The sequence below is a fragment of the Nicotiana tabacum genome, chromosome 14 (genome assembly GCF_000715075.1).
Source record: "Nicotiana tabacum cultivar K326 chromosome 14, ASM71507v2, whole genome shotgun sequence".
NCBI classification, from domain to species: Eukaryota; Viridiplantae; Streptophyta; class Magnoliopsida; order Solanales; family Solanaceae; genus Nicotiana; species Nicotiana tabacum.
The window spans coordinates 116,963,561-117,035,649 of record NC_134093.1 but is presented as its reverse complement, the minus strand read 5'-3'; the positions used below and the strand labels follow the sequence as shown (position 1 = coordinate 117,035,649).

Below are 72,089 nucleotides of genomic sequence, written 5' to 3'. Positions count from 1 at the left end.
ACCGCAGTCCCGCAAAGAGGACCTGCGCAAACAATTTGAGCAGTTACGTCAGGATGGCATGTCTGTGATGCAATACGAGATGAGATTTCTGAGTTGGCTCGTCACGCAGTTTTGTTGGTTCCCATTGATAGGGAGAGGATTAGTAGGTTCATTGATGGCCTCACAAATCAGTTACGGTTACTTATGACTCGGGAGAGAGAGTATCTAATGCTACTTTTGATGAGGTAGTTGACATTGCTTGGCAGATAAAGATGGTCCGTAGCCGAGAGTGTAGAGAAAGGGAGGCTAAGAGGCCTCGTGATCCAGGTGATTTTAGCGGTGTTCCTTCCTGGGGTCAGTTTTACCGCGGTAGGGGTCGTCCTTACAGACATGCTCGGCCGGGTCGTCCAGTTCACCGCGGTGCATCATCCGGCCAGGGTTTATATAGTTCTCATCAGGGCCAGTCATCTCTCAGTGTCGTGCCAGCCCAGAGTTCGTCCCATGCTTATTCAGTTCAGGGTTTATTTGCACCAGGTTCTTCTAGCAGTTATTCTGGTTCTCAGGTCCCGATTCAGTCAGCACCACCACCAGTACCGGGTATCTGCTTTGAGTGTGGGGAATTTGGGCATATGTGGAGATAGTGTCCTTGTTGCTCGGGAGGTCCAGTGCAACAGAGGAGTCAGACTACGACTTCAACACCTGCCCAGCCAGCACGGGGTGGGGGTCAGTCAGCTAGAGGTCGCCCAAGAGGGGGAGGGCGATCAAGTGGCGGTCAGGCCCGATTCTATGCTTTTCCTGCCAGGCCAGATGTCGTTGCCTCAGATGCAGTGATCATAGGTATTGTCTCAGTGTGCCACAAGGAAGCTTCTATATTATTTGACCATGGTTCCACTTAGTCATATGCATCATCGTATTTTACTCGTTATTTGGATATACCCCATGAGTCCTTAGTTTTACCTGTTCGTGTATCTACGTGGGTGGGCGATATTATTACTGTGGACCGTGTGTATCGGTCGTGTATGGTAAATATTAGGGAACTGGAGACTAGAGTTGATCTTGTATTACTCATTATGGTTGATTTTGATGTAATTTTGGGTATGGATTGGTTGTCTCCATGTCATGCTATTCTGGACTATCGCGCAAAAAGCATGACGTTGGCGATGTTGGGGTTGCCAAAGATTGCATGGAGAGGTTCTCTAGATGTGTTTCCTAGCAGGGTAGTTTCTTATTTGAAGGCCCAACGTATGGTTGGGAAGGGGTGTTTGTCATATTTGGCCTTTGTGAGAGATGTTGATGCATATATTCCTACTATTGATTCAGTACTGATAGTACGAGACTTTTCGGATGTCTTTCCTGCAGACCTGTCGGGTATGCCACTCGACAGAGATATTGATTTCGGTATTGATTTGGTGTCGGGCACTCAGCCCATTTCTATTCCTCCGTATCGTATGGCACCAGCTGAGTTAAAAGAATTGAAAGAGCAACTTCAGGAACTCCTTGGTAAGGGGTTTATTAGGCCTAGTGTGTCACCTTGGGGTGCACCAGTTTTGTTTGTGAAAAAGAAAGATGTTACTATGCGGATGTGCATTGATTATTGACAACTGAACAAAGTTATAATCAAGAACAAATATCCTTTGTCGCGTATTGACGATTTATTTGATCAACTTCAGGGAGCGAGGGTATTTTTCAAAATTTATTTGAAATCGGGGTATCACCAGTTGAAAATTCGGGATTCGGATATTCTAAAGACGGCATTCAGGACTCGTTATGGCCATTATGAATTTCTTGTGATGTCTTTTGGGTTTAACCAACGCCCCAGAAACATTTATGCACTTGATGAATAGTGTATTCCAACCGTATCTTGACTTATTTGTTGTGGTATTTATTTATGATATCCTGGTGTTCTCACGTAGCCAAGAGGAGCATGCACAACACTTGGGTATTGTATTGCAGAGGTTGAGAGAGAAGAAACTTTATGCCAAATTCTCTAAGTGTGATTTCTGGCTTAACTCGATGGCATTCTTGGGACACATAGTGTCCAGTGAAGGGATTAAGGTGGATCCGAAGAAAATAGAGGCGGCAGTTCAGAGTTGGCCCAAGCCATTTTCAGTTACTGAGATTCGGACCTTTCTCGGCTTGGCCTGTTATTATCGTCACTTCGTGGAGGGATTCTCGACTATTGCATCACCTATGATTAAATTGACCCAGAAATGTGCTCATTCAGGCGGTCAGATGAATGTGAAGAGACCTTTTAGAAGCTCAAGACAGCTTTGACTATAGCTCCAGTATTGGTGTTGCCTACGGGTTCAAGGTCTTATACATTGTATTGTGACGCGTCGCGTATTGGTCTTGGCGCAGTGCTGATGCAAGATGGTAGGGTGATTGCATATGCGTCCAGATAGTTAAAGGTACATGAGAAGAATTATCCGGTCCATGACCTTGAGTTAGTAGCTATTGTTCATACCTTGATGATTTGGCGACATTTTTTGTACGGTGTCCATTGTGAGGTTTATACCGATCACCGGAGTCTACAACATCTGTTTAAACAGAAGGATCTTAATTTGCGGCAGCCAAGGTGGTTGGAGTAGCTTAAGGATTATGATATCACCATTCTCTATCATCCCGGAAAGGCCAATATGGTGGCCGATGCCTTGAGTCGTAAGGCGGAGAGTTTGGGCAGGTTAACATACTTACCGGTAACAGAGAGGCCTTTAGCCTTGGATGTTCAGGCCTTGGCTAACCAGTTCGTTAGATTGGATGTTTCCGAGCTGAATCAAGTTTTGGCTTGTGTGGTTTCTCGGTCTTCTTTATAGGATCACATCAGAGAGCGCCAATATGATGATCCTCATATTACGGATGCTGAGTGCGAGTTTTGACTTGTGTGATTTCTCGGTCTTCTGAGTGCAAGCGCCGAGTGTTGAGTAATGAGTGACTGTGAGGAAAGAGTGACTGTGAGGTTGGAGTGAATGGGAGGACTGAGTGACTGTTACTCTAAGAGGATGCATTGATTTCATTATTTGCTGCATTTCAACTGTCATATATCAGTATTTTTGGAAAATTTTCGAAAAAATATTATTTTATGTTTCGGCCAAACTTGATATGAAATTTCAGTGAAATCTTAAATGTTGAACTTGAGAGCATGCCTACTTTTTTTTTAATTGAAAAGTACTGTATTTGGACTTAGCTGAGAAGCTCGTCACTACTTTCAGTTCTTTTTTTTATTATTGTTACTTACTGAGTTGGTTGTACTCATACTACACCCTGCACTTCGTGTGCAGATCCAGGTGATCCCGGATATAGTGGGTGTTGTTTCTTTCATACAGTTGATATTTCGGAGTATTCAGAGGTAGCTGCTATGTTTCACAGACCTTGTCTCTCATTCCCTATCCTTTTGTTTATTGTATTTGGTTTCAGATTATTATAGACCGTGTTTTCCAGACTTGTAATGTATAGATGTTCATATACTTAGTGACACCGGGTTTTTGGAGTGTGTGTATCGGTATTTGCGAGACTTGTAGATTGTGTTTAAATATTATATTTTCAAAATTAAAAGAAATTGTGGTTTATTGAAGTTGTCGGCTTGCCTAGTTTCGAGATAGGCGTCATTACGACAAGTTAGAATTCTGGGTCGTGACACTTACGCTTCACTATTTGGTTTCTTTGGGAAATCACAAAGAGAGGAGAGTTTGAGTATATCATGAAGAACTCAAAACGAGTAGGATACTTGCATATTTTTCCAAATTTGGAAACCATGGCTCTTGTCCATTCAGTTTGTTGTCATTTGTTCATTGGAATGGAATTCTGAAGCCACTGCTGGATTGAGTTCTTAAGATAAGCTGGTGGGATCATTGTTTGAAATTGTGAATACAAGGCATACTGGTGAATCTGTGTTCGATCTTTCAACCCTTACTCCAGCAATCTTAGTGTTATTCGCCTTAATGAAGTGAGTACTCGAGTTTTAATCTGTCTATTCTTTCTTTTGTACAACTAGTTCTTTATTCTTATATTGTAGTTGAACATAGCAGTTAATTATTAGTATAGTTTAAATTACATCTTCACTAACAATTGTAAACAATAAATAGTACTCTCTTTATTTCAATTTAGATAACACACTTTCTTTATTAGTCCGTTCCAAAAATAATGACACATTTCTACAATGAAAATCATTCAACTTTAAACTCTTCATTTTACCCGTTTTACCCTTAATGAGAAGTTTTTATAGCCACACAAATGTCATGGCCCTACAAAGCTTTTACCTCTTAAACTTTTAAGACCACAAGTTTCAAAAGTCATTTTTTTAAAACTTCGTACCGAATCAAATTACCTCATCTAAATTGAAACGCAGAGAGTAGGTCATAACAGAATATGTTAAACAGTTACCTGTAAGTGGTTTTAGGTTTATGTTTTAAACAAGGGCTGGTGTAGCCTTCCGGTACCGAGTTCATCCTTTTGATGTGGAGCATATATTTGTGTATGAAAATTCACTATAATTGCCATAAATAACATAAATGAACGCATTACTTTTAAAGAACAATAAGTATTTGATTATTATACATAGCGGAAGCAATCCCAATATCAAAATCACATCTATACTAGACAACTGGTACGTACGGAGTTACAAAAGTTACCTCTCGAAACGTGAAAATAATTCGTCGATCACATAACACACCATTCAACAGCAACTCTAATGAAACACCACCAACTTCCATCTCAAAAGTCTAGTCACGATACCAGCAATTCCACGATCTTCTGCTGTGTTACTGAAAAATTGTAAAATTCAAGTGGGCAGATTTCTCTAGGAAAACATGTACAAAAAGTGGTCGGAATCAAGGTGGAAAATATCAAAAATTTATACTACGCGATTTTTGGATTAAAATCCTTTTCTTAAACTTGATGGGTTTTCTTTTTCCATAAAAAAAATATTTTCTTTATTTTCTAATTATTCAGGCACGACAAGACCACAAATTTAATTAATGAGGCTTCTTATTATGCAATTATTTCAAATATGATCTATTTAAAAATAAAATTTTATTGAATTGAATAAAAATAAATAAATATTTCATAAAGAATATACAACAATACGCATAGCTTATAGTATATCCCAATAATAAGTTCAATCCTAAATAATTAGAAATTTTAATCCATATAGAACTTAAAATCTGAATACGCTTCTCTTTTAAACACTATTTATATAATATAGGCAGAATAGCCTAATAAACTCTTGTACTTGTTTCCGTTTGTCATCTCGGTCCCTATACTTAATAGTTTATCAAGTAAACACTTATACTTATTGAAACACTTTACTTTAAACCCCCCTCCCCCCTCCCACCTTGTGTGTCTCTCAGACGCCCTGATATCAATATCCTTGTCAGACACAATATGCCATTAGCTTGCCACCATTTTTCTTTGAAAAACTCAAATTCTTTCAACAATCTCCATATTCAACTCAAATTCAACCATTAAAGTATACAATTTTCTTTTATACCGATCTCTGCATTCACACAATTTTCTTCCCTCTATCAAATACCTGAATATGAAAAAGCCATGGTCGGAGTTGAATTGCTTCCTAAGGAATCTCCTCACTATTCGTATTTATCTCACCTAAAAAACTACATGAAGCCACTGGAAAGCACCACAGAAAATCATTAGAGCCGTCGTTTTTAACTGATTGCTTCAGTTTTCATCGCCAATATTTCAGAAAGTAACAAGATCTTCTTTTTTTTATCATCCAACTTCAAGAATTACAGGCTTTATTTGGGAATACACCAGATACTTTTAATCTCTCTTTTTACAACTGATCTTAAAACGGAGGAAGATGTTTGAGGTGGTGGTGGAGGAGGAAAAAAAGAACGGCAAATGTGGTGGTGGAGGAAGGGGAGGAGTAGGGCCAATCATCACTGTCTTCTTACTGCAGATGACGGGAAGAGGGGAACGGGGGTCGCCAAAGGCATTATGACGGGAAGGGTTAGGGAAAGGGTTGCAAATGTGGAAGGGGTTGGGTCTTTGGGATTTTTTAAACTATTTTTCTGTTTTTTTATTGTTTTTTTTTCTTCTGATTTTTTAAATAACTTCTTTAATCAAAATAATTGATGCACGCGCTTGTAAGTGTGTGTAACCACGCAATTATCTGATTCAGCAAATTAAATGTCATATAAGTTTGGTCAACGGTCAGAGGAATTTAAAATATAGGTTTTGATAAATTAAAAGTGCCTAGATGAAACTTTGTAGAGTATAGGGACCGCGATAACAAACTGTAATAAGTACAAATATCTAATAGTCTATTATGCCTATAATATATGTGATAAATAAATTCATTAAAATAGGAAAATCATTTTTCGTCAGTTAAAAATGGATTTTTTTTTCTTTGAGGGGGTAGTCAAGGGGAATATTTGGCTGATAGACTGGATTACAGAGGGGGGCCTGAGCCTGACCCTTTTATTGTAAATTTATAATGTACAAAACTACGACCAAAAAGTCAATTCTTTGTTGATATCCAACTATTATAGTTTCCTCTACCACTTCCTTCAATCGATATTTAGACATTTGTTGTCCTTCAGTTGCTAAAGGCTCCTTTCTTTTATATCAGGAATATAGGTCAAAAGTGATCTTCAACTTAACTTTTTGTTCAACAATAAGTTCTAATTATTCAAATAAATAAAAGAGAAAAGAAAACCACCATATATATTATTATACCAATCCTCCTCTTTATACGATTACCATACATTTTCACATGCTTCTATACAAAATCAAACACTTGAAAAATTGTTTACAAAATAATATTTCAAAGCAAAATATTTTTCTATTCTAAACACAGGTGCAATTTGTATACATGCAATATAAAATATTAGCAAGAAGAGCTCAACTAAGAAATTACTTTCTAGTAATATAAAAATAAAAGATCTGCTTAGCTATTAGAGAGTGTGTTTTAGCAAGTTTCACTACTAAAAATTTGGCAAAGTTGGTCGATTTTTTTGGTCAGTTTTTACCGAATTTCTAGTAGTGTTTCTTGATCCATGTGTAACGACTCGACCGGTCATTTTGAACACTTGCACTTTTCTCGATAGTTTGAGGTCACGAGTGTCCCCGCATGATGTATTATGTAATGAACCGATAGGTCATCTTGTGTTTTAGAACCTAATTCTATGTTTCGAATCCTTAAAATCTTATTTTAGCCCTCCTCGATTTGTGTGCACAGTCCGGGTATTTTTTTGAAAGGTTTTTATGTTAAAAACTAATAAAAATATGAAATCTTTGCCTTAAAACCCATTTGACTTGACTTTGTTCAACGTTTTGAGCAAACATCGGATCCGTATTTTGACGGTCCCGATGGGTCCGTATAGTGATTTGGGACTTGGGTGTATGCCCGAAATCGAATTCGAAAGTCCCTAACTCGAGTTATCGCATTTTGTTGAAATTTGAAAGTTAAAGGCTTAATGACTTTGAGATGTTTGACCAATATTTGACTTTTTGGTTATCGAGTCCGTATTTTGGTTCTGAAATTCGGTATAGGTTCATTTCTATATTTATGACTTGTCTGTCAAATTTGGTGAGAAACGGAGTTAGTTTGACATGATTCGGACGTCCAGTTGTTGAAATAGAATTTTTAAAATTTTCTTGAAAATTTCTTTTGATTTGGTGCTCAATTCATAATTTTAGGTGTTATCTTGGCGATTTGGTCGCGCGAGCGACTTCGTGTTATGTTTTTAGACTTGTGTTGGTATTTGGTTTGGAGCCTCGGGGGCTCGGGTGAGATTCGGATTGGATCCGTAATGATTTTTCATGATTTTGAGTGCTGGCACTGGTGTCATCGCATTTGCGATATTTTATCGCAATTGCGAAGCAGCCTCGCATTTGCGAAGCTGGGCTGCTGGGGAAAGGACTCGCATTTGCGAATAATTTTTCGCTTTTGCTAAGCCTGCTGAGTTCGCATTTGCGGACTCAGTATCGCATTTGCGATAAAGGCCTGGGCGGGGTTAGTTCGCTTTTGCGACCAACTGGTCGCTTTGGCGAAGGACCAGTGTTCGCATTTGCGACCTTTTGGTCGCATTTGCGAAGGCAACATAGAATTTCAAACTTCGCTTTTGCGATTAGTTGTTCGCATTTTTTGCGGGGTTCGCATGTGCGAACCCCATGTCGTAAATGCGACATCGGCAGCTTGCTAAATACTGAGAATTCCGAGACTTAGCTTCATTTTGTTATATTTTGAATCCTAACTTCGATGGGAGGCGATTTTGTGAAGGGATTTTCATACCAAATCATTGGGTAAGTAGCTCTAATTAATTCTCAACTATATTTCATGATTTTACACAAGAATTAACATCAAATTCATGAGAATCTAAGAAAATGTTTGGGGATTTTGCAAAACTTTGAAAAAAATTTAAATTTGAGATTTGAGAGTCCAATAGGTCTCGGATTTGGAAATAAAATACGTATTTGGACTCGTGAGTCTATGAGTAGTCAAGACCTACCCTAGGACCCGGATTTTGATCGGGCGGGCACCGGGTGTTGACTTTTGTTGACTTTTTAGAAATTATATAAAAATCACAGCTTTATTAATTGAAATTGTTTTTCCTTGCATTGTGTGATGTATTTAAGTCGTCTTTGGCTAGATTGAACCGAGCGGAGGTGAATTTGTAAATGAAAAAGATAAATTGAGTATTGAGTTAGCCGAATTGAGGTAAGTGTCCTGCCTAACTTTATTGAGGGAATTTTTCCTACTATTTGACATTGTTTGCAACATGCGGGGGCGATACATATATGAGGTGACGAGCATATATACATGTGCCAGGGTTAACCATGCTCAGGGGTAAATTATGTTATAAATTGTGTCTTGTAGAGTCGCGTGACCCTCTTGCCTCATGCCTTACTTGACTCCTAGTTACTAAGAACATAGTATTAAATGTTAGAACTATGACTTAGCTTATTATAACTTGGTCAAATTTGACGGAATTCTGAGAATACATTGGTGTGTTTTATTCAGTCATCAATATGCATAATAATTAATACATTGCTACGACCGATATTCTTGAGATACTAGATTCTATACTTCTGTTGTAGATCATTTGTGAGATTTGTTGGAATACTTGAATAATAAGGTTCTTGTGGGTTTATTGAACTATTGTTGGCTTGGAAAGTTGTGATTGGGATTCATTTGAAATATTCGTTTAAACACTTTCCTTGACGTTATTTATGATTTCTACCTTGTTTGTCATTGATATACATATGCTTGGTAAGGAAGAGTGTAAAGCACGAAGGGTGATGTCATACCTTTGTTTATACATTATCATGTGAGGGAGAGAGTAAAGTACAAAGGGTAATGCCGTACCATATTATTGAGAGTAAAAGCACGAAGGGTGATACCGTGCCATATTATTAAGAGTAAAAGCACGAAGGGTGATGTCGTGCTATATCATTTGTGAGTAAAAGAACGAAGGGTGATGTCGTGCCATATTATTGAATGTAAAAGCACGAAGTGTGATGCCGTGCCATATCATTTGTGAGTAAAAGCATGAAGGGTGATGCTGTGCCATGTTATATGAGTGTAAAGCACGAAGGGTAATTTCATTCCATTTCATTTATATTATCATGCATTATGTTGTGATATCTTTCCTTTGTGTATACGTTCATGCCGTTACATTGAGCTGTTATCGTTGTATTTATGGTTCTTATGTGACTTGTCGTTAATGCCCTGTTCTTGTTCTTTATCTTATTTGTTATTGTGTCACTCATACCTTCTACTTGCTAAACTTGCAAATACCATGCCTACTTCCTGCTGCCATAATTATATCTTTGTCGTATCTATTTTGGTTGCACTTAGTACATGCCCTCTACCTTGTTAGTTATTCATGCTTCTACTTGTTAACGCATAAAGATCATGTGTTCCCCTCTTATTCGTTATAATTGTATTTATGCCTCCACTATGCTAGTTAGTTGAAGTTACATTCTTTTTCCTGATTGTTGTCATCGCCTCTATGTTTTTCGCCTAGTCTGTTATTGATGCCCTTATGTACATCCTCGTTCGTTATTGCTACTTGTGTATTTCCTACTTTGTCATTACTGTTATCGATATTTCTGCCATCCGGTTGGTACTGTTGTATGCATATTTGGTGAGGATGAGATAAATGCACGAAGGGTGTTGTCGTGCAGTTGACTTGATATCAGAGTATATTCCTCACGTTATGAAAGTTATGGGGTGACTATTGTGGTTTATTGGTTTCGCTCTAAGGAAAACAGTGGTTGAGATATTGGAAATTGTGGAATTGTGATCTCTTCTAGTACTCTGTTATTGTTTTGTATATTCATTTCGTGTACTCTATACTGTTATACTGTAATATAGTTCTATTGCTAGATTTCGGTACAGATTTTTATTAGTGAGCATCTTTTTACTAAAATGCCTCGTCACTACTTCGACGAGGTTAGACAAAATACTTACTAGGTACATGGGGTCGGTTGTACTCATTCTACACTTCTATACCTTCCGTGCATATTTTTGGAGCGGAGCTGTTGGTAATGTTGGGAGCTTACCCTGGAGATGTTCGTGCATTCTGGATATAGCTGCCACTTGTCCTTGGTAGCTTTAGATTTTGTTAATCTATTTATTTGTATCAGCTTTCTAAATTCCAAGTCTTAGAAGCTCATAATTCGTACTACTGGTTCTTGGGTTAATTTGTAAAATTTCAGATAATTCTTCATTATTTTCCTACAATTTCAATTGGATTGTATTGACTGTTAGTTGGCTTACCTAGCGGGTCGAGTTAGGTGCCATCACGACTAGTTATTTTTAGGTCGTGACAAGTTGTTATCAGAGCACTAGGTTCATAGGTTTTACGTTTAATGATCAAGTGTCAAGTAGAGTCTTGCGGATCGGTATGATGACATCCATACCTATCTTTGAGAGGTTGTAAGGCATTTAGGATAAACTTTCCATCTTTCTTTCCTTATCATGCGACATTGATTCATCTTGAAGCGTAACTCTTTGAATTCCTTCCATGCATTCATATGTGCTTGTGAGCGCTCGGTATCGGCTGAGCATCGATGATTTGTGATTCCATAGGTGAGGGGCGAGGTGTGATTTCTGTCTGTTGATGATGGGTCAGTCTGGAGGACTTGAGGTCGGGTTTTGACTACAGCTTGAGCACGGGAATTTCGGTTGTGTGTGCATGTGCTTTTGGGCTTATACGTTTGGTAGTGTCCCTAAGATTGGAACTTATAGTCGGCGACTGGTTGGATGACTAAATGATGAGTAGGATGTGACTGCGGGCTATGTTCAGATGACTTGAATGTGAAGAGAAGAGTTCGCTTGAGGTGTAAAAATGGACTGATGGGTGCTTGATTTATGTCTCAATGTGACGTGTAGTCCCGAGTTATTAGTGTGTTGGAAGGTTTTCTATGTTGTTTTATTGTGGAACATATTTGATTTGCATGTCTTATTGATGAGTTCAGACTCAGGAAGATTAAGTGGTGGCATAGTAGTTATGGCTAGAGTCTAAGATTTACATTGGATGGTGTCGAAGCTCGCGGTATTTCTATATCATTGTGGATTATACATTTCAGTATCAAGAAGACTAAGTGGTAGAGGAAACGGCTTTAGATTCACAGAAGGTCTCTTCAGATTGTATGTCTCCGTTGTGGTACTTTGGGGTGCTAAGAGGGAATGCAACAACTTATGGGCCTTAGGGCGGTGTGGTTTTTATGCTAGAATCTCTTATGGCGAGCTTGGGGTAAGGATCATGGTGTTCTCGCAAGGAGGGGTATCGACTTGAGGGTAATTTGGAAGGAACTCAGAGGAAATAGGGCGGTTTGATAGTAAATTGGATCAACACAGTACTGATATGATCGGTTCTTTGGGTACTTATGATGTAGTGGGACTCCACAGGTGTTTCGTGGCAATGCTCATGGGTTTTGGGCAACTGCGCATCTTGGTTGAGTTTGAGGAATTCGAGTCTGATAGCTTGGTTATGTACAAACGGATTCCAAGGGGGTTCTCGATGATTTCTATCATGGTTCAAGGTGAATATTTCCTACTGGTGTGAGGAACATGTTGCGTATTGGGATTTCATCCTGGATGAGATCAAATAGAAGGTTTCTGACCAATCGGGATTGAGTTTTGCATGTGCAGGGTCACAGTTCAGTTTTGAAGGGAAGGTCATGAATTCTTAGATAACACGGAAAATTTCAGATGTCTAGATGGATGCTATCACCACTTGGTGTTGCCTGAGAAGGGTGTGCATTTCAGAAGACGCATAATGTTTTGATTTACAGATGCAACATTGATATTGCGGTGCTCACCTGGTTAGTTGACCGCTGAGATTTAGATTTTGTTATGTGGCACAAAAGAATTATAGAAGTATTCCTCGTGGAATGATCGTATTCGAGAGATGTGTTAGGCATGTGTTATGTGGCACGAAAGAATTATAGAAGTATTCCTCGTGGAATGATCATATTAGAGAGATGTGTTAGACATTTGGGCGGTGGAGTTGGGATCAGGTAGGGTGATTCGTGTGTTCTATGGATTTGGAGTCTGGAGTTCTGAGAAGCACATTGTTTCGTGGTTGTGGACTGTGAAATATGGCCAAAGCTAGCTAGATGATAGTGTGTGTTATGGTTATGTCCTTGTAGACTTTTGGAGGGCTATTTGTCCATTCGGGGATGACCAGAGTTGATTCGAGGGCCCATTGGTAGGCCCCATGAGGATGTGTATTCTGTATCGGATCGGATTTGATTGCTCCTGCGCAGCTATTACCACAGGTATATCATCGGGCAGAATAGATGCTATTCGCGCCTTGGTCTGTGTTATGTGTTCCTCTCTTATTCTATGATGGGTTGTGAGGGTTACATGTTTCTTCGTACGCATATTGTAATTCAGTTTAGGCCTCATGGCGCTATGGGCGAGATGGCCTTCGTGATTTTAATTTGCTTATTGCACCATAATTGTGCTTGTCTTTCTCAGTATTGTGTATTCTTAATAATGTTCTCCACAGTTATATTTTGTGCACTCTATTGTGTTTGATATTGACGCACATGTGATCAGTGAGCCCGAGTATTATAGCTCGATGGGTACCCTATGTGGATTGATATGATGGGATCGGGTTGCACGCCGCAACGGTACCGTGATGAAATGTAACCTCTAATACTTACTTCGTGTAGTTTTGCTTACACCTTGTTGAATATAGTTCATAGGAAAATGCTTAAATTTCCCTGCCTACTTAACTTGTTTAGTAGTCTTCCTATTTAACTCTCTTACTGTTATCTGTCATGTCCGAATTATTACTTGTTGGTGTTTGGGACTATGTTGTGTGGGGTCCCATATGATTATTGTTGATACTTGTCAGTGGGGCTGCTTGTATTGGCTGAGATGAGGTTTCTAGACTTGAGATTTGCACTATTGTATTGGGATGAGGAACGTTAGGGAGAATAATACCATATTTTGCTGAGGATTGGGAAATGGCCCTGGTCGGACGATTGAGTTTCTTGTCTTATTGATTAGATGAGTGGTTAAGAGGTTATGCGTGTTTCTTTCATCATCGGCAGGGTATGAATGTTTTGAACAAGGCTCCAATCGATATGAGGTTTACTACCGGCACCTGATTTGTTTTTGGGCAGTAATGGTGGTCAGCAGCTCTTGCCGTGAGTGTTTGAATGATGAGATATACCATGTGATTACATCTTGGGGTTGTGGTTATGACCTATTGCAGCTTGTTCAAGCTAATACAATGTGTAGATATGAGATTCGGGTCTTGTAATGAATTCAAGATATTATAGATTGGGTTCTAAGGTTTAAGGACCAAGGGTGAAGTAAGGATCTCTAGTTATGTTGCGTTGGCAATCCTATATGGAGCAGGGTGATGTGGTATGACCCCCCAGGTATCTGCATAGTAAGGTTACACCGTGATTTGATAGCTTTGGAATGACTCCTAGCACGTTCGAGGACGAACGTATTTTTAAGTGGTGGAGGATGTAACGACCCGACTGGTCGTTTTGAGCACTTGCACTTTTCTCGGTAGTTTGACGGCACGAGTGTCCCCGCATGATGTATTATATGATGAACCGATAGGTCATCTTATATTTTAGAACCTAATTCTGTATTTCGAAGCCTCAAATACCTCATTTTAGCCCTCCTCGATTTGTGTGCCCAATCCGAGTTTTTTTTCCGAAAAGCTTTTATGTTAAAAACTATGAAATCTTTGTCTTAAAACCCATTTGAGTTGACTTTGGTCAATATTTTGAGCAAACAGACTCAGATCCGTGTTTTGACGGTCCCAATAGGTCTGTATCATGATTTGAGACTTGGACGTATGCCCGGAATCGAATTCGGAAGTCCCTAGCTCGAGTTATCGTATTTTATTGAAATTTGAAAGTTAAAGGCCTAATGACTTTGAGATGTTTGACCAATATTTGACTTTTTGGATATCGGATCCGTATTTTGGTTCTGAAACCCGGTATAGGTTCATTTCTATGTTTATGACTTTCCTATCAAATTTGGTGAGAAACGAAGTTGGTTTGATGTGATTCGGACGTCCGGTTGTTGAAATAGAAGTTTTAAAATTTTCTTGAAAATTCCTTTTGATTTGGTGCTCAATTTGTAGTTTTACGTGTTATCTTGGCAATTTGGTCGCGTGATCGAGTTTCTGTTATATTTTTAGACTTGTGTGAGTGTTTGATTTGGAGCCTCTGGTGCTCGGGTGGGTTTCAGATTGGATCCGGAATGATTTTTCATGATTTTGAGTGCTGTTACTGGTGTCATAGCATTTGTGATGTCGACTATCGCAATTGCGAAGCTGGGCTGCTAGGGAAAAGACTCACATTTGCGAAGAATTTTCCGCTTTTGCGAAGCCTGTTGAGTTCGCATTTGCGGACTCAGTATCGCATTTGCGATAAAGGCCTGGGCGGGGTTAGTTCGCTTTTGCGACCAACTGGTCGCTTTTGCGAATGACCAATGTTCACATTTTCGACCTTTTTGGTCGCATTTGCAAAGGCAGCAGGGAATTTCAAACTTCGCTTTTATGATTAGTTATTCGCATTTGCGAAGCCCATGTCGCAAATGCGACATCTGCAGACTGCTAAATGCTGAGAATTCCGAGACTTAGCTTCATTTTGTTATATTTTGAACCCTAGCTTGGATGGGAGGCGATTTTGTGAAGGGATTTTCATACCAAATCATTGGGTAAGTACCTCTAATCAATTCTCAACTTCTTTTCATGATTTTACATAAGATTTAACATCAAATTCATGAGAATCTAGAGAAACATTTGGGGATTTTGTCAAAAATTTTAAAAATGAAAATTTGGGATTTGAGAGTCGAATAGGACTCGGATTTGGAAACAAAATACGTATTTGGACTCGTGAGGCTATGGGTGGTCAAGACCTACCCTTGGACCCGAGTTTTAATCTGGCGGGCACCGGGAGTTGACTATTGTTGACTTTTTATAAATTGTATAAAAATCATAACTTTATTAATTGAAATTGTTTTCCCTTGCATTGTGTGATGTATTTAAGTCGTCTTTGTCTATATTGAGCAGAGCGGAGGTGAATTTGTAAAGAAAAAAGCTAAATTGAGTATTGAGTTAGCCGAATTAAGGTAAGTGTCTTGTCTAACTTTGTTGAGGGAATTTTTCCTACTATTTGACATTGTTTTCTACATGCGAGGGTGATACATATATGAGGTGACGAGCATATATGCATGTGCCAGGGTTAACCATGCTCAGGGATAAATTATGTTATAAATTGTGACTCTACAAGAGGGATAAATTATGTTATAAATTGTGTCTTGTAGAGTCACGTGACCCTCTTGCCTCATGCCTTACTTGAATCCTAGATACTAAGAACATAGTATTAAATATTAGTACTATGACTTCGCTTATTATAACTTGGTCAAATTTGACGGAATTCTGAGAATACATTAGTATATTTAGTTCGGTCATCAATATGCATAATCATTAATACATTGCTACGGCCGATATTCTTGAGATACTAGATTCTATACTTGTGGTGTAGATCATTTGTGAGATTTGTTGGAATACTTGAATAATAAGGTTCTTGCGGGTTTATTGAACAATTATTGGCTTGAAAAGTTGTGATTGGGATTCATTTGGAATATTCATTTAAACACTCTTATTGACGTTATTTATGCTTCCTGCCTTGTTTGTCATTGATATACATGTACTTGGTAAGGAAGAGTGTAAAGCACGAAGGGTGATGCCGTTCCATATTATTGAGAGTGAAAGCACGAAGGGTGATATCGTGCCATATTATTGAGAGTAAAAGTATGAAGGGTGATGTCGTGCTATATCATTTGTGAGTAAAACAACGAAGGGTGATGCCGTGCCATATTATTGAAAGTAAAAGCACGAAGGGTGATGCCGTGCCATGTTATATGAGTGTAAAGCACGAAGGGTAATTCCATTCCATTTCATTTATATTATCATGCATTATGTTGTGATATCTTTCCTCTGTGTATACGTTCATGCCGTTACATTGAGCTGTTATCGTTGTATTTATTCTTATGTGACTTGTCGTTAATGCCCTGTTCTTGTTCTTTATCTTATTTGTTATTGTGTCACTCATACCTTATACTTGCTAAACTTATAAATACCATGCCTACTTCCTGCTGTCTTAATTATATCTTTGTCGTATCTATTTTGGTTGCACTTAGTACATGCCCTCTACCATGTTAGTTATTCATGCTTCTACTTGTTAACGCATAAAGATCATGTATTCTCCTCTTATTCGTTATAATTATATTTATGCCTCCATCATGCTAGTTAGTTGAAGTTACATTCCTTTTCCTGATTGTTATCATCGCCTCTATGTTTTTCGCCTAGTCTGTTATTGATGCTCTTATGTACATCCTCGTTCGTTATTGCTACTTATGTATTTCCTACTTTGTCATTACTGTTATCGGTATTTCTGCCATCCGGTTGGTACTGTTGTATGCATATTTGGTGAGGATGAGATAAATGCACGAAGGGTGTTTCCGTGCAGTTGACTTGATATCAGAGTATATTCCTCACGTTATGAAAGTTATGGGGTGACTATTTTGGTTTATTGGTTTCGCTCTCTGGAAAGTATTGGTTGAGATATTGGAAATTGTGGAATTGTGATCTCTTCTAGTACTATGTTATTGTTTTGTACATTTGTTTCGTGTACTCTATACTGTTATATTGTAGTATAGTTCTATTGCTAGATTTCGGTACAGATTTTTATTAGTAAGCATCTTTTTACTAAAATGCTTCGTCACTACTTCGACCAAGTTAGACAAAATACTTACTGAGTACATGGGGTCGGTTGTACTCATTCTACACTTCTATACCTTCCGTGCATATTTTTGGAGCGGAGCTGCTGGTGATGTCGGGAGCTGACCCTAAAGATGTTCGTGCATTTCGGATATAACTGCCACTTGTCCTTGGTTGCTTTAGATTTTGTTAATCTGTTTATGTAACTTTTAAACAGATCGTGTAATTATTTGTTTTAGCTTTCTAAATTCATGATTCGTACTACCAATTCTTGGGTTAATTTGTAAAAGTTCATATAATTCTTCATTATTTTCCTACAATTTCATTTGAATTGTATTGACTGTTAGTTGGCTTACCTAGCAGGTCGAGTTAGGTGCCATCACGACTAGTGAGTTTTGGGTCGTGATACCATGAGACCATGATTCACTTACACATATTAAGCATCTACTATTTGGAAAAGAGTAATGGTGGTTTTACCAGCATCTAGGAAACTAGCTAGAGAAGAGAGAATACTATTGCGATCCTTAAGTAGAAGACATATGGAATTATTCTACTTTTCGGTATTCCAAGAATTAATAGTATTGTCTGTCAAGCTTTCCCTTTATTCCATTCTTTGAAAACATCGGAAAGCAAATCATGAGCAGCCTCAGATATTGAAAGATCTAAGAAGAACATATCCTCGTTTTCTTTCAGACGTAGCAAATTCGTTTTTCTTATACAAATAATCATCCTCATCTATTTTTTGACTTATGTTTACGCTTGTTTCCTCAGCCTGCTCTTATACCATTTTAAAACATGCCAATCATTTCATCCAATTGCTTAAGTGGTTAGAGAAAATATAATTTATTTATTTTTAATTATCTTAAGCAGTGTGTTGCCTAAAATGGATAGAGTAGGAAGTAATTATTACTATATAATACTCCGAAATAGATAAGTGTTCTCCAATAAGGTTCTTGATACATAATTCACTTGCATATGTGATTATCTTGTGTGTTCCCCACTTTTTTATCAGCATTAAAAAGTTTATTCTCATCATCTCCCACTATGAAAAGAGAAAGTGAATAAGATGCCAAAAATGTCTTAATTTATAATATCATTGGAGAACAACAGACTGTAAGTGATCTAATAGTTATACACAGTAATTTGTAATAAATCTCTAAAGCTTGTTATTGTAAAGTAAAATTCTAAGATACATTTGCTTTGTCACTGCAGATATCTATCATCCTATACTTCTTTTTGCCAGTTGATATAAATGAAGAGGGCTTGGAAACTTGTTTACCCTTGAAATCGGATAATAATTAAATTTGTAAGTTATTTTAATGATATATAATTTCACTTGGCACAAACTAAAAAATACGAAAATTGAAGTTATAAATTAACTGTAAAATAAAGCAAACCGATATATCACACACCTTTGGCCCTTGAGCTAGGTTGCCCTCGCACCAACTAAGTGTATTATTGAAAGGTAAGAACTGAACTACTAAATAAGGGAGCTTAAGAGAGAAAACGTAATATATTGCTTCGTTATGCGTGAATACGTTCTTACAAAATTATTGGAACCCCTTTTATATACTAGAGGAGTCCTACATATGGTACAATTCTAAATACAGAAGGAAATCTCCTGATTGGTTAATTAACCATACAAAATCGAGCAAGCCCAATTTTGACCGTATACAGATAGTCCCCTCGTTGTTTGGAGAGTAATGACAAGAAACGATTTGAGCCTTCGATCATGAAATAATCATCGTGACATAAGCAGCAGAAGTGACCGAAATGTCTCGTCGGTATAGTTTCCCAGGTATTTAATGCGCGTCAGTCGACGGTCTGCCATTACCAGTTTTGAACCGTCGTTGTGAAACCGATAAATAGCCCCCTTCTTCATTATTTCAAACTATACTTTCAAATCTTTTTCATTCCAATCTCCATAGTTCTTTTCCTTCTTCAAAGCTTCCTATCTTCAGATCTTTGAGTTTCTTTGTTGTTCTTCCTAAAACACCAAATACTTCAGTCTCCATTATTCTTTGCCCACAAAAACTAAATGGTCAAAACATTTAAAATTGTTCCACAGAAAGAGGCTGCTTCCTCATCTCGGCCGGTCGGCGAGAAACCAGTGGTGGAGCCACGCCCTGAAGAACTTATTCCCCCGGGGAGGGGGAGGTGAGGGTATCATATATTCCGACTTTAAGGTCGAGAAACCCTCATCTGTTCCTGGTCGATGTGAGCCAATATCGAGATATATATGCTCGATACCCAAAAGCCTCCTCAACTAGGTGAAGAAAGATTGTAACTGGGGAAACAAAGAGGTTGTGATACCGGCACCAGAGGAAGCGATTACCACCCACATGGAAGGGTTCCTGAGTGTTTACACTTATCATTTCACACTAGGTCCCCTCGATCCGACCATCGTTGACTTTTGCAAGAAATACCAGGTGACCCTCGGCCAAATTCACCCCTCTTTCTGGAGGATCATGATACTACTCCGTTTCTTCGTGAGCAAAATCGACGAGCTTTTCTTCACCCTTAACCACCTCATAAGATTATATAGAGCCCTCGAATCTATCGAGGTGGACTGGTAAAGCTTCAACACCGGGCCACCAAGGTTCTTATCGCGAGTATATATGAAGACAAAGATCGGGGCTAGATGGGCCGGTTAGTTCGGGTGAAGACCACGGACCTAATCCCTGTTGAGAGAGTATGATTCCATTTTTAATTTATGTTCATTATTTTTACTTCTTCATCCTTTCTTATCAGTGTTTTTCTCTATGCAGCCATTGCTTGGATGCTGGGTGCGGTTCACCAACTCGAGAACTGGGTTAGGATCCTGGTTTCGACGTCAACATACGCCGAGCACGCATGGCGCGATTCTTCAGAGGGCTGGTGGGAGGATTGTACTCATGGTAAGCCTTCTTTATGACTTACCGATTTGCCTATCATTCAAGCATCTTTTCAAACATGAGTTTACTTAATTTGCCTATCATTCAAGCATCTTTTCAAACATGAGTTTACTTACTTTCTCATTTTGTAGGTCTCGAAAAGGATGCGACTATGAGACCCCCGTCTGGTGATGAAGAAGTTTCACCACCTATCTCGAAACCGGCGAAGGAGGATAAGAGGAAAAGGGCCTCGAACTCCGAGGGTCAAAATCACAAGAAGAGAACAGCCCTAAACCCAAGGGGAAGATGATTGCGGGAAGGTGGCCCATGCACGAGCTAGCACCGAGATTCGGAGAACTTCGGAACCGGTGGGAGTTGATACTTCTCCGTCTAAGATTGCTGAGGTCGAGGAGGAGACTTCGATCTAAGTCCCCGAGCCGAGAGGAACCAAAGATGCTTTATCTCGGGGCGAAGAGACCATTGAAGAAGCAGTGGATGCCGGTGCAGAAACCGGGCTTGAGGCTCCTCAAGATGGAGGCGGCGCCCCAAAACACCCTCTTGGGGAAATAGAGATCGGGGATTCCCTCTCATTTCTTTTAGTTTTCGAGTCGATGATACGCGATGCTCAGGTCATGGAGACTTGTCACAGGGAGGGAGCCCAGTGAGAAGATGATCCTTTCCGTGGTTATTTTGTTGGGGTAGAAGATGTCACCGGTCTGAGTAACTTGGGGGCTCCGAAGAAGAGCTCGGGCGAGGGTTCCTCAAGTTTTAAACTGACCAATCAATTTTTGGCCCCTAGTGCCGATCCCGGGCGTAAGCGAACAATTTTTATCACGGTCCCGGAGGATGCCCGGGTTCTTGCTGCCCCTGTAGGGGTGGATAGCTACCTACGATGTTTGATAACGGAAGAAGACCAAGCCCAGATGTACGAGGTGGTAGTGCCTTGTCTTTTCAACGAAGCCCAACTGGCCCTGAACAAGGTAAGTTCATATTTTCTTTGTCAATTTTCATACTTGTACTTTTCCTCCCTTGTATAATTCCTTCTTCCTATTTTTTTAGGTTTCTATGCTTCATCACGAGGATTTCTTCCGATCCCGAGGGGAGCTGAGTCGGTACGAAGCCAAAATCTGAGGCCTTACTGAGGAGAGAGATGCCTTCAAGATTCTCAATGAGAAGAGAGAAAGGGAATCAAAAGGACTTTGGGATGAGCTAGAAGTAGCTCAGAAAGAACAAGGTGATCTGGCCGAGCAGGTAAAAAGAATCTTTGAAATTAATGACACTGACTTAGGCGTGGGGACTAACAGTTCGGTCCCACAGGTTCAGCTAAAGCTCGATGTGATCGGGCAGCTTCGTGAGGAAGTGGGCGCAGTGAAAGCGGAGGCCGAGGCGTGGAAGAAGAATATGGACCACTGGCCTCGGCTGAGATTTAACTCCGAAGCTTGAAAGAGAAGGCCTTGGTGCTATCAAAGAAAATTGAAGAGTTCTAGTCTCGGTTGGGTTTAGCAACTTCCGATTGAGAGAGGCTGGCCACAGAACTTGCAGCGGCCAAATTGGAGGTCGAAATGGACAAGGCTAATGTTGATGCAATGGTGGCCGTCTACCGGTCCGACGCTGAAGCTGCTCAGGTTCGAGCAAAGGAGGTTTCCGAAGCTGCTCAAGCTCGAGCAAACTGGGTTGTCGAGCATGCTAAATGCCCGTCCCGAAGGGAGACTCTCGATGAGATCCATGCTCGTGGCTTCGATCTTACAGCCGAGATCAAGAATGCTAAGGAGCTTGAAGCTGAAGCCAGAGTGTTGGCCTTTCCTGATGATGATGATTCTGGGAGTATGAGCGGATCTGAAAGAGAAGAAGGCCTTGAGGGCGAAGATGCTGCTCCCGGAGAAGACTAAGTCCTTTAGGATTAGTATTTTTTGTGTTTCTTTTAAGACCGTTTTGGTCTTTTGTAAAGAAATTTGATCTGGCCATGCTTCCCTTGTAAATGATTTTTGACAAATAGATATAAAAACTTTCTTCCTTTTTGCCTTATAAAATTATGAAGTTGTATTCTAAGGTCTGAGGTTTAGACAATCTGATTGAAACCGAACTAGTATAGCCCTTAGGTTTTACGATCGAGTGAGTGCTTGCTCGAACTCGAAGTAAGGTAACCCTTAGATTTTTTATTTGAGCGAGGATGGTCTCTCGAACGCAAAGCAAAAAATAGCCCTTAGGCTTTTGTAAAAAGATTGTTTATTGCTTTCTCCCCTTTTCTGCTTGGAAAGGTTTTTTTATCATTTGTATTTGCAAAACTTGTAATGCCTTAGCATGAAATAAGGAATTGTTCGAGAGTTCGAACAATTTTGTACTCATTAGAGTTTTCGAGGCTTGATACTATCGAACTCTTTTATGATTTTGACGGGGGTAGCCTTTTAAACTGGTTTATGAAAGAATTTGAAGGCCTGTTTTGTTACGGAATTCGGACATCTCTGACCCGTGTTAATTTGTCCATAGCCTCTTTAGTTCGGGTTTTGCCCCTTGGGCTTATTTTCCCGTTTCACTTTGATCTTGCCCGAAGTGTCAGTCCCTGAGTGGGGTGGCCGTGGCCTATAAAAACCGAGAGTTGCCTAAAAGGTCTTATGATCTCAGAGTTTTAATAATTCTATCTCGTTTATTGTTCGGACGACAGTCCCCAAGCCTAGGGGTAATTATCCAAACTCTAGTTATATGCCAGGGCTCGAGCAAACTATGCAGGCACTGTTCATTTGACCGTTTGGCCCATACAAATTTTTCCTATCGAGACCCTGCTGCCATAAGGTAACTTCCTCCCATCAAAGTTGACATTCGAGGGCAATGCCCCTAGTATTCGAGGTTGATTATAAAGAAGCCTCGGATATTGTTGAATTGTTCTCTAAGTTAGCCCGATCAATGGTTGCCTCATTAAAAACCTCACCGGAAAACCCATTTCGGACAAAACCGGTCTAAGGGAAAAAGAGTGCAACGCGTGCTTTCAGAGCTAAAGGCTTTGTGTCGAAGAATTCATCACTGTTTCTGGTCGACCAACTGCAAGAGTTAGTTTAAAATATAAATGAAAATGGGAGGGGCCGTACCTTAGCAGTAGTATCATTTTAGGTGTGATACGTTCCAATTGCTCGGTAGTTGTTCACCGTTCATCCTGCCAAGTTTGTAGGATCTTTTTCCGATGATTTTGAGAACCTGGTACGGTCCTTCCCAGTTCAGACCCTGTTTTTCTTCATTCGGATTTCGAGTTTTAAGGGTGACCTTTCTTAGCACAAAGTCCCCGATGTTAAAATGTTGAAGACTGGCTCTTCGATTGTAGTACCTTTCGATCCGCTGTTTTTGGGCGGCCAATCGGACGAGAGTGGCTTCGCATCTTTCATCCAACAATTCCAGGCTCGTATTCATGGTCTCGTTATTCGAATCCTATGTTGCATATCAAAACCTGATGCTAGGTTCTCTGACCTCGACCAAGATCAATGCTTCGGTGCCATAAACTAATGCGAATGGTGTTGCTTCGGTACTGGATTTCGATGTTGTGCGGTATGCCCATAGAACCTCGGGTAGTATTTCTCTCCATTTTTCTTTGGTGTCGGTCAATCTCTTCTTAAGATTTTGGATGATGCTTTTGTTGGTCGATTCGGCTTGTCCGTTCCCACTAGGATGATAAGGTGTTGATAGGACCCTTTTGATCTTGTGATCCTCGAGAAATTTAGTTACTTTGCTGCCGATGAATTACTTTCCATTATCACATACAATTTTGGAGGGCATCCCGAATCAACATATGATGTGGTCCCAAATAAAGTCTATGACTTCTTTTTCTTTGACTTTCTCGAAAGCCTATGCTTCAACCCATTTAGAGAAATAATCAGTCATAAAGAAAATAAACGGAACCTTACCTGGGGCCGACGGGAGAGGGCCAACGATGTCCATTGCCCATTTCATGAAGGGCCATGGGTACATGACCAAGTGGAGTAGTTCCCCGGGTTGATGAATCATGGGCGCATGCCTTTGGCATTTGTCACATTTTCGAACGAACTCCCTTGCATCCTTCCCCATATCGATCCAATAGTACCCTGCCCTGATTACTTTGTGGACTAGCTAATCGGCACCAGAATGATTTCCACAAGTGCCCTCATGAATTTCCCGTAGTATGTAGTCGGTATCTCCCGGTCCCAAACATATTGCCAACAGTCCATCAAACGTCCTTCTAAACAACGTTCCGTCTTCGGACAAAGTGAAATGTGTTGCCTTTGTGCGCAGAGCTCTCGACTCCTTTGGATCTTATGGAAGCTTCCTGTTTTTAAGTTCTTTATGTATTTGTTTCTCTAATCCCATGTTAAATTTGTGGAGTTTATCTCAGCGTGACCTTCTTTGATTACCGATCTCATGAGTTGTACGATAGTCCCCGAGTTGAGTTCATCGTCTTCGACCGATAAACGTAAGTTTGCAAGAGCGTTGCCCTCGCTGTTTTGTTCTCGAGGTAAATGTTGCAAGGTCCATTCCTTAAATCGATGTAGAGTCACCTGTAGTTTATCCAAGTATCTCTGCATTCATTCTTCTTGGACTTCAAAAGTTCTGTTAACTTGGTTTATCACGAGGAGGGAATCACACTTAGCCTCTATGACCTCCGCTCCCAAGCTTCTAGCTAGTTCGAGACCTACAATCATGGCCTCATACTCGGCCTCATTGTTAGTCAATTTTGTAGTTCTGGTAGACTGACTAACTACATTACCTGTGGGTGATTTTAGTACGATGCCTAATCCGGACCCCTTCACGTTCGTAGCATCGTCCGTAAAGAGGGTCCAGACTCCCGAAGATGTACACGATTTTATCAGTAGTTCTTTTTCTACCTCGGGTACGAGGGCCATCGTAAAGTCAGCCACGAAGTCAGCCAAGATTTGAGAATTGATGGCAGTTCGGGGTCGGTACTCAATATCATACCCACTGATTTCTACGACCTATTTGGCCAATCGACCCAAAAGCTCGGGTATGTGCAGAATATTTTGAAGAGGATAAGTTGTTATAACACATCTTGGATTACATTGGAAATATGGTTTTAGTTTCCTAGAGGCGCTTATTAAAGCAAGCGCTAATTTTTCTAAGTGTGGATATCTAGTTTCGGCCTCACCTAAGGTCCGACTAACATAATATAAAGGGAATTGTGTTCCTCGTTCTTCTCGGACCAGGACTCCACTTACCGCTATCTCCGATACTGCCAAGTACAGGTAAAGTTGTTCATTAACTTTCGGGGTGTGAAGCAACGACATGCTCGATAAATACCGCTTTAGTTCCTCCAAGGCCTACTGGCATTCCGGAGTCCATGCAAAATTGCTCTTCTTCTTAAGTAGCGAGAAGAATCGGTGGCTCCTATTTGAGGATCTCGAAATGAAACATCCTAGGGTGGCTATCTGCCCTGTCAGCCTCTGCACAGCCTTTACATTATCAACTACCGTGATATCCTCGATAGCTTTGATTTTATTGGAGTTAATCTCGATTCCCAATTGTACACCATAAAACCAACAAACTTGCCCGAGCCAACCCCAAATGCACACTTTTCGGGGTAGAGCTTCATATTGTACTTTCTCAGTATATCGAAAGTCTCCTGCAAATGCTTTAAATGGTCCTCTGCTCGTAGGGACTTAATTAACATGTCATCAATATAAACTTTCATTGATTTTTCTATTTCTTCTTCGAACATTTGGTTTACTAGGCGTTGATAAGTTGCACCAGCATTATTTAGATCAGATAGCACTACATTAAAATAGTAGGTACCGTACTTCGTGATAAACAACGTCTTTTCCTGATCCTCCGGGTTCATATGTATCTGGTTGTATCCGGAGTAGGCATCGAGAAAACTGAGAGTCACGTGGCCGGCCGTGGCATCGATCATACGATCGATATTAGGCAAAGGAAAAGAATCCTTGGGGCAAGCTTTATTCAGGTCTTTATAATCTACACACATTCTAAGTTTGTTTCCCTTCTTAGGCTAAGCACTGCCTTCCCACTGCATGAGACTAAGCATTGTCTCAACCTTGCATGAGGCTAAGCCGTGCCTCCTTAATTGCATAAGGCTAAGCTCTGCCTTCACATTGCATGAGACTAAGCATTGTCTAAAATCTTTGCATGAGGCTAAGCCCTGCCTCCTTAATTGTATAAGGCTAAGCTCTGCCTTCCCATTGCATGGGATTAAGCATTGTCTCAAATCTTTGCATGACGCTAAGCTCTACCTCCTTAATTGTAAAAGGCTAAGCTCTGCTTTCCCATTGCATGGGACTAAGCATTGTCTCAAATCTTTGCATGAGGCTAAGCCCTTCCTCCTTAATTGCATAAGGCTAAGCACTGCCTTCCCATTGCATGAGACTAAGCATTGTCTCAAATATTTGCATGAGGCTAAGCCCTTCCTCCTTAATTGAATAAGGCTAAGCTTTGCCTTCCCAATGCATGAGACTAAGCATTGTCTCAAATCTTTGCATGAGGCTAAGCCCTGGATCCTTAATTGCATAAGACTAAGCATTGCCTTCCCATTGCATGAGACTAAGCATTGTCTCAAATCTTTGCATGAGGCTAAGCCCTGCCTCCTTAATTGCATAAGGCTAAGCATTGCCTTCTCATTTCATGAGACTAAGCATTGTCTTAAATCTTGCTTGAGGCTAAGCCCTACCTCTCAACTGCATAAGGCTAAGCTCTGCCTTCCCAGCATGAGACTAAGCATTGTCTCTCCTTGCATGACCATAAATGTTACTATTCCAAAACCTTGCATTATTCTCTTTCCTCGGGGCTAGGTCCTGCCTCCAATCTTACACAAGACTAAGCTATGTCTTGTTTCATCTCAAGCATCATATCTTTGCACCTCATGGGTTGATACATAGCCAAATTTTTCGAGGGCGTCATAGTCCGAAGGCATCATCTTCATAGCCAGAAGACACCATGCCATGGCCTGAGGATCTCTTAATCTTGCACATCATTATTCAAAGGGCATCATGGTTTGGAGGCACCATCTTCATAGCCCGAGACCATCATTTCATGGCCTGCGAATCCTTTACCGCACAATTCATGGCCTAGGACATCATGGTTTAAGGACGTCATCCTCACCGTCCAAAGACAATCTCCATGGTCCAAAGAGAATTTGCATCATGTTTAAATTTATGCGATAATCTATATGCATGCATCGTATTTTGAGTTTGCAGGTATTCCGGTAAGTAACCGTTATCCTAACGGGAGCAATCTTCGCTCCAGTTTCCATTCAACGTCCATATCCTTCAATTATTTCAAACGTAACCGATCATCGTCTGTTACCCATTCTCATCTGATACCTACTCAAGTATCCATAACCATTTTTCCTATCCATAATATTTTGTTCGTTCTTACAACAACTCTATCGGTTCGTTCCACCATTGGATCCAGAACTACACATGGCCTGATTCCTGTAAAACTAGGGATATGTAGGCAGCTCAGAGACTAGAGTGCGGCCTATATTTTTCAAAACACCCCATTCAGTCAAAACCAGTCATCATTTATTTAGCCGACAACTCTTTCATCCTTCCCGGGTAAAGAGGGGCAGTTGTTGATACCCAATTTTCCCATATATATATATATATATATATATATATATATATATATATATATATATATATATATATATATATATATATATATATATATATATATATATATATATATATATATATATATATATATATATATATATATATATATATATATATATATATATATATATATAAGCATATACAATCATTTTTCATAATTTTCTATGATATTTTAAAGGCTTTAAATCAATTTATCCTACATTTTATTATATAAATATCTATTAATTACCTTATAAATTATTTTTATGATGATTTTATCATCTACACTTTTCATTTACACCCATATTAGATTTTAAATATTTTATTTACATTTTTGTTATAATTATATTTACATATTTAGGCTAAATTGTATATTTTGCAATAATAGCCCATATGTACTTATAATTACTTTATTTATGCAAAAAATAACTTTTATATTTTTTATAATGTTAAAAAATTGTTTTTGATCATTTTGATGCAAAAATAATATATTTTATTATTTATCTATTATTTGTATAAATTATTATTTATTACAATTGGGTATTTAAAATCTGGACCTAATTTCATAATTAATTTCGGACCTAAACTACCCAAACATAACCCAAACACCCCAAGCCCAACACCATTAGCCCAATTCCTTACCCATTTAATTAAAACCCGACCCAACCCCTGCTTAAATCCCAACCGTTGATCAAAAACGATCAACGGCTCATAAATGACCCCTCATTTTCCTTATATCACCCATCTCCTAAACCCTAACCCCATTTCCCCTAATCATCCGCCTCTCTACTCCCTTCCCTCTGAAGAACCCTAGCCCACCGCCTCTCCAAAATCCTCCCCTAATCCCGTTCCTAATGGGATTTGCTTCTCATTTACTTACCATTTCGACATATTTCCTTTATTGGCTGATTCTTTACAGTATTACTTAGTACTTGCCTAAATATGGCAAGTACCCTATTCTGATTCTGCCCTAATCGATCTTCATCGCTTGAATCTGGACGATATTAAGTCCAAACATATTATCTTGAACCGTGTGAGTCCGATTTATTCGTATCTTGCTGATTCATACTTAACCCTAAAGTTAGGATTTACAGATTCTCTTTGATTCGAAGCGAAATTGCTTCAAGATTTAATATTAAGTATTATCTCGTCTATATTCGCCTTATTATGTATGAATCTGTCTATTTCTAAGCCTTATTATGTATGAATCTGTCTATTTCTGTCGATTATTTTTAGTTGTCCTAAATTAGGGTTTTAGATCCTTTTTATTTGAACCAAATCTGGTTCGGTTATGTGTGTTGTGAATAATTTTCATGTCTATGTTCATTTTATACAATATGTGATTATTTGCCTTTATTTTCTGCCAATTTTGTGGAGTTTACCTAAAAACTAGGGTTTCAAAATTTTTCTTCTTTACTGATTGTTTGAATTAATTATAATTCTGTATTTATGTATTTAGTTCCTACACTATTTAAAACCCTCCCCACTCCCCTTTGAAAAAAAGTTTAGAACTCAAGTTCTTTCACTCCTAGCAATACTACTATGTTCTTTTGATTCCTGGCCGGCTGGAAGCCAAGGCTAGAAATCCTCAATTGTTTTGCTTCTATTGGTAACAATTGCTACACTGTTGGATTCCTTTTTCCTGTTTCATCTTAACTGGTGAGTTTAATGAATCCTTTGCTATTCGATTATGATTACCTGCTTAATGTGTTACTGTTATCAAACCATGTTACCCCAAAAGCTATTACCTATATTTAAGACATGTTGAACTTAGTTTGAATCTGCCTAACTCTGTGTAATTTAGGGCTATTCTTTAGCCTTAAATGCCTTCATACCTTTCTTAAGGACTGTTTAGTTATGTGTGCCTTAACAGATTCATCAGTTTGTTTATTGAACCTGTCACCATGTGACTTGTTTGGTTCTGTGCTCACTATGTTATGATACATTTGCTAAATTAATTAATCAGTTCCTAATACTAATTAGTGTGTTTCTGACCTACTATTAATCAATGAGCTTTCTTTCTGTGACTTAGTATGATCTGCAGTCTTTGTTATCACCGTGGACATGTTTATGAACTGGTCTTAGTAGTATGTGACTGTGTTAACTTCTAAAAACTGGATTAACTCCGCCTAGGTTCAAATGTGTTGCTATTAGTTTGTGTTCTATATGTGATTTTGTACCCCCTAATCCCATACTACTCTCCTGAATTCTCACTCTTTGCTGGCTGAAAGCCAAAGCAATTTAGGTTCTGTCCCTTAGCCTCCCTAGTGTGAGCACTGCTCAGGGTTCATATGAGACCCTCGTGAACTCTGACACACTAGGATTTGGTCCCCAGTCTTCGTTGAACCGTTCTGAACATTCTTCTCTAGTGTGAGCACTGTCCTGGGGTCTTGAAGCTATTAGTAACTCTGACACACTAGAGATTTAGGTTCTGTATGCTTATCCTTGAGATATGGGTGAATCATTCACCGCTGGTTACTGTGTGTCTATGAACATGGGCTTTTGGAGCTACTGTGAGTTGAAGGCCTGGCTTGTCCAGGTGTATTTTGGTTTGCTGCAGGCTTCCTATAGTTTTTATACTTTGTTATTCATTCATTCAATTCTGGTCTGTAATAAGTTTTTGTAATAACAGTTGGGGTATTAGTAAATTGGGAAACTGGGTTTATTTTAATATTTTCATGAGAATGGGTAGAAATCCTGGCTATAGGTGTTTACCTTGCTCATTCTGCTATTGTGTTAGATAACCTGCCTATAAGTGTTTACTTTACTCATTCTGCTATTGTATGTTAGATAACCTTCCTATAGGTGTTTACTTTATTAAAATACATTCTGCTATTGTATGTTAGATAACCTGCCTATAGGTGTTTATTTTGCTCGAATGTGCTCTGTAGATAACCTGCCTATAGGTGTTTACTTGCTTGAATAGGCTATGTGGATAACCTGCCTATTCTGCTTTTTAGATACCATTCCTATAGGGAATAAAATAACCAAAGTTCAATTTGCATTGCAGCATATTCATTAGGCATCATGATCATAGGGTCATTTATAAATATGCATTTTTAGAAGTCATGCCCATAGGGTTCTTAATTGATTGGTATGCTATTGCCATACTTGCTCGCTTAGTATATAAGAACTAAAATCAGTTTCAATCATCAAGGGTAGGAATCATGTTTATAGGGTAATCAGTATCTGTGTTAAGCACTAATATTAGGCTTTAAAACATTGCCTCGTTGAACGCCAGTAGAAAGCATGCCTATAGGAACACCTGAGTAATTTTGAATATCTCTCGTGTTTATTACTGCCAAATACTGAGTAAATCACCTAGATAGCATGTTTATAGGTTTCAACCGATTATACTTATAATCAGTAGACAACTATGCAGTCACTTAGAAATTACTTTGCATAACTGCGGGCATGATTAAAATCCAGAATCATATAGAAATCATGTTTGTAGGGCCTAACGACTTCAATTGTTGAAACTGTCAAAATGCCTAATTTGTTTGCGTGTATTTGCTGCCTAAGTGTAGAGGCTAACATAAGCCCTTATTTGCTTTTACATGAAAGTCCAATTTATTTTGTATGTCGCCTAGTTTTTATCTTTTTTGAGTAACCTAAGTTAAGTCTAGAACCATCCAAAAATAAAGGCCCAAACGCCTCCTGGTCCATAGGCAAGGGACGGGTAGTGCACGCATATGGTACGATTTGGAATTGATTAGAGCGCTTTAGGTAAATAACTTAAAGATAGTAATCGGGTAGCAAGAGATGATAGTATGTGCCCGCTAAATAATATGAGTAACACCCCCGTCTTGGGGGAGTTACGAAGTATTATTTATGTTGAACGGGGTGATCCTTTAGGCTAAAAAACTTAAGACCCCCCATTCCCGTTAAAATAGTTCTTTCCTTGTCCAAATTGTTTCTTTTCTCTTAGACTAATTTACATGATTTGAGTTCGGTCGGGACCCACCGTTGTGGACCTCGAGGAGTGCCTAACACCTTTTCCTCAAGGTAATTTAAGCCCTTACCTGATATTTTGTGACACAACTAATAAACCTGAGTCATTTGCAAATAGGTGCCCTAATGCACCTATTAAAATAGTTATCAATGTTGAAACCCGATTTCGCGAGAAAGAGGGGGCACGACAGTGACTTGTTCCAGCTCTTCGACCATTGGTTTGGTGGCGTCGGAGTCATCAGGAATTATGAAGGATCGAGGGATCCAGTAGTCATCATCCTCGTCGATCCCTTGCTTCTACAATTGGGTCGAGGCCGGTATCTGTGGTTGCTATTTGGCCTCCCACTTTTCCTTCGAATCCGATCCCTTCGTTGATGGAAGTGCCGATACCAGTATCACTTCATCGACTGCAAATATCTCCTTGGCGGTAGGTTGTTCCTCGTACACTATTTTGACTCCCTACGATGTCGGGTACTTCAGAACTTGGTGAAGGGTCGAGGGTACTGCCCTCATGTTAAGGATCCACAACCTTCCGAGATGGGCGTTGTACATCATGTCACCCTAGATCACATGGAACTTTGTTTCTTGGATGGTCCCGGTCACGTTCACTGGCAAAGTAATTTCACCTTTGGTGGTTTCGCTTGCCATGTTGAAGCCATTAAATACTCGGGCTGCGGGCACAATATGATCTTGTAGGCCGAGCTGATCTACGACCCTCGATTGAATAAAGTTGGTCGAGAAACCTGGATCAATCAAAACACATTTAACTTGAATTTTATTCATAAGGATAGATATTACAAGTGCATCATTGTGGGGTTGTAAGATCCCCTTTGCATCCTCGTCATTGAAAGACAAGGTCCCTTTTAGTATGTAGTCTCGAGTCCCCTTTTCCCTCCTGATCGACACCTTGGTACGTTTGAATACGGCCCCCTGAGGAATATCGACCCCTCCAGTAATCATGTGGATCACGTGCTGCGAATCTTCTTGCTCATTCTGTCTGTTTGAATCTCTGTTCTTGAAGTGGTTTTTAGCCCGATCGCTTAAAAATTCTCGAAGATGCCCTTCGTTGAACAAACGGGCTACCGCCTCCCTCAACTGTCTGCAATCATCTGTTCTATGACCATGTGAGCCATGATATTTGCACATTTGACTAGGATTTCTCTCGGTCGGATAAGTTTGTAGAGGTCGAGGCTACCTGGTGTCTTTGATGCGCCTAATGGCCGATACAATAGCTGATGCATCAATGTTGAAGTTGTATTCCGATAGCCGTGGTGCTTCTTTGGGTTCGGCATTTCTGTCAAAACCACTCTTACTCATGAGCCCTCGAGAGCTCTGTCCTCGATCATTTATTCTATCAATTCGAACGGGGTTGCGTCCAGGCCCGTTGTTTCTTCGATCTCTACCGTATGGCTGATATCGATCTCTGTTTGACCGTGGTTCCCGGTCAATATACCTTTTAACTCTGTCGATGGTCCTCTTTTGATAAACGGACCTGGAGGGAGCCCTCAACTGGTCATTCTCGACCCTAATCTTTGACTGGTACCAATTATATACATCGGCCCAGGTTACAGCTGGATATTCGATCAAGTTCTGCTTTAACTGTTGTGAGGCTACCGAACTTCAAATGTTTAGGCCTTGAGTGAAAGCCTGAACGGCCAAATCGTCGGCGACCAGGGGCAAATCCATATGCTCCATCTGGAACCGAGATACAAACTCTCTAAGCATCTCGTTGTCTTTTTGTTTTACTTTGAAGAGGTCCGGCTTTCTAGTCTTGACCTTTATCGCTCCGGCGTGTGCTTTGACAAAGGAATCTGCAAGCATGGAAAAAGAATCAATAGAGTTTGGTGGAAAATTATGGTACCATATCATCGCCCCCTTTGATAAAGTTTCTCCGAATTTCTTCAGCAGTACGGACTCAATCTCATCGTCCTCTAGATCATTCCCCTTTATTGTGCATGTGTAAGAAGTGACATGCTTGTTGGGGTCGGTAGTTCCATTATACTTGGGAATTTCTGGCATGCAGAATTTCTTCGGAATAGGCTTAGGATCCGCGCTCGGGGGAAAGGGCTTTTGTACGAACTTCTTTGAATCCAAACCCTTCAAAATCGGTGGTGTCCCCAGAATTTGATCAACTCGGGAGTTATATGTTTCCATTTTTTTGTCATTCGCTTCAATCTTCTTCTCCCCCGATTTAATTCACTTTGTCAGCTCCTCGAACATTTTCAAGATAGCGGGGCCTATCCCTGACTCATTCACATTTGACCTACCCGACAGTGGTTCGTCCCTATGGACAACTTCTTGTGATGGCTCGGGTTCAACCCTACTCGGTGCGTGGTTTTGATTTTGAAGTTGTGCTATTGCAGCTTGTTGAGCCTGCAACATTTCAAATATTATTCGAAGGCTGATTCCGCCTTCTTTGCCTCCCTGTGCGTTCTGACCGGCTGATCAAACGTCTCTGCGGGCGCTATTTTCGGGGTCGACGCCCAGATTTGCATTCAGGGCAACATGGGAACTGACGTTGATGGGGTCTGCAACTGATACTCCCTCGAGGTCAACTGAAAGTACTTCATTTCCTGGGGCAGCTACGTTGTCATTTTCGCCATGAAAACCAAGGCCATTGTCGATGTGTGTGGGTACCGCTCGAGAGTTCGACATGCTGATCCTGGAATCACAATCGTTTACAAGAACAAGTATAAAGCAATGTGTGTGTTATGAAAATTAGTACCAGACAATCACTATTATCCTTAGCCCCATGGTGGGTGCCAAACTGTTTACCCTTAAAATCGGATAACAATTAAATTTGTAAGTGGTTTTAAGGATATGTGATTTCACTTGGCACAAACTAAGAAATACGAAAATTGAAGTTAGAAATTAATTATAAAATAAAGCAAACCGATATATCACACAACTTTGGTCCTTGATCTAGGTTGACCTCGCACCAACTAAGTGTATTATTAAAAGGTAAGAACTGAACTGCTGAATAAGAGAGCTTAAGAGAGAAAACATAATATATTGCTTTGTTATGCATGAATCTGTTCTTACAAAATGATTGGAACCCCATTTATATAGTAGAGGAGTCCTACATATGGTACAATTCTAAATATAGAAGGAAATCTCCTGATTGACTAATCAACCGATCTTGACTCGATACATGCCGAGATCTCTGCAACAATCCTCGCCTGGTCACGGATTCCTCGGCTTTCTGTTATTCGACTTAGCAGGCTTCCTTCGATTTCGCTAGATCTCTATCCTTCTCGGTCTCGACCTTAGCTGGTTTCGATCTCGATCGATCCCTGAATCACGAACTAGGCAATATTTATTCATGTAACGATCCAATATAACTTGGGATTGAACCTCGAACTACCACCCCGATCTCGATTAACCATACAAAATCAGGCAAGAATGAACCCGATTTTGACCGTATATAAAACTAGAGAAAGAATGAACATGAGAAAAGGGAACAACTTAGTGGAGTACATATCATTCTCACAGCTTTCTTATTTGGTCATTTTCACTATTCTTATTTATATTACAGAGAGAGACCAAATGAAAAATGATCCCCTCAATTTCAATGTACTCAACATCGTCTTTGAAGTTATCAGGTTAGTCGACAACTATATTTTTCTTCGTTTCTAGACAACAACAACAACCCCAGTAATTTCTCACAAGTGAGGTTTGAGCAGGGTAAGATGTACGCATTCTTACCCCTACCTTAGAAGGACAGAGAAGCTGTTTCCGATAGACCCTCGACTGGATAACAGATAATAAAAGTAATGGCAACAAGAAGGAATAACAACAAGATAAAAAATACTGAAGCCAAGAAAGCAGTTAAACTCTAGGTAGTAATAGCAATCTATGAATAAAAGGATATCATACAATTTTATTCCTCCACCCCGATTTATGTAGCAATGTTCGAATTTCGAGAGTCAAACGAGTTCTCTTTGACAACAATTTTTTTTCATATGCTTTTTAAATATTTTGAATTGTTAATAATTGTGACTGATAGTATTTTTATGTAGTTTTCATATATATAAATTTTATATAAATTTTTTTTATAGATTCTATGTCCGATTTCATGATTAACATTAAAAAGTTTGACTCTAGAAATCGGAATTATGACACATAAATTGGGACGGAGGAGGTAATATGTTTCACAGCATCTTCTTTCATTAGAGGTATTATCTTTAATTTCATTTTCTTAACGGCGTTATGAGTCTTAAATGTATGCACTCTACAATTTGTGAAGATGATTACTCCTAACTTAATAAGTGAAAGACAATTTATTAACCCCATTAATACATATAGTATATTGGATCAAAAATTTGAAGCAATAGATTCTTGAACAAAAGAGAAAGAAGAAAAATATAAAAAATAAAATACTTTTTCATTCTAACTCTTGTATCTAATGATAATTTTGCAGTGCATATGGGACTGTTGGAATGTCAATGGGCTATAGCTGTGCAAGGCAAATAAAACCAGATGACCATTGCAAGGATGCAGCATATGGATTTGCTGGGAAATGGAGTAATATGGGAAAGTTCATTCTGATTATTGTCATGTTTTTCGGAAGGCTGAAGCAGTACAATAAAAGAGGTGGCAATGAGTACTTGATTGGAAATCGGTACTTGCAAGGGTTGGAAAGTATTATAACATCTAAATGATTACTTGCCCCTATAAGTAAAGCTAGTGTATATTAATTGTTGGTTCGGTGGTGAAGTTCTTGTGAGTTGTTATTTGCGTGTGTCAACGTTGATTCCAGAACCTGTCTATTTGTTCCATGACACTCACTAGTTTGAATAGATGTGCCTTTTATTTAATGGATTATAACTAAGCTGTCAGAGGAATGGTGGTTTTGATTAACAAAGACAGCATTTCTTTTAATTTTCTCTTTTTGTTTAATTATTTATTCTTTGTTTATTATGTTGAGAAATACTGTAAATAAAGAAGAAGGTAAAGGGAAAAAGTTTAGAAACTTAACCATCCACAGAATACAGAATAACTATGTATGATTTTATAATAGTTATACATTAGCATCATTACTAAAACAGGAATTAGCGACATGTTAATAACTCATATAAAATTCACAACAGCATTAATATAAATAACCACTCTACCTAGATAAGGTAAGGGTAAGATTTGCGTACACTAGACCCCGCCTTGTAAGAATTCACTAGGTATGTTGTTGTTGAAAGTAGTATTATGATTGTAGATTAAGGCGAAAATTTCAGATCTGTGCTGAATCCCAGGTCAATTTAGAAATCTTTGGAGTAGGTCAAGTAAACTTTTTTCTGTGTTCCAAAGAAAAACAGAGAGAAATACTATGCCCGAAAAGTGAAAGTTTCAAGAAATGAATGAATAAGAAACTGGCTTTCTTCATGGTAAAAGCTGAGGTAGGAAGGTGCAAATTGCAGAAGAAAAACGTATATAGCATTAGCTATTTTATATGGATTTCACAGTTCTTGCTTTTTATATACCACCTGTATATACTTTGCCTTCTTGTGGATTGTTCCTGGACCTTAGTCTTTCCTCCATAGTGCAATTATTAGGCCAGTGCGTAACATTATCAATAGAAGAGGCCATCTTAGATATGGTCGTTCTTATGTTCCAAATTCCCTAGTATTCCATCTTGGATAGCTGGAATTTCCTCTGTGTGCCATAAGTGCATGCGTTTCGTTTCCAAAATTTTCAGCATATAAATAAGGGGGCAACCTATATATCAACTTTACAAGCTGTTGCAAGGTTTCATATCTCACCACTTCTTAAAGACTCCAAGTACTGGTGCATTATTGTGCTTTATTCCCAATGGATTACCAATTGCGTTCCATATAAATTTAGCCATTTAACTTCCCAAAAAGACATATTGTATAGTTTCACTCTGTGGATGCCTGCAGCAAGAACATCTTGAAACAATGTTAGTGCCAAACCTATCCATAGTATCTTCAAAAGGTAATCTTTTTTGCAAAAGCTTCCAGTTTATGAAAGAGATTTTAAAAGGAATTTTGGAATGCCAAACCTTATATAAGAATTCATTTTTTTTATTATGAATTTTAATGACCTGCCAAGCAGACCAATTAGTAAATTGACCATCTTCTGCGATATTCCTTACTGGATAGTGATTGTCTCTTTGATTTTCAATAGCAATATTGGAGATGTAATTGATCAAGTGGCTAGGTAGAGCATGATGAAGCTTTTCCATATTCCAAGTCTCATTCTCTATGCAAGTTTTAGGAGTTCTCTTGATGGATAAATCAGGAAGACGTCCATTACTGTTGGTAAATGTTTATTAGAACTCATTTTATTGGTTATGACAAGGGAAAATAGGAATTGGGATGGAAAGAAGGGTTACATATTCAACTGTAGTCCAATCCAGGTTCTTCTTTCTCGTGAACTTTAGCGGGGTTGTTTGGTTCTCGGAGAACCATACACAAATTATAACATGCTGATTATATTGCTGTGGATAATAATTGCTGGATCATCTTATTTGTTATTTTATAAGTTGTGCTCTGAGAGTTTCCATTAGGTATTGAATGAAAGATTTATCATTGTAAGTCCATGAGTCACTGTAAACTGGCATTAAGTAATTGTTGATGAAATCATTGCTTCCCAAGGCTACCACGTATCGTGCTTGTTGGAAAATTTTCTCAGCTTCTTTGCTTCCTATTTTTTCTTGTAAAATCACGTTGGTTGTTAAATGAAGCCATAGTTCATTGGCTGTTTGCATCAAATGAAGAGTTTTCAGTTAAAGTGGGCATGCATTATTACCAAAGGTCTATGATTTTTGTATCTAAACTGATCAATTAGCAATATCAACCTACAATTTTATACATCTAAGCCTAGTTTACTTCATTGTGTTTGTGCTAAGAGAATTGGGCTAAGAGAATTTTTAGATAGGATTCTCTTGAAGGGATAATGACTTTATTTATACTCTTTTGTAGGTGGAGTAGATGAAGAAATGCAAGACGGAGGCAGTGATGAAGATCTAGACCTTACTTAGAGAATTTTGAATTGTTGATTGTTGTAGATGCATGTGGCGGTTTCTAGGAATATTTGTTATCAAAACATTTTAAAACTTTTAACTCTTGAAATCTTGAAATATCAAATGTATGTTATCGGTTTCATCACTATCTATGGATTTATTATTAGCTTGTCGGACAATTTGGATTATGAATAGTTTCATTTTGTTATTTATATAAATATTAGTGTTTTATAGTTTATTGTATATATATGTAAAAATTTTATTTACAATAGGGGGCACTATTTTCAATTCAATTAAATTGTTACAGCTAACAAAATCTGCACTTACAACAGGGGACAATATTTTCAATTCAATTAATTCATATAGTAACGTTTATTGACCGTTGTATTTAACGTTATGGTAACGGAAATTAACCATTGCAGATGATAAAAATAATCGTTCCAATAGGAAGAGGAAAAACCGTTGCAATAGACTATACTATAGCAACGGTTATTTGAACCGTTCCATAAGCTCTATAGGCACCCCAGCTTGTGGAACGGGCTCTGAACCGTTGCAATACATCTATGGCAACGGTTTACCTATCTGTTGCAATGGTTTTCCATGCGTAGCCATAGGTGAATTTTCCAGTAGTGAATTATGTGCTAGCATAATGGACTGCAAAAATGCCCTGTTCTGCAATAATTTTTCTTCAACTCCCCAACGCACTGTGCCACCCCAAAAGTCTGTACCGCGGCGAGCAAGCTTGCCATGATGAATTTCTACAACCCTCAATCACATTACTCTACCTCGGCTCCACGAAATCCCGGGTTTTAGGTGAAATTTTACGGGGACTTACACTAACGTGTTAGGAGGGTACAGAGCGGAACATACTTTTTGGGTGTCGCAAAGCATTATGGAGTTAGTGGAAAAACTTGTTGCAAAACTTGGCATTTCTGCGATCTATTATGCGGCCATAGAACTACTCCACGGACTGCAGATCCGTCGCGGAGTGGGACAGAAGAAAACCCAATTTTTGGAGGTCATTTAGCAGTCCATTGTGCAACCGCATAATCATTTCGGGGCCGCACTTCTATCACAGAACCAGCATGAGAAAATTCCAGAGGGTGATTTTGCTGTCCATTTCGTGGCCGCATAACTGGTCTGCAGACCGCAGACCCGCTGCAGACCTCACCCGACTAGCCCCATTTTGGAGGATGATTTCACGGTCCCTTATGCGAACCGCATACCTGTTCTGAGGTACACTCTGTGACCGCAGAGTTGAATTCGGAGTGTCCATTTTGTGTTTCTATAACTCCGGCCCTATTTTAATAAATGAAATTAAGGGACAGTCTTTGAAGGAAAATTATGATATTTTAAGAGAGAGGCGAGGAACTAGAGAGAGAAGTATGAGCTCCAACACCTTTCACTTCAATCCCTTCCCCAAGCCTTGGAAAATTCACCAGGAAAGCTTGCAAAATTGTCTATTAAAGAGCTAATGTTCTAGCCCTAGCTTTCAATTTCGAAATTGGGTTGGGAATGGGCAATGGGGAATGTGGTTATTGAGAATAGGAGTTGGTTAATTATGCATGCATGTGCCAATGAAGGTGGTAGGGAGGTTGTAGAACATATATGGGTGACCCATTGATGTGGTGATTGATTGTGGGGTGAAGGAACATCACCACAGGACCCTATAGTCGAATTTGCACACCTAGTGCTTGATGAAATGCTTAAATCAGCTGAACCCATGAATCTCTTCCTATATGGTTCAACTTTGTTAAATCTCTAGTTGATTAGAGTCGCTAGAAGTTTCAGAACATTATAGTAATCTAAGAAAAGCTCAAGCGTGGTATGTTGGCTAAACTTCTCTTGTAGAGTCGAATTCTATGATGTTCTCGTACATTTCAAGTGTGATTGGCCCAAGTTCTTATTTCTCATATTTTGAGTTATTCCTAATAAATTCGATTATTCCAAATAAGCTTTGTGTCGAAAAATATATACTTAAAATGTGTTCCAATTGCCCCTATCATATTATGTTCTCCTTCGGGAATGTATTCAAGTATGACCAATGTATCATGATGTTAGGATTTAAAATCATGTTTGAATTTCAAGTTTATTATGCCTAATTTTGGAAGAAAAACTCAATAAGTTTAATATTCTTATTGCTCATATGCATACTTAAGGTCTTGATTTCAAATGCTCTTATTGATGATAACCTATGATGATGCTTGAAAGTAAAAGAAGTGAGATATAAAATGTGACCATCGTGCCAAGAATAAAAATTACACTTGTGGCCAATAGTGCCAAGGAAATGAAAGAATGTGTGAAAAATTATGAAATGAGCTTTAACTCGTTTATATAATAAATGTTTTGGGTGTATTGTTAGTCACCGAGGAAGGGTAGGTTGAAATAACCTAACCTCGAATCAGGTAAATCCCCGTATTGATGTGTTGAGATTATCCCCCTTAAATGGGATAAGATTGATATGGTGAGATTATTCCCCCTTAATTGGGATGAGATGATTGCTAGCGGAAGGTGATGTCGACCCACACGATATTATGGTAAGGCGGCTTAGCCGATCGGGCCGAGATCGGACGCCGTGCCAAAAGCACGGTGGTGTATCGGTACTAAAAATCTCCCAATTTAAAAATATTGATATTTACTTGAAAATTTATCTTTCTCTTAACTGGACGCTTTAATATTTTTTTGAGGCACTCATTGATTCCATGTTTGTTTCTCCTTGTACTGTTACTCGATTCGTTGAGAGGGTGTTTAGTCTTACATACTAGTACTATTCCATATGTACTAACGTCCCTTTTTTGCCTGGGGCACTGCATCTTTAATGGCTGCAGGTGGTTCCATAGCAGGCGACATCGATAAGTGATAGTGGACACCCTCTTCTCAGCTGACTTGGTGAGCCCCCAATTCATATCGGTATCTTGTGTCTTTTGTTCCTTATGTATAGTGTTTTGAGATATAGCCGAGGCCTTGTTGCCAGCACCATCATATTACTCTTTTGTATTAATTAGAGGCTCCGTAGACATAGAATGGATTCTATTTTGTTTTGGGTAAGTCAAACTCGAAATGTTGTACTTGTAACACGTATTTCCACTTCAAAAACTACGAATGTGTAATGTATTTTGGGAATTTGTAATGAAGTAACTAATGGTAACATAGTCGGTGTCGTACATGTCATCCTCTTATTCTCTAATTCATGATATTTATCTTCACTTTATTCATGGGCAATGTCGGGTAGAATGCATCGAGTAGGCTTTCTTGACTAGGATATCTCGGTTGAGCGTTGGTCGCTCTCCCCAAGGTCGGGGCATGACATCATCAAATTGTGGACCACAAATTTATTAGTGTGGCCGCAAATATCTGGCCGCGGACACCAAAAATTGGAATTTGGCCACACATTTTGATTGTAGATCATACAATGAGGAGACAACCCAAGTACCAAATGTAGAGTCTCTAAACTTTATTGTCAATAGTGCAGAGCTTTTTGCAGCCATTCAAAAGTTTGCGGCCACATATGGGTAGCTTCAGAGGACTCACAGAAAAAGGTTGGCTCAAGTATAGCCACACTTGAAAAAGTGCGGACCGCACATCTTCATGCTTTCCACCACCTAGGTAACTGAGTGCAGACTGCAATTAAAATTTTACCGTTGCACTCTCTCCCTTTTAACCTGACCCAGCAGTAGGTATAAATAGGTGATTAGGTCAAACTTTTACGTTGTTCACCATTTGACCTAACCCAAGGCTTTTTACTAAGTAATCACTTGCACGCATTGTTTTCCGCCATGAACCACTCACACTCCAATCTTTGTACTTGCAATAACACAATCTGGTATGGTACATTTCAATCTTTTCTACTTCTTTTTTCCTTTTAATATTTTTTTCTCTTTTACTTTATCTTTGTTATCTTCCTTGTTATTTGTTCATCGTGGGGGTTGACATCCAATTTTGTCCCTCCTTTCTTCCAAACTGTTTACTTGAGCTTATAATATCATTAATGATGTAAGAATATTTAATCTGTTATTTTTAGTACAATTTAGATGTCACGACCAGGAATTCCCATCGTCGGGACCGTGATGGCGCCCAACATTTCACTTGCTAGGCAAGCCAACGTTAGGGAATCATTTAAACCAATCCTTATTCACATTCAGTAAATAACAATAATTAGCTAATATGAAATACAATAAGTGCGGAATAATATTAAAAAAACTGTATTAATTACTACTACACGGATCTGGAGTCATAATTCACGAGCATTCAAGAATTTACTACAAGTGATAGTCTAAAAGAAATACAACTGTCTGAATGAAGAAAAAGTAGAATAGAAAATATAGGCGGGGACTTTAAGGTTTGTGAATGCCGACATATCTACCTTGAGTCTCCGGATAGCAGCCCAATAGCAAATATCTCGATCAACCCGAGCCAGTACCAAAATCTGCACAGAAAGTGTAGAGTGCAATGTCAGTACAACTGACACCATGTACTGGTAAGTTTCGAGCCATACCTCGACGAAGTAGTGATGAGGCTAAGACAAGGCACTACAAATCAACCTGTACAATTTAACAATGTATATACAAATAACAGTAATGAAGAGCTAGACAGGAAATATCAGGAGGGGGAAACATGCTGGGGGGAATACGAAATGAATAGCAACAGCACAATGAGAACTGGAACAATCAATATACTATGAATAAACAGGAACACGAATACAGTCAAAAAAATATGCACGACATCACCCTTCGTGCTTTTACTCTCAATCTCACCATAAAATCAATAGAAACGGCACGACATCACCCTTCGTGCATAACTCTCATATCATGGCACGGCATCACCCTTCGTGCTTTTACACTGACTGTATGGCACAACATCACCCATCGTGCATTAACACTCACAATATGGCACGACATCACCCTTCATGCATTAACACAAACAATATGGCACGACATCACCCTTCGTGCATTAACACTCTCCCTTACCATAATGCAATGAATAAATAACAACAGGGAGATAGAATAACAAGTAAAAACCTTACTTCAACATTTGGTTCCACAATATCAATCTCAACTTTGAAATAAATACTCAATTATCACCAGAAAATCCGTAAACATGATGAGAACGATCAATTTAACAACACTAGTATAAACAAGTAATAATTAGGCATAGGAAAGAGACAATATAAGAAAAACGGGGGAAACAGGGAAAACAGGTAAATTGGCGGCGCATAAGTACTCGTCACATCACATATACGCCGCTCACATGAATTTCACATAGCAAATAATTAGAAGTTCCTAATTCTCTCAAGTTAGGGTTATACACAATACTTACCTTGCTCCGAAGGCCACTCAATTCTCAATCACAGCTTTTCCTCTAGAATTCACCTCCAAACCACTCGTATCTATTCAAAAATGACTCGATAATATCAAATATTGCTAAAGGAATCAATTATATTGCATAAATTAAATTTTCCAAATTTTTTCTCCAAAAAGTCAAAAATCGACCCCGGGCTCGCTTGGTCAAAACCCGAGGTTCGGACCAAAATCCATTTACCCATTCACCCCCGAGCACAAATATATAATTGGTTTTGGAATCCGAGCTTAAATTGAGGTCTAAATCCCCAAATTTTCGAAATCCCTAGTTTCTACCCAAACCCCTAATTCTACCATGAAAACTCTAGATTTTAGGTTGACAATTTATGAAATGAAGTGGGTAATTGAAAGAAAATGGTTTAGAATCACCTACCAACACTTTGGGGAAGAAAATGACTCTTGAAAATCGCCTCTAGTCCGTTTGGTTTTTGAGATAATGAAATAAATGGCCAATTCCCATTTTGATTCTGTTTTAAGTGTTGGGCGACAGTGTTCATCGCGTTTGTGAGAGCACTATCGCGTTCGCGAAGAGTATAAGCTGCCAAGCCTTCGCGTTCGTGAGACCTTATTCGCGTTCGCATAGGCTACCCCCCGGGCTTCGCGTTCGTGAGACATTGATCGGGTTCGCGATGAAGGAAAGTCTGACCCCCCTAGTGCCTAACACTACGCGTTCGTGGTGAGCTTGTCGCGTTCGCGAAGGGTAACGCCTCCATCGCTTCGCATTCGTGACTAAGCCTTCGCGTTCGCGTAGAAGAAAATTCCAGCCTGACCATCTTACCCTTCACGTTCGCGGGAGAGCCTTCACGAACACGAAGAAGGACATACCGTAGCCTATCCGAAACTCACCCGAGCCCTCGGGGCTCTAAACCAAACATGCACCCAAGTCTAAAAACATCATACGAACTTGCTTGCGCGATCAAATCGCCAAAATAACACCTAGAACTACGAATTTAACAGCAAATCAAATGAAATTCTCAAGAACACTTTAAAATTTCTATCTTCACAACTGGACGTTCGAATCATATCAAACAAATTCCGTTTCTCACCAAATTTCACAGACAAGTCTTAAATATTATAATGAACCTGTAACGGGCTCCGAAAATAAAATACGGGCTCGATACCAACAAGGTCAAACGTTAACCAAATTCTTAAAAACAATAAATTTTCAAACTTTTAATTTTCATCAAAAAATCATAACTCGAGCTAGGGACCTCCGAATTCGATTCCGGGCATACGCCAGGTCCCATAATTCGATACGGACCTATCGGGACCATCAAAATACGTATCCGAGCCCGTTTACCAAAAATATTGACCGAAGTCAACTAAAATTAACTTTTAAATCAAAAATGCTTATTTTCATCAATTTTCAACATAAATATTTTTCGAAAACACGTCCGGACTACGCACGTAAATCGAGGAGGATAAAAATGAGATTTTTAAGGCTTAAGAGCGCAGATTCGAGTTCTAAAACATAAGATGACCTTTTGGGTCATCACATTCTCCACCTCTAAAATAACCGTTCATCCTCAAACGGACATAGAAAAGTACCTAGGCTGGTGAAAAGGTGGGGATATCTACTCCGCATATCGGACTTGGACTCCCATGTAGCTGCCTCAACAGGCTGACCTCTTCACTATACTCGAACTGAAGGGTAACTCTTTGTTCTCAACTGGAGAACTTGCCATGCTAGAATAGCCACCGGCTCCTCCTCGTAAGTCAAATCCTTGTCCAACTGTATAGAGCTGAAATCTAACACATGGGACGGATCGCCATGATACTTTCAAAGTATGGACACATGGAATGGCAGATGAACTGCTAATAAGCTAGGTGGAAACGCAAGCCAGTAAACCACCTCTCCCACTCTCTCCAAAATCTCAAAAGGTCCTATATACCTAGGGCTCAACTTTCCCTTCTTTCCGAACCTCATTACACCCTTCATGGGTGATACCGGAAGCAACACTCTCTCCCCGACCATGAATGCAATATCACGAACTCTGCGGTCGGCATAACTCTTCTGCCTGGACTGAGCTGTGCGAAATCGATCCTGAATAATCTTGACCTTATCCAAGGCATCATGTACTAAGTATGTGCCCAACAACCGAGCCTCCCTCGACTCAAACCATCCGACCGACGATCGACACCGTCTATCATATAGTGCCTCATAGGGAGCCATCTGAATGCTCGACTTATATCTGTTGTTGTAGGCAAACTCTACAAGGGGTAAGAACTGATCCCACGATCATCTGAAGTCTATAACACATGCACAGAGCATATCTTCCAAGATTTGAATAGTACGCTCGGACTGCCCGTCCGTCTGCGTATGGAATGTTGTGCTCAACCCAACCCACGTACCCAACTCACGATGTACTGCTCTCCAAATGTGAGAGGTGAACTGCGTACCTCGATCAAAAATTATAGAAATAGGCACACTGTGAAGACAAACGATCTCACAAATGTAAATCTCTGCCAACCGTTCCAAAGAATAGGTAACTGCCATAAGAATGAACTGCGCTGGCTTGGTCAGCCTGTCCATAATGACCCAAACTTGATCGAACTTCCTCTGAGTCCGTGGGAGTCCAACAACAAAATCCATAGTGATACACTCCCACTTACACTCAGGAATCTCTAACCTCTGAAGTAAACCACTAGGTATCTGATGCTCGTACTTGACTTGCTGACAATTTAGACACCGAGCTACATATGCAACTATATCCTTCTTCATCCTCCTCCACCAATAATGTTGCTGCAAGTCCTGATACATCTTGGCGGCGCCCGAATGAATAGAATATCGAGAACTGTGGGCCTCCTCTAGAATCAACCTCCTCTAGAATCAACTCACGAAGTTCATCCACATTACGCAAGCAAACACGACCCTGCATCCTCAAAACTCTATCATCTCCGACTATAACTTTCTTGGCATCACTGTGCCGTACCTTGTCCCTAAGGACAAGCAAATGAGGGTCATCATACTGCCGCTCCCTGATACGCTCAAACAACGAAGACCGAGCGATGGTACAAGCTACAACACGACTGGGCTCAGAAATATCCAACCTCACGAACTGATTAGCCAAAGCCTGAACATCTAGTGCAAGCGGTCTCTCACCAACTGGAATATATGCAAGGCTACCCATACTGACTGACTTTCTACTCAAAGCATCGGCCACCACATTGGCCTTCCCGGGATAATACAATATGGTGATATCATAGTCTTTCAATAGCTCCAACCACCTCCTCTGCCTCAAATTGAGTTCCTTCTGCTTGAACAAATACTGCAAGCTCCGATGATCCGTGAATACCTCACATGGCATGCTGTAAAGATAGGGCCTTCAAATCTTCAGCGCATGAACAATGGCTGCCAACTCTAAGTTATGGACATGGTAATTCTTCTCGTGAACCTTCAGCTGCCGCCAAGCATATGCAATAAACTTGCCACCCTACATCAATACCGCACCTAGACCAATACGAAATGAGTCATAATATTCTGTATAAGATCCTGAACCTGTAGATAACACCAATACCAGTGCCGTAGTCAAAGCTATCTTGAGCTTCAGGAAGCTCGCCTCACACTCATCTGACCACCTGAACGGGGCACCCTTCTGGGTCAACCTGGTCAACGGGGCTGCTATAGATGAAAACCCCTCCACGAATCGATGGTAGTAGCCATCCAAACCCAAGAAACTATGGATCTCTATAGCTGATGTGGGTTTAGGTCAGTTCTGAACTACCTCAATCTTCTTAGGATCCACCTGAATACCCTCTACTGATACAACGTGACCCAAGAAAGCAACTTAACTCAATCAAAACTCGCATTTTGAGAATTTAGGATATAACTGGCTGTCTCTCAGAGTCTGAAGAATGATCCGAAGGTGCTGCTCATGCTCCTCTCGGCTATGGGAGTAGATTAAGATATCATCAATAAACACAATCACAAAAGAATCCAAGTAGGGCTAGAACACCCGGTTCATCAAATCCATGAATGTTGCTGGGGCATTTGTCAGCCCAAATGACATAACTAGAAATTCATAATGCCCATACTGAGTCCGAAAAGCTGTCTTAAGGGCATCAGATGCCCTAATCCTCAAGTGATGGTAGCCGGACCTCAGATCAATCTTCGAAAACACCTAGGCACCCTGAAGCTGATCAAATAAATCATCAATCCTTGACAATGGGTAATTATTCTTGATGGTGACTTTGTTCAACTGTCGATAATCTATACACATCCTCATCGATCCATCTTTCTTCTTCACAAATAACACAGGTGCACCCTAGGGCGAGACACTAGTTCTAATGAAGCCCTTATTAAGCAAATCCTGTAATTGCTCCTTCGATTCTTTCAACTTTGGTGGGGCTATGCGGTATGGTGGAATAGAAATGGGCTGAGTGCCCGGAGCCAAATCAATGCAGAAATCAATATTTCTGTCGGGTGGCATCCCCGGCAAGTCTGCAGGAAACACCTCTGGAAACTCACGAACAACCGACACTGAATGCATGGAAGGAACCTCCACACTAGAATTGCGGACATAAGCAAAATAAATTAGACACCCCTTCTCGACCATATGACGAGTCTTCACATAAGAGATAACCCTGCTGGTAGAATGACCAAGAGTCCTTCTCCACTCTAATCGAGGCAACCCCTACAAGTCTAAGGTCATCGTCTTGGTATGACAATCCAATATAACATGATAAGGTGACAAATGGCATTAAATACGTGTATATTATAAGTATCTGGGATATGGGAAATGGTTATGGCGTTATATATGCACCACCACCTGATCAGCTCGTAGACGTTGATATATTTGCCCACAGTGGTCGAAATGATATAATGGGATGCCCTCAGAGGCTTGATGATGTTATGAACACATATACCTATTCATGGTATGACATTTATATGCATATGCATGACGTTATAAAAACAAAATGATTCACAGAGCTATGCAAACGTACATGTCGAGTCTTTTACTCTATGTTTCTCTCATGTCTATTATTTACTAATTTTTATTCCTTACATACTCGGTACATTATGAATGGGGACGCTGCATTTCATGCTCGCAAGTCTCGATAGACAGGTCGAGAGTCCTCCAAGTAGGCGATCAGCTCAGCGGAAGATGTTGGTGCACTCATTTTGCTTCAGAGTTGCTTGTTTGGGTCAGTATGATTTAGATGTGTATTATTTAGTATGACGGGGCTCTGTCCTGACCTTTATGACAATTATGTATTCTTAGAGGCTTGTAGACAGATGTCATATATACGAATACTTGTATGGACTTGTCGGCCTATGTTTTGATTTAATAAATGATCATGTTGGCCTAATAGGCCCGTATGTCACATGTATATGATAATGTAATAAGAAAGATACATTACGTTGGTACTCAGTTGAGTAAGGTACTGGTTGCCCATCCCGGCCCATTGGTTTGGGTCGTGAAAAAAGTGGTATCAGAGTAGTTCTGTCCTAGGGAGTCTACAAGCCGTGTCTAGTAAAGTCTTGCTTATGGGTGTGTCGTGCACCACACTTATAAGCAGGAGGCTATATGGCATTTAGGACTGCCACTCTTTCTTCTTACTCTAGATCGTATGGTAGAGCTCAGTTGTAAGAATTAAATTTCCTAAACTCTATCTTCTTCATAATGCAGCGATGCCTACATCCAGAAAGACGGTTGGTAAGAGACTGTGGAAGTGTTGAGTAAGAGGAACTCAATTTTTGCATCATGCTTATGATGGATAAATATGAGGTATTCAGCAGATCATGTGTATACTAAGATGTGTAAGCCTCTTGATAAGGAACCTTAAGGAAAGAATATTTATCCACCTTTATGGTGAAAGACAATGAGAGATTCAGAAGATAAATACAAGTTTCAAGAAGTAAAACAAGCAAGATGAAGAAGGGTACGAGGTATCCAGTTAATAAAAATTATCATTATTTACCATTCAGGGAGGGAGATATAAGCATTTTGAGTTACCTTCAACAGTGACGGATGTATGTACAATCGGCCACACCGATCTCAGTTATGCCCTATCGGAGCTAACAAACATAGTTTAAGAGAAGGATGAGTTATCAGGATCCGGCTGGGGATAGAGTAACCCAAAATAGTGGATAGATTGTTAGAGTTGGTTGGCATTTTCGAAGGATAGTGCAAACGTGGTAATGAATCTCCTGGTGAGACACCTAGATGGTGCACCCTAAAATAGTACAGGTAAATATAAGTACTACAAAGATAAGCACTGGAAGCCTGGAAAGGATAAATATTATTTTAGTATGGCTCCCGTGCCTAGTAGAGCGAGAACGTTAAGCAACCCGAAGAGCCACTGGATCGAGCAAAGGGGAGCTAAAAGCAAAATAATGTCTTGTTCAAGTTTTCAGAATAAAGTGATAGACATAAATGTTAGCGGAAAATAAGAATAGAGTTAATGAAGCATTATGAGTAAGATGTGATACATGGATGACAACGGTAGATCAAAAAGATGACAGTATTACAGAGTCTATAGTCAAGTGAAGGAAAGGACGAGAGGTGAAAAGCCTTGAGACAACAAATGTGTATAGGCTATAAAGTCATATACACATTTTGAGAAATACGTTCGTGACTCCAACGCGACTACCGGAAAGAAAAGTTAGACCCCAGAGTAGTAAGAAATCAGCATGGACTGATGAACAAGATAAACTAAACATGAACTAGGGACTGAGTAATAATCGGCATCATGAGAATTTCTGATATTGCGTCTTGGAAATAATAGAATGGTGGATAGAAGAATACCCTTTAAAGGTCATTCAGGAAGACGCTTCCCTAAAGCAATCAAGGTGAGCAAAGTTAAGCTTAAGGGACTATGTGTGCCAGTTATGCTAAGTGTCACCCTTGTGAGTAAGGTTCGTTATCCTTAGTACAGAAGGATTACCGCAAGGCGTGTAAGGGTCATCGATGATGTGAAATGATGCCAAAGATGGGGAGGTAAAATATCTATAGGTAGGTTGTCGTAGCTCCAACTCTTAGTGCTTCCCAAAAAGGGGGAATATGGAATTATGTGGAATTAAGTCAGAATTAAGCGGTTCTAGTAACTATGGAATGGTAATAAAATGTGATAAAAATGAGAAAGGGATGAGATTGCAGTTATTCAAAGCCTACAGATATGCTACAATTCCAGAACATTATGCAAGCACGAAGTTAAGGAAAGGAAGTAAGAGTCCCTGCCCGAGATGTTATTGATAGATAAGGAGACAGTGCGAGATGTAAGTTAAGCAAAGGAAATAACCCAAGATAGAGTACGCGAAATATTGATCTGAGAATGGGCCAACGAGTAGTTAGTAATTGATTTAGGAAAATCCTAGTTATGGCTAAATAGGAGGTTACAGACGAGTCAGCAGATCGTGCTAGATAAACATAGTAAAATCCAATATAGTGAATTCAGCCTCGCAGTAATATCATTGTAATACTTGAGAAATATTTAGATAAGAGTTGGGGTAGTTAAAGGTACCGTATGAGTATTATGGCAATAAAAGAGAGTGCCACTAGGAAGACAGTCAAAATATCAGTTCAGAAGCAACAATACAAGCACAAGGGCATGGAAGTAAGTAACTACGGATAATTATAGGCGAGGAAGGACATCAAAAAATTCTATCGGGTATACGACGTAATAAGCTCGCAGCTTTACAAATGTCAGAGGGTCTTCCCTAAGTACTACAATGAAAGACTAGTTGAGGAAATAAGGAAGAAGGCTTTAACCTAAGCACAATGACCTAAAGAGGAAACAGTCTTGTAACAACAGTCTCACAACAATATTGTATGCACTTCATAAGAAAGTGACACCTATCGTGGCTAATGAACGGGAAAAAGAAAATAAAAATTAAAAGGTGATATTCAAGATCATATGAGTTGTATGGAATTCAGTATGTGTGGTCACTAAGATAAGCCAAGTATTCATGCAATAAGCGGCATAACGACCAGGAAAAGTAATTGCTTACATTTAAAGAAAGATGAGAAGGAACGGAAGGAATTATTCGATCAATAATCTAGAGTTAGTTACATTATGAGCGCACTTAAGATTTCAGAGTATTATCCATGCAGCATATATGTTGCCAATTATGGAAGACTTCAGTATAAGTTAAAAGAAAGAACAGAGTCCAGGTCATAGACAAGGGATTGGATTGTTAAAAGATTGTATCCTGGATATTCCATAGCATCTATGAAAGGCTAAAGTAATACCATGAGTAGCCGATCGGAAGATAGCTTAAGCCTACATAAAGGTTGATCAGAAGAAAGAGGAAACTAAAGAGTTACATCAACGAAGTAAATCAGGAATCTAATTATTGGACCTAGAAAATTATAGAAATCATGATTGAGAACATTACAGGATCACTCTTAATATCAGAGGTACCATAGGGATAGTACAACAACCATATTCTATAACGGCCCTACGATAAAGCCGGTTAGAAAAGTACCAGCCTCATAAGAAGTCAATACGAAACTCTCACCGGATTGTGTATGCACCAGAGATGCAAGTATTATAATAGAGCTTCAAGTTATGGACGTGAATTATACCTATGTGGAAGGGAGGTCATGAAAGAGATAGAAGATACGATGCGCAATTTTAAGGTAAGTAAGGTAAAGGTGAACAATGTACAAGATACTCAAAGGCAGAAGATTGTGAATTGTCCATGCTTCGGATAGAAGGCTAGAAGCACTGGGATTCAATATCCAAGAACGATAGCAGCGTCGTCAGGGGCGTACCTTCCAGCCTATGGTTTCTAAGTACCGAGAGATCTAGTCAAGAGAGTAAAGAAGAGTTAGAGACGATGTGATGTCTCGCTTAATGTTTCAAAATAACATAAGGGAATCAATGGTGCAAGCAAGTTGAAGGAAGGTTGTGAATAGTATAAATAGATACATAGAGGTCGCAAGCTAAAGTAGAGTAAAGCGACAAGGTTTTAGGAAAGGAGTAAGGATGAGAAAGGGCAAGTAAGAGGGTGACGAGAATAGGTCAGTTTTCAGGATTAAGCCCATGAAAACATGAGAGCCGATGGGTTCTCTAAGTTATAGAAGGCTCAGTATAGCCTCAATGAATTCAAAGAAGTCTAAGACTAGTAGCATTCAGAAGAGATGGAATGCTGCCCTGGTAGTGAAATGAAGGTGTAATTGTGACAGATAAAAGATAACAGTTGGGCCTTCGACTGAAAAATGATTTGAAGAAAGAAAAAAAAAGGGAGAAGAAGAAAAGATTTCGCGAACGGCACGATACAAGCACAAGGGCATGAAAATAAGTAACTAAGGATAATTATAGGCAGGGAAGAGCATCAAAAATTCCGTCAAGTATACAATGTGATAAGCTTGTAACTTTATAAGAGCCCGAAGGTCTCCCTAAATACTATAATAAAATACTAGCTGAGGAAATAAGAAAGAAGGATTCAACCTAAGCACAGTGACCAAAAGAGGAAATGGTCTTGTAACAACATTCTCACAACAACATTGTATGCACTCCATAAGGAAGTGGCACCTAGGATGGCTAATGAGCGGTAAATGACACGAAAAGTAATATTCGAGACCATGCGAGTTGCATAAAAAATTCTGGCGTGCGTAGGAACTAAGATAAGCTAAGTATACATGCAACAGAGGGGCGGAAAGACCAGGAAAAAAATAGCTTATGTTTAAAGGAAGCTCAGAAGGAACAAAGGGATTATGCACTTAAGACTTCGGAGTGATATCCATGGAGCATGTATGTTGACAATTATACAGTTGTAGAAGACTCTGGTATAAGTTAAAAGAAAGAATTGAGTCCAGGTCACAGACAGGGGATTAAATTTTTAGATGATGGTATCACGGATATTCCATAGCATCTAAGAAAGGCTAAAGTAATAAATCATACCATGAGCCATAAATCGGAAGATAGCTTAAGCCTACATAAAGGCTGATCAAAAGGAAGAGGAAACTAAAGAGTTACATTAACCAAGTAAATCAAGAGTCTAATTATTGGACCAAGAAAATTATAGAAACCATGATTGAAAACATTGCAGAATCACCCTTAATATCATAGGTACAAGAGAGATAGTACAACAACCGTATTCCATAATGGCTCTAAGAGAAAGCCAGTTAGAAGAGTACCAGCCTCATAAGAAGTCAGTAGGAAGCTCCCACAGGATGCGCCAGTGGTGCAAGTATTATAATAGAGCTTCAAGTTGTGGATGTGAATCATACCTATATGGAAGGGAGGTCATGAAGGAAATAAAAGATGTGATGTGAGATTTTAAAGCAAGTAAAGGTGAACAACGTACGAGATACTCAAGTGCAGAAGTTTGTGAATAATCTATAACTTCAAGATGAAGGGCTAGAAGCATTGGAATTCATTATCCAGGAATGATAGCGGCAGCGTCAGTGGTATATCTTCCAGTCGATGATTTCTAGTTATCGAGAGGTCCAGTTAAGAGAGTAAAAAAAAGAATTAGAGACGATGTGATGTCTCACTTGATGTTCTAAAATAACACAAGAAATCTGTGGTGCAAGCAAGTTAAAGGAAGGTTGTGAGAAGTATAAATAGATATGTATAGGTCGCAAGCTAAAGTATGGTAAAGCGACAAGGTTTTAGAAAGACAGGAGAAAGGGTAAGAAAGGGCAAGTGAGAAGGTGATGAGAATGGACTCAAAGGAGTCTAAGACTAGTAGCATTTAAAAGAGATGGAATGCTTCCCTAGTAGTTGAATGAAGGTGTAATTGTGTTAGATAAAGGATGGCATTAGGGCCTGCGATTGAGTAATGATTTCATGAATTGTACAGGATTAAAATACCCATGTAAGGTAAATCACATTGGGATGCTATGAAATGCTATTATGGAAGTATAGTATCGTATCGCCCCCAGGTGGGTCAGGAAAATTACTTCAAATGTTCCCCGATGAGACGTAAGCCCTAGTGATTTCGTAAGAGGTTTCAAGTTATCAGTTGTAGATTGTAGATCAATATTGAGGTGAATCAACAATGGATGGACAAAAGTCACAAAGTATGAGATGAGATTAGGCTGTCATTCTTAAGATGAACAATAATGAGGAAGCATTAAAGGACTTAGATTTATACATATGGGATAAGCAACGAAAGTAACCTGGAGTTCGGTAGCAGACCTCAGTAACGATAAATCAAAGTAAAAGTTATGGTATAGTATGACCTACCTAGATGCACTAAAGTCATACGGATGGATAAACGGATCTATGAAATGAGATACAACAATATTCGTAAATTCAACAAAGTACCGAGCGAAGAACTTCAGTATACCTATAGATGCCCAGAGGGACATCTTGTCAAGCTCTGTATATGTTTACAAAATGAGGCCTAGAGATTGGCTAAAAACTGGAGGAAAAAGCCGAAGGGAAGAGTCGCATAGGCACACATACAAGGAAAAAGTGGTACAAGTTGCATGACAGAAGGTAGCAACAATTACGAGATTGGAAGGATTCCGACCACAAGTCGTGGTGTGAGAAAGAGGCCTAAAGGGGGGAATGCCTTGGCCTTTGGATTTATTCACAGAACAGTTGCCTAGATGGAAAGGAGAGTACTAAAGTATTCAGAAGACATAGGTTATGAAAATGAAAAGTGCATCAGTCAACATCCGAGGACGAATGTTCCAAAGGGGGGAATGATGTTACACCCCATGTTTTCGTATGTTGAAGTACGCCATAAGTAAATTGATATAAGCTCGGAAATAAGATGTTACATTCCGCATTTTCGTACATTAATGTTTTGTCGTAAGCTAATCGACGTAAGTTCGAGAATGAGATTATTTTGAGATTATAAGAATTATGCAATTTCAAACAAGTGATAAGTAAATTCGTGAAGCTAAGAGGGTAAGCGAATAGAAGAAAATCAGTTTCGTCGAAGTTTGACAATTTGGGATAAAATACAGTACGAGCTATAAAACCTGGTATTTATGGACAAGTGCCATTCAAGGTACCACATGACCATGATAGTAAGGTGTATAAGGTGTAATAAAAATAAGTAGTATTTTAAGTAATTTGAGATAATTCTTAATTATGTGGATAATTGGGTAATTATTAATTTTAGTGAGAGATTAACACTTAATTAAGATAATTGATGATTAATTATTGGGAATGGATAACAATCAATGTGGCAGCCTTACATTAAGGAATGGTGACTCTTAAAGTCACATACAAGGTGGCAAATTTGGAGAGTGGTAACGTTAGCAAGGGTCATATGACTACTTCATGACCCTTTAGACTTCTTATTAGTTTGAAGGTTTGTTAGTAATGTGTGCTCTTACTTTCTATTCTTGTAAAGATAAGACATGGTCATATATCATTTAAGAAGGAAATACTTAGGCTTGCTGGAACGGATGGAATTCTCAAGGGAATTCTTATAAACCCCTACAAGTGCAATGTGAATGTTTGTGTGTTACAAACGTAAGCCACATAAGCAAGACAAGATCTTCAACAATTCAAAACAATGCGAGATTTTGCAATTATAAGGGAGTACGGTGCAAGCTTTCTCAAGAATATCATACGGGTTTTTCCCTACTTCGTTCTTGCCATCACGTGTTTTGTCGCAATTGATGTGTGTTAGAGGAATTGTCAAGAGAATCGACTCAGGTATGTTAAGGCTAAGCCCTTCCTTCATTTTGGTATGATCTCATAATTACATGTGTTTGATAACAAGGCATAAAGAGAAGTTCATACTCCCGAATTTATATACATTATCCTAGTCTCATAACTTACAGTATTCTCCTTATCGGAACTTCATATTTTATTGAGTATTGTCTTCTTCCAGTCAAGAGAGAAGATTGCTTATATATACAGTATTACAGTAATTTCATTACCATCGAGCTATAATCGATGGGCAGGCCCCTATTGGGCAACCTCTGATCAGATGGTAAGTTATATACCAAGCCTACTATGGCCGCTCACCTACGAGCTAGCCCAGTTGGCCGAGATACAGAGCCTAATATGGCCGAGCGCCTATGAGCGAACCTACTACTGCAGAGCAATTATATATACCGAGCCTTATAAGGCCGGACATCTATTTTACTTACTATATTGAGAGAGTAGAGTCAGTATCAGCAGGTGAGCATATCTTCAGATTATCTTTGACTCCTAGTTACTTTCAGTTATTATATTATCAGTTCAGTTTCAGGTTTCAGTCTATTGCCTTACATACTCGGTACATTATTTATACTGACGTCCCTTTTTCTTGGGGATGCTGCGTTTCATGACCGCAAGTTCCGATAGATAGGTCGAGAGTCAGCTCAGCGGAAGATGTTGGTGTGCTCTATTTGCTCTGTAGTTTCTTGTTTGGTCAGTATGATTTAGACGTGTATTGTTTGGTATGGCGGGGCTCTGTCCCGACCTTTATGACAATTATGTATTCTTAGAGGCTTGTGGATAGATTTCATGTACGTTTACGATTGTATGGCCTTGTCGGCCTATGTTCAGTGTACGAGTGGTTATTTTGGTCTTATAGGCCCGTATGTCTTATGTATAAGTTGGTATTTCATGTTGTATTCTACTTATCTCACGGCAGCCTCTCTGGCTCAGTTGTCTATGATAGTATGATAGGAAAAGATACATTATGTTGGTACTCGGTTGCGTAAGATACCGGGTGTCCATCGCGGCCCATCGATTTGGGTCGTGACATGCCCGTTCCTTGTTTTTTGGTGTTTCACAGCCATAAATCTTGAATTTCGCCAGGCTACCAGATTTTAGTGTGCTATAGCCCACGTCTTCCGCATGGGGGCGGACCCTCAAACCCGGAGCGCCTTATAATTTTTCGGGCCACAAGAACAACATAAGGAACCATAGTCACCATCCTCCCATGACCGTTCCTCGTTTTTTATGTTTCATGGCCATAAAATTGGAATTCTGCCCGATTATAATATATTCGTGTGATATAGCCCACGCATTCTGCATGGGCTCGGGCCCCCGGACGCGGATTTCCTAACGTTTTTATGGGCCATCAAAAATGACCTAAGGAACCATAGTCACCATCTTCCATGGCCGTTCCTTGTTTATTCGCGTTTTACGGCCATAAAACTGGAATTTTGCTAGATTACTACATTTTTGTGTGCTATAGCCCACGCCTTCCGCATGGGCATGAGCCCCCTGACCCGGATCGCCTAAAAACTTTTCGGACCATCAAGAATGACCTAAGGAACCGTAGTCACCACCCCGTCATGACTGTTCCTCGGTTTTTGGTGTTTTACGGCCATAAAATTAGAATTCCGCCCGATTACCATATTTTTGTGTGCTATAGCCCATGCCTTCCGCATAGGCCCGGGCCACCTTACCCAGATCGCCTAAAACTTTTCCGGACCATCAAGAACTACCTAAGGAACCATAGTCACTATTCCACCATGACCATTCCTCATTTTTTGCATTTTACGGCCATAAAATTTGAATTCCATTTGATTACCAAATTTTCGTGTTCTATAGCACACGCCTTCCGCATGGGCCCGGGACCCCGGACCCGGATCGCCTAATATTTTTCTGGACAATCTAAAATGACATAGGAAATCATAGTCACTATTCTGCTATGACCGTTCCTCATTTTTTGGCGTTTTATGGCCATAAAACTGGAATTTCGCCCGATTACCAGATTTATATGTGCTATAGCCTACAACTTCCGCATGGAACCGCACACCCCGAACCCGGATTGCCTAAAAAAAATTTGGACCTGCAAAAAATGACCTAAGGAACCATAGTTACCACTGCTCTATGACCGTTCCACATTTTTTGGTATTTTACGATCATAAAATTGAATTCCGTCTGATACCAAGGTTTTAGTGAGCTATTGCCTACGACTTCCGCATAAGCCCGGGTCCACGAACCTGGATCGCCTAAATATTTTCTGGGCCATCAAAAATGACCTAAGGAACCATAATCGCCACCCTACAATGATCGTTCCTTCTTTTTTTGCCTTTTATGACCATAAAACAGGAATTTCGCTTGATTACCATATTTTCGTGCGCTATATCCCATGCATTTTGCATGGGCAAGGGACCCCGGCCCTGGATCGCTAAAAATTAGTCAGGCCATCAAAAATGACCTAAGGACCATAGTCACTGCACCGCGATAACCGTTCACGTTTTTGGCGTATTACGGCCATAAAAGTGAATTCCGCCCGATTACCAGATTTTTGTGTGTTATAACCCACGCCTTCTGCATGGGTCGGAACCCCCAGACCCGGGTTGCCTAAATATTTTTTCCGGACATCAAAAATGACCAAAGGAACCATAGTCATTGACCCTTCATGATCATTCCTCATTTTTTGGTATTTTACAGTCATAAAATTGGAATTTTCCCCAATTCCCAGTTTTTCGTGTGCTATAGCCCACGCTTTCGGGATGGGTCCAGCCCACCAGACCCGGATCGCCTAACAAATTTTCGAGACATCAAAAATGACCTAAGGAACCATAGTCACCGCCCGACCATGATCTTTTCTAGTTTTTTTCGCTTTACGGCCATAAAGCTGGAATTCTGCCCGATTACCAAATTTTCGTGTGCTATAGCTTACGCCTTCCGCATGGGCCCGGGCCCCCGGACCCGGGTCGCCTAAAAGTTTTTCGGTACATCAAAAATAACCTATGGAACCATATTCATCGCCCGTCCCGACCGTTCCTCGGTTTTTGGCATTTTACGGTTCTTAAACAGGAATTCCTCCCGATTATCACATTTTCGTGTGTTATAGCCAACGCCTTCGGCATGGTCCCAGGCCCCCGAACCTGGATCACCTAATAATTTTTCGGGCCATAAAGAATGACCTAAGAACCATGGTCACTACTTTGCCATGGTTGTTCCTCATTCTTTGGCGATTTACGGCCATAAAATAGAAATTTCGCTTGATTACCATATTTGTGTGTGTTATAGCCCACGCCTTCCGCATGGGCCCGGGCCCTCGGACCCAGATCGTCTTAAGTTAGTCAGGCCATCAAAAATGACCTAAGGAACTATAGTCACCGCTCCGCCATAACCGTTCCTCACTTTTTGGCGTTTCACGGCCATAAAACTGGAATTCTGCCCCATTACCAGAATTTTGTGTGCTATAACCCACGCCTTCCGCATGGGCACGGGCCCCCGGACCCGGATCGCCTAATATTTTTTGGGGCCATCAAAAATAACTTATGAAACCATAGTCACCGCCCCGCTATGACCGTTCCTCGATTTTTAGCATTTTATGGCCATAAAACTGGAATTTTGCCCGATTCCTAGATAAATATGGTAATAAGTGAAATTCTAATTTTATGGCCGTCGAATGCCAAAAAAAGAGGAACGGTAATGGCAGGGAGGCAATTATCGTTCCTTAAGTCATTGTTTATGCCTCAAAAATTATTTAGGCAATCTAGGTTCTAGGGCTCGAGCCCATGCGGAAGGCGTAGGCTATAGCACACGAAAATCTCAAAATCGCATGAAATTCCAATTTTATGAGCGTAAAATGCCAAAAATGAGGAACGGTCTGGCAAGGCAGTGACTAAGGTTCCTTAGGTCATTTTAGCAAGTCCAAAAAATTTTTAGGCGATCCGAGTCAGCGGTGCCCGATTGCATGGGCTCGGGCCCCAAGACCCGGATCGCCTAAAATTAGTCGGAGTAGCAAAACGACCTAAGGAACCATAATCACCACCCTACCATAACCGTTCCTCATTATTTGGCATTTTACGACCATAAAACTAGAATTCTACCCGATTATCAAAGTTTTGTGTTATAACCCACGCCTTCCGCATGGGCCCGAGCCGCTAGATCTGGATTACCTAAAAAGTTTTCGGGTCATCAAAAATAACCTAAGGAACCATAGGCACCGCACCGCCATGACCGTTCCTCATATTTTGGTGTTCTACGGTCATAAAACCGAAATTCCGCCCGATTACCAAATGTTTGCATGCTATAGCCCATACCTTCTCCATGGGCCAGGGCCCCCGAACCTGGATCGCCTAAAACTTTTTCGGGATATAACCAATGACCTAAGGAACCATACTCAGTGCCCCTCCATGACCATTCCTCATTTTTTGGCCTTTCACTTCCAAAAATCTTGAATTTTGCCCGATTACCAGATTTTCGTATGTTATAGCCCACGCCTTCCGCATGGGCCCGGGCCCTCGGACCTAGATAGCCTTAAGTTAGTCAGGCCATCAAAAATGACCTAAGGAACTATAGTCACCCCCTGCCATAACCGTTCCTCACTTTTTGGTGTTTCACGGCCATAAAACTGAAATTCTGCCCGATTACCAGAATTTTGTGTGCTATAACCCACGCCTTCCGCATGGGCACGGGCCCCCGGACTCGGATCGCCTAATATTTTTTTGGGGCCATCAAAAATGACCTATGGAACCATAGTCACCGCCCCGCTATGACCGTTCCTCGATTTTTAGCATTTTATGGCCATAAAACTGAAATTTCGCCCGATTCTTAGATAAATATGGTAATAAGTGAAATTCTAATTTTATGTCCGTCGAACGCCAAAAAAGGAGGAACGGTCATGGCAGGGCGGCGATTATCATTCCTTAAGTCATTGTTTATGCCCCGAAAATTATTTAGGTGATTTAGGTTCTAGGGCTCGAGCCCATGCGGAAGGCGTACGCTATAGCACACGAAAATCTCAAAATCACATGAAATTCCAATTTTATGAGCGTAAAATGCCAAAAATGAGGAACGGTCTAGCAAGGCAGTGACTAAGGTTCCCTAGGTCATTTTAGCAAGTCCAAAAAAAATTTAGGCGATCCGAGTCAGCGGTGCCCGATTGCATGGGCCCGGGCCCCAAGACTCGGATCGCCTAAAATTAGTCGGAGTAGCAAAACGACCTAAGAAACAATAGTCACCACCCTACCATAACCGCTCCTCATTATTTGGAATTTTACAATAATAAAACTAGAATTCTACCCGATTACCAAAGTTTTGTGTTATAACCCACGCCTTGCGCATGGGCTCGGGCCGCCATATCCGGATTACCTAAAAAGTTTTCGGGCCATCAGAAACAAACTAAGGAACCATAGGCACCGCACCGCCATGACCGTTCCTCATATTTTGGTGTTCTACGGTCATAAAACCGAAATTCCACCCGATTACCAAATGTTTGCATGCTACAACCCATAGCTTCTCCATAGGCCAAGGCCCCCGGACCCGGATCGTCTAAAAGTTTTTCAGGATATAAACAATGACCTAAGGAACCATACTCACTTCCCCTCCATGACCATTCCTCGTTTTTTGGCCTTTCACTTCCAAAAATCTTGAATTTTGCCCGATTACCAGATTTTCATATGTTATAGCCAACGCCTTCCGCATGGGCCAGGGCCTTCGGATCTAGAGCGCCTAAAAATTTTTTCCCCATCAATAAAGACCTAAGTAACCATAGTCGCCGCCCATCCATGTCCGTTCCTCGATTTTTGGCATTGTACGGTCATAAAACTAGATTTTCACCTGATTCTCAGATTTTCGTGTGCTATAGCCACGCCTTCCGCATGGGCCGGCCCCCGTACCCGGGTCACCTAAAAAAATTTCGAAAATCAAAAATGACCTAAGGAACTATAGTCACTGCCACATCATGACCGTTCCTCATTTTGTGGCATTTTACGGTCATAAAACTGGAATTTCGCCCGATTACAAGTTTTGCGTATGTTATAGCCCACGCCTTCTGCATGGGCCCCGACCCCCTAATCCGGATTGGCTAAATGATTTTTGGGCCATCAAGAATGAACTAAGGAACCATAGTCAACGTCCCTCCATGGCCGTTCCTCATTTTTGGCATTTTACGGCCATACAATTATAATTCTGCCCGATTACCAGATTTTTGTGTGCTATAGTCCATGCCTTCTGCATGTGCCCGGGTCCCCATAACCGTATTACCTAAAGTTTTTCTAGGTGATAAAAATAACCTAAGAAATTATAGTCACTGCTCTGCCATAACCGCTCCTCATATTTTGGCGTTTTACGGCCATAAAATAGGAATTTTGCCTGATTCCCAGATTTTCAAGTGATTGTAGCCCACGCCTTCTGCATGGATCCTAGCCCCCGGACCAAGGTCGCCTAAAATTTTTTTGGGACATCACAAATGACCTAAGGAACCATAGTCACCGCCCCACCATGATTGTTCCTCGTTTTGTGGTGCTTTACGGTCATAAAATTAGAATTCTACCCAATTACCAAATTTCGGTGTATTATAGCCCACGCCTTCCGCATGGGCCCGGGCCATGGACCCGAGTCACCTAAAAACATTTTTGAGACATGAAAAATGACCTAAGGAACCATAGTTACCATCCTGCCATGATCGTTTCTCATTATTTGTCGCTTTACATCCATAAAGCTAGCATTTCGCCCGATTAACAGATTTCGTGTGCAATAGCCAAAACAATTTTGAGAGCTTATCTGCTATGAGTTACGTATCACCTGAATAGTTGATGTTAATGGCGTTCCTTTTCTAGTAATATATTACTTATGATGTCAGTATCAATATTGTTTTCATGTTGTGTTACGTTGATTAGATTATGTATGTGTTGTAAGGATTGGTTTCTGGGATTTTCTGGTAGGTGGATAGGCCCAGTTACAAAGGAAACTCTGGCGAAATTTTTGGAAATTTTCGGAGTTAGTAAAAATTCAGGAAATTGAAATGGATGAAATAAGAGATAAGTTATGTTATATGTTTGGGGGCGGACTCTACTTCTTATTTGAGGACGATTAATATTATGGATAGCAATTGAATATGATAACAAGTGTACGAGGCATATTATAAGTGATGTGGGGTCTAAGGACATGCCTAAGTCTAAGTCAAGTTGGAAACATTTATAATAGACTAAAGTTTTAAATGGGCACGCACAAGACCAAACTTTGAACAAGAATATCTACCCATATATAAAGAATTATGTGCTTATCTACCTATTAAATGAAATATATTTGAGTCTAATTTCTAACGCTTCAAACCGTTCATCATTTGGACGCACCTACAAGAAGTTATGACCAAATTACCAAAGGCTGGCAGAATGCAAGTCTGCGGCCAAATCTGCGATCGCAGAACCACTATGCGATCGCAAAAGTGGTTATATGACCGCAAAACTGGTTGCAGACTTGTCCAGAGAAGCCTATTTCTAGGCACCAATTCTGTAGTGCATTGTACAACCCGCATACCCATTCTGCGGTTCATTATGCGACCGCAGACCCGATTTTAAAGGGTTAATTTTCTTATTTTCATAACCCGACACCAGTTTGATAAATAGGCTTTGAGGATTATTTTGGGGCAATTATCTAATAATCTTAGAGAGAAGTGAGAGTGTTTTAGAGAGAGGAAGAATCTCAAGTGCTTTGTTCATCAAAAATCTTGTTCATGCATTGAAATCCAACAAGGAATTATCACAAGATCTTCACCCAAGAAGAGGTAAGGTTCTAACCCCTATTCTTCAATTTTGAGTTTGGGTAAAGATGGGTGATTATGAGTGTGATTCTTGCATGTGAGAGTATTAGTTATAAATGTTTGTACCAATAAGGTTATGGGAAGATTGTTGAGTTCAAATGGGCAAAGATTTGATTGAAAATGGTAGAAATCTTAAAACAAAACTTTAATTGAGGATTTGAAAGGCAATCCGATGTCGGAATTCGATAATTATTGTATGTTGAACTCGTATCGGAACGAGTGTTCGGACTTTGTGAATTTTTTTAGGATTCGAGACGTGGGTCCCACTATTGATTTTTAAAATAAATTTTGCATTTTAGTCCAGAAAATTTATAATTTCATATAGAATTAGTTCCTACGATTCGTGTTGAGCATGTTGAATTGTTTATGATTAGATTTGAAGCTTTCGGACACTAATTCGCGAGGCAAAGGTTTATTGAAATCTTGAAATTTGTTTGCAAAGCGAGGTAAGTGTCGTGGTTAACCTTGACTTGAGGGAATAGAACCCTTAAATTATTTATTATGTAAAATACATGTGAACGATGTATAGGTGAGGTGACGAGTGTCTATACATCGTCAAATTAATTGTTTGCATAATTACTTAAAAAATCATAAATCATTTTAAATCATGAAATAATTTTTATATTAATTGTTCCTCTCGTGTTCTTTGCTCAATATCATGCCTTGAATCCATGTTATAATTGCTACATGCTTATTTGATTTATGTGACTTAATTGCCACTTGACGTTTAACATACTAATTATTAAAATGCCTATTACATCCTTAATTTCCACAATTAATTGCTACTTGTCATCACTTATCTCTAATAAATCATAATTATTGTATGCTTGTTGTTTTATAATTTCATAGTAATTGTTGCATCTTTTGAAGTAATTTCTTTTATAAGAATAGGTAAATCATAATATTAGAGGAGCGGGTTGCACGCCGCAATAGAATTGATTGAAAGTAATATATTGGAGAAGCGGGTTGCACACCACAATATAATTGATTAAAATGAATATATTGGAGGAGGGGGTTGCACGCCGCAACAGAATTGAATATGAATATATTGCGGGATCGGGTTGCACGCCGCAACGGAGACTAATTAAAATAATAATTGTTTATGACTGCCGAGTTGGCTTCAACTGTTCAAAATAGATACATGTTTTATTTCTATTATTGTTGTTATTATTGTTATTGCGTACAGGTTAATGTATGTGACCTGCCTTAGCCTCGTCACTACTTCATCGAGGTTAGGCTCAGCACTTACTGGGTACATGGGGTCGGTTGTACTCATATTATACTCTGCACTTCTTGTGCAGATATCGGAGTTGGTCCCAGCGACGTATAGTAGATTAGCTTGGATTCAGCTATTCGCAGGAGACTTGAGGTATAGCTGCATGACGTTCGCAGAAGTCCCCTTCCACTTTATCATAGTTGTGTATTTTTTCAGACAACTTTATTTTTATTTAGACCTTTATTTGTATTATTCTAGTAGCTCATGCACTTGTGACACTAGTTCTGGGATGGTATTTAAACATCACTATTATTATGGATTATTCACTTGATTTCAGACTTTACTTCCACATTTGTTTCTTTGTTATTAATTAATTTAATAATGGCTAATATTATTCTAATGTTGGCTTTCCTAGCAAAGTAAAATATTAGGTGCCATCACGATCCCGAAGGTGGGAATTTTGGGTCGTGACATGTTGGTATCAGAGCACTAGGTTACCTAGGTCTCACGAGTCATGAGCAAGCTTAGTAGAGTCTGAAGGATCGGTACGGAGACGTATGTACTTATCTTCCAGAGGCTACAGTGTTTAGGAATAATTTCACCTCTTTCATTCCTTATCGTGCGGCATTGATTTATCTTGAAACATATATATCATATTCCTTAGTATCCACTCATGTATGACATTGCACACTCGGTAACAGTTGTGCGTCGATGGTTCGTGATGCCTCAGATGGACTACGGTGGAGCCAGAGATGCTCAAATATTGCCTCAACGTGTGGTTCCCACTGAAGATATGGACGTATTAAGAGATCACCCCAGTGAATCATGTGGGGGGTGCAACGAACCTTGGCATATGGTTGATTTATACGAGCTGTGAAGGTTAATATTGTGGATCATCGGATGTTGTGACTTATGACTTTGCGCCGAGTGGGGGAGTCCACTATTAATGGATGGATTGCGGGGTCATGTGTTATATCAGTTTTGGCCTAAAATGTATATATGTGGTACTGAAAGGTTCGCCAAAAATTTACACATGTTTAAGGCCTGAGATTTTGTAAAGAATAAAGTTAGAGAAACAACTTTAAATTTACAGAAGGGCTACTCAGCGTGGACGTGACAGTTTCGGATTTTGGGGTGCTTCGGAGGAAGTACAGTTGTTGACGAGATTCTGGACTATGTAGTTCGTGCAAAGATTTGCTTGTATGGAGCTCTACTTTTGTGATCGTTGTGTATAAATCGGGGTAAAGGTTACCCCAAAGAAGAATCAAAGAGTATGTTAAGAAATGGGTCAGCTCAACAGTGTTGAGTCAGTATAACAAAAGAAGAAATTGGCCTTGGGAGAAATAATTCTCCACAAGTGTCTGTGGCAAGCCTATAAAGAGGGCAGACCAGCCAATGCAACACCGCCCACTTGGCTCAGTTCTCAGAAATGCTTTTGAAAGAGTTTGTTTCCCGGACTCTTCGTAATGCGTGGCGCATAGGGTTTGAACGGTTGCATCAGGTCACCATGACGGTGTCAGAATATACCATCAGGTTCAGTAAGTTAGCCCGTCATATTCCTACTTTGCTTCCTACAGCAAGAGGGCGAGTCTACAGACTCATTAAAGGACTCAATTATGATCGTAAAATTTTGTACGACTCGGGAGCTACAGGCTGATACTTCATTTTCGCTTGTGGTAGAAATTGCCAAGATATTAGAATGTGTTCGGGGGTGAGGAAACAGGAAAATAAGGAGACCAAGACGTCTCGAGGTTTTAGGGATTCAGTGGATTCTACTGTGTGAGTATAAATCATTATGGCAGGGGCTCGGGCAGTTGACTAGCCCAGTCTGCACATCGGATTACTCGGGGTGCTCCAGTAAGTTCTTTTAATGCACCACTGATATGAATTTCCTACAGTGGTTATTCAAGTTATGTAGCACAGACTTAGTATGAGCAACCAAACCCGCAAAGGGGTTGTTATGAATGAGGTGATACTAAGCACATTATGAGAAAATTGTCCCAGACTTGAGAGAGACATATTTCATCAAAGCACTCAGGCTACGTGCCCCATTGCATTTACTACACCACCCACACGACCAGTTAGGGGTGGAGGACAGGCGGGTAGAAGGCGTCCTAGAGGTCGAGGCCCAACCGTTGATATATTTGTTTTATGGTATGGCAGAGGTCGCTACATTATATGGTGTCATTACAGGTACGGCCTCGATTTAATATAAAGGAATAATTTCCCTAACTTGATTTGGTTCTGAGTATCGAGACGAGTCCTACTATTGTGCTCCACTTATGAGTGAGCTTCGTAATTCTATAATCTACTTATGTGTTTACTCCTGTTGGGAGATTCTATGGATATAACTACGCCTATCATTCTATGTTGGTCACTAATAAGAGCTGCGAGGCTAAAGGTGGCTATCTATTACTCATTTCGGTAAGTTTTGATGTAATTTTCGGATAATTAATTACAAATTGTGAATTATATACCCTACCGGTGTGGGGTTCATTATGTGTTGTGATTTTGAGTAACCGAAATTATTTAAAAGGAGAAAATGGAAATATTGTATCGGCACAATGTTCATATTACTTGTGATTCAGAACTGAGGACGAGATCCTCGCATTTTAATATAAATTGATATGTTTAAACCGGGCTACGAGCTGCGGTGGAAGTTATATAAGGACGAGATCCTTGCAAGGAAAATTCTTGTGTTTAAGTTCTCCCATGTGAAATTAAATTTGTACTATAGCAATAATAGGGAGTCATGCCTGTTAGGCTTATTTGAAAATTCTTGTATGAAATTCTCTGTGCATACTTGCCAAATTCGTGTTGTAATTATTGAGTTTTAACCTACGAGATTTTTGTGAACATGAAGTTAATTTACGATTCTGTAATTGATTATAAACAACTATTAAGATCAAATTGACCCAAAAGGGTGCCCCATTTAGATGGTCAGACGAGTGTGAGTTGATCTCTCAGAAGCTCAAGATTGCTTTGACTTCGGCATCAGTGTTGGTATTACCCACAGGTTCAGGATCTTATACGGTGTATTGTGATGCATCTCGTGTTGGGCTTGGTGCAGTATTGATGAAAGATGGCAGAGTGATTTCATTTGCGTCACGGTAGTTGAAAGTTCACGAGAAGAATTATCCTGTTCATGACTTAGAATTGGCAGCTATTGTTCATGCGCTAAAGATTTGGAAGCATTACCTTAACGGTATCTCGTGTGATGTATTTACTGATCTTCGTAATGCTCAATATCTTTTCAAACAAAAAAATATCAATTTAAGGTAGAGAAGATGGTTGGAGCTATTGAAGGACTATGATATCACCATTTTGTATTACCCTAGAAAGGCTAATGTGGTGGCCGATGCTTTGAGTAGAAAGGCTGTGAGTATGTGCAGCCTTGCTTATATTCCGGTTGGTGAGAGACTGTTAGCTGTAGCCTGCAGATGTCCAGACTTTGACTAATCAGTTCGTAAGGTTAGATGTTTTAGAACACAGACGGGTTCTAGCATGCATAGTTGCTTGGTCTTCTTTATATGAGCACATCAGAGGGCGACAGTATGATGATCCTCATTTGCTTGTCCTTAAGGACATGGTGCAGCACGGTGGTGCCAAGTAGGTTGATGTGGGAGATGATGGAGTTCTGCGGATGCAGGGTCGTATTTGTGTTCCTAAGGTGTATGGGCTTCATGAATTAATTGAAGAGGCCCACAGGTCCCGATATTCTATTCATCTGAGTGATGCCAAATATGTATCAAAATTTTCGGCAACATTATTGGTGGAGGAGAATGAAAAAGGATATAGTTACATATGTAGCTCGGTGTCTAAATTGTCAGCAAGTTAAGTACGAGCATTAGAGATCTGGTGGTTTGCTTCAGAAGTTAGAAATTCCTGAGTGGAAGTGGGAGCGTATCACTATGGATTTTGTTGTTGGACTCGCACAGACTCAGAGAAAGTTCGACGCAGCATGGGACATTGTGGGCAGGTTGACCAAGTCAGCACATTTCATTCCAGTAGTAGTTAACTATTCTTTAGAGCGGTTAGCATAGATTTACATCCGCGAGATTATCCACTTTCACGGTGTGCCAGTGTCTATTATTTCAGATCGAGGTATTCAATTCACCTCACACTTTTGGGGGGTTGTACAACATGAGTTAGGCACGCGGGTTGAATTCAGTACAACATTTCATCCACAGACAGACGGACAGTCAGAGCGCACTATTAAAATATTGGAAAATATGCTTCGCGCTTGTGTTATAAACTTTGGAGGTTCTTGGGATCAGTTCTTTCCACTTGCGGAGTTTGCCTATAATAACAGCTATCAGTCGAGCATTCGAATGGTTCCATATGAAGCATTATATGGGAGACGGTGTCATTCGCCAGTTGGCTGGTTTGAACCGGGAGAGGCTTGGTTGTCGGGTATTGATTTGGTATAAGATGCCTTGGTAAAGGTTAAGATTATTCATGATCAACTTTGCAAAACTCAGTCTAGGCAAAAGAGTTATGTCGACCGTAAAGTTCGTGACATTACATTCATGGCAGGAGAAAGAGTATTGCTACGGGTTTCACCTATGAATGGTGTAATGAGATTCGAAAAGAAGGTCAAGTTGAGCCCTAGATATATCAGGCCTTTTGAAATTCTTGAAAGGGTGGGTGAAGTAGCCTACAGGCTTGCACTACCACCTAGTTTATCAGCAGTTTATTCGGTATTCCATGTATCCATGCTCCAGAAATATCATGGTGATCTGCCCCATATGTTAGACTTCAACTCAATTCAATTAGACAAAGATTTGACTTATGAGGAGGAGCCGGTAGCTATTCTAGATCGGCAGTTCCGTCAGTTGAGGTCTAAGAGTTATCCTTTAGTTCAGGTACAATGGAGAGGTCAGTCGATTGAGGAAACTACTTGGGAGTCCGAGTCGGACATAGGGAACAAATATCTACATCTTTTCACCAGCTCAGGTACTTCTCTAATTCCGTTCGAGGACGAACGTTTGTTTTAGAGGTAGAGATTGTGATGACCAAAAAATATCATCTTTAATTTAAATATTCATTTTTGTGTTCTATGAAGATGTTGAGAGCTTACCTACTATGAGTTATGTATCACCTGAATAGTTGATGTTAATGGCGTTCCTTTTCTAGTTATATATTGCTTATGATGCCACTGTCAATATTATTTTCATGTTGTGATATGTTGATTGGATTATGTATGTGTTGTTAGGATTGGTTTCTGGGATTCTCTAGCAGGAAAACAGGCCCAGTTACAAAGCAAACTCTGGTGAAATTTTTGGAAATTTTGGGAGTTAGTAAAAATTCGGGAAATTGAAATGGGTGAAAGAAGAGATAAGTTATGTTATGTGTTTGTGGGCGACCTCTACTTATCATTTGAGGACTATTAATATTATGGATACCAATTGGATATGATAACAAGTGTACGAGGTATATTATAAGTGATGTGGGGTCTAAGGAGAGGCCTAAGTCTAAGTCAAGTTGGAAAATTTCATAATAGACTAAAGTTTCAAATGGGCATGCCCAAGACCAAACTTTGAACAAGCATATATACCTATATATAAGGAATTATGTGATGATATACCTATCAAATGTAATATCTTCGATTCTATTTTCTAAATCTTCAAACCGTTCGTCATTTGTATACTCCCACAAGAAGTTATGACCAAATTACCAATGGCTGGCCGAATGCGAGTCTGCGGCCAAATCAGCGATCGCAGAAGTGGTTATGCGACTGCAAAACTGGTCGCAGACCTATCCAGAGAAGCCCATTTCTTGGCATCGATTATGCGGTGCATTGTGCGACCCGCATACTCATTCTGCGTGTCCATTATGCGACCGCAGACCCGATTTCGGAGGGTTAATTTTCCTATTTTCATAACCTAGCCCCATTTTGATAAATAGGCTTTGAGGCTTATTTTGGGGCAATTATCTGATGATTTTAGAGAGAAGTGAGAGTGTTTTAGAGAGAGGAAGAAGCTCAAGTGCGTTTTTCATCAAAAAGCTTGTTCAAGATTTGAAATCCAACAAGGAATTATCACAAGATCTTCACCCAAGAAGTAAGGTTCTAATCCTTATGATTCAATTTCGAGTTTGGATAAAGATGGGTGATTGTGAGTGTGATTCTTGCATGTGAGAGTATTAGTTATACATGCTTGTACCAATAAAGTTATGGGAAAATTGTTGAGTTCAAATGGGTAAAGATTTGATTGAAAATGGTAGAAATCTTCAAACAAAACTTTAATTGAGGATTTGAAAGGCAATCCGATGTCGGAATTTGATAATTTTTATATGGTTGAACTACTATCGGAACGGGTATTCAGACTTTGCAAATTTTTTCGGGATTCGAGACGTGAGTCCCACTGTTGATTTTTAAAATAAATTTTGTATTTTAATCCAGAAAATTTATAATTTCATATAGAATTAGTTCCTACGTTTCGTGTTGAGCATGTTGAATTATTTGTGATTAGATTTGAAGCTTTCAGACACTAATTCGCGAGGCAAAGGTTTATTGGAATCTTGAAATTTATTTACAAAGTGAGGTAGGTGTCATGATTA

General features: G+C 39.7%; 1 protein-coding gene across 1 annotated transcript; it reads left to right on the top strand.

Moving 5' to 3' along the window:
- The first annotated feature begins 35,061 nt into the window (after positions 1-35,061).
- LOC142169106 (cation transporter HKT1;3-like) lies at positions 35,062-36,275 on the top strand. Its single transcript, XM_075230317.1, has 2 exons — positions 35,062-35,216; positions 36,035-36,275. The coding sequence occupies exons 1-2, from the start codon at positions 35,062-35,064 to the stop codon at positions 36,273-36,275; spliced, it is 396 nt and encodes a 131-aa protein (XP_075086418.1).
- The last annotated feature ends 35,814 nt before the right edge of the window (positions 36,276-72,089 follow it).

Coding starts and splice junctions, on each gene's coding strand:
- LOC142169106 (XM_075230317.1), top strand. CDS start 35,062: ATGAGAAAAGGGAACAACTTAGTGGAGTACATATCATTCTCACAGCTT. Junction 35,217..36,034: donor ATCGTCTTTGAAGTTATCAG/GTTAGTCGACAA, acceptor ATAATTTTGCAG/TGCATATGGGACTGTTGGAA.